The sequence below is a fragment of the Camelus dromedarius genome, chromosome 24 (assembly GCF_036321535.1).
Source record: "Camelus dromedarius isolate mCamDro1 chromosome 24, mCamDro1.pat, whole genome shotgun sequence".
NCBI classification, from domain to species: Eukaryota; Metazoa; Chordata; class Mammalia; order Artiodactyla; family Camelidae; genus Camelus; species Camelus dromedarius.
Window position 1 is genome coordinate 27834939 of NC_087459.1, and position 51364 is coordinate 27886302.

At 57.3% G+C, this 51364-nt stretch overlaps 2 protein-coding genes across 6 annotated transcripts; both read left to right on the forward strand.

Moving 5' to 3' along the window:
• Positions 1 to 7102: 7102 nt before the first annotated feature.
• Positions 7103 to 11556, forward strand: LOC105089640 (uroplakin-3b-like protein 1). The gene is made up of 6 exons (XM_010980724.3): positions 7103 to 7676; positions 8808 to 8960; positions 9140 to 9359; positions 9951 to 10027; positions 10319 to 10439; positions 11305 to 11556. Exons 1-6 carry the CDS (start codon positions 7400 to 7402, stop codon positions 11411 to 11413), a joined length of 957 nt encoding a protein of 318 aa, XP_010979026.2. The 5' UTR covers positions 7103 to 7399; the 3' UTR covers positions 11414 to 11556.
• Positions 11557 to 24469: 12913 nt separating this feature from the next.
• LOC105089641 (ras GTPase-activating protein 4) lies at positions 24470 to 47069 on the forward strand. Of its 5 annotated transcripts, none has more exons than XM_031432667.2 (21): positions 24472 to 24684; positions 29449 to 29505; positions 30922 to 31035; positions 31535 to 31596; positions 32730 to 32859; positions 34706 to 34787; positions 35347 to 35478; positions 35711 to 35802; positions 37115 to 37232; positions 37492 to 37642; positions 37961 to 38025; positions 38351 to 38463; positions 38693 to 38885; positions 39121 to 39258; positions 39676 to 39820; positions 39984 to 40153; positions 41796 to 41933; positions 43023 to 43158; positions 44278 to 44398; positions 46223 to 46287; positions 46402 to 47069. In XM_031432667.2, the coding sequence occupies exons 1-21, from the start codon at positions 24620 to 24622 to the stop codon at positions 46521 to 46523; spliced, it is 2409 nt and encodes an 802-aa protein (XP_031288527.2). In that variant the 5' UTR covers positions 24472 to 24619; the 3' UTR covers positions 46524 to 47069. The 5 variants fall into 5 exon arrangements, with proteins under 5 accessions (XP_031288529.2, XP_031288527.2, XP_064334702.1 ...); XM_064478631.1 differs by lacking the exon at positions 24472 to 24684 and adding an exon at positions 30681 to 30826 and having other exon boundaries at positions 29452 to 29505; XM_031432669.2 differs by lacking the exon at positions 41796 to 41933 and having other exon boundaries at positions 24470 to 24684.
• The last annotated feature ends 4295 nt before the right edge of the window (positions 47070 to 51364 follow it).

A 51364-nucleotide genomic window follows, 5' to 3' on the forward strand; every position in this document is an offset into this window, starting at 1 on the left:
ACTGCTTCAAGGAAGCCCTTCCTGATCCCTCAGCTCTCCTAGAGCCATGTTCTTTTCCTTCTCAGCACATTTTCTTTCTGTTTCGTAATTAGACATTTGAAACAATGAGCTTTCGCTTCACCTCCATTAAACTGTGAACTCCAGGAAGGCAGGGACTACATCTGGTTTGCCCACCAGGGTGCGCTAGAGCTAGCACAGAGCCCGGCCCCCAGTAGGTGCTTAATTAATATTCATTGACTGAATGCTTTTTAAACAGCAAATACATCTTCACACTGGCCAGAATGGGCTAGCCAGGGCGCCTGCTTCTTTGCCTGGTGTGGGTGCACGACGGGTGGGCATCTTGGCTGCACAGGAGCCTGGCAAGTCCCACCCTCTGGCTGCCACAGTGGGAGGTGCAGAGTCGGGCCCCCACCGTAGGTGGGGTTCCTGGATGGGGGGAGGGGGCCAAGTCTATGGCAGGAAGAGACACCCTTTTGTGCTTCTCACAAAGACATCACATGGCAAGTGCTGGCAGGGGGAACACAGCAGTAGGAGAGTGATGTCCCTGACATGAGACAGGTGTTGCAGGAGCTGGGCAGTCAGAATGGCAACCATCTGTCACCCCCAGGAAGGTGGCCGGTCCTCAGCTCTGAGGGAGCACCAAGAGCTCATGCTTGGTGTTAAGCTCACAGAAATGAAAGAATTTCATTACATGCTGGGAGTTCTTCAGAGCCTTGCTGGGGCTGTGACTATCTGCCTTCTAGAAAGGGCCCCAGGACCAGTGCCACAGCCTTTGGGACTGTTCACTGCTGCCACCTCAGAGCCCCCCATCCTCCCAGGATGGCGACTCAAGAACCCCCGGCAGAATTCGGCCCCTCCTACTGTCCCTAGGAGGAAGCTGGAGGGCAGAGAGGGCACATCCATCTCCTGGCCAGCCCAGCCCACTGCCTCCCAGCCTGGAGCCCCTCCTGTCCCCACCCACAGCAGTCAGGGGAACCTGTGGCGGAGGGTAGGGCCAGCACCACCTTCTCGGGAGGGGCTGGCATGAAACAGGAGCAGAGAGACAGGCCACACCTCCCTGCTCATTCTGCAGCCCGGCCACCCCACCCAGTCCCTTGGTGGTGGGTGGGGGAGGGGAGGAGCGGTTTGGGGGTGGGGGAGGGAGGGAGGGGGCAGTTGCTGGGCACCTACTCCTGGGCAGGACAGCAGACCTAAGGACCCAGCCCAGAGACCCTACACACCATGCAGAGGGCTCAGATCCAGTCCCTGTCCTTAGAGACTGTCCCACTCACTGAGGGGAGAAGGGGTGGCACACAGACTGTTACAGACTGAACTGTGTTCCTCAAAATTCTTATGTTGAAGCCCTACCTAACCCCCAGTGCCGCAGATGTGGCTGTATTGGGAGTTAGGGTCTTTAAAGAAGCAATTAAGATAAGAGGTGATTAGGCAAGTACTTCAGGGTGAGCTGTAATCCAGTCGGACTGGTGTCCTTACAGGAAAAGATTAGGATACAGAGACACCAGGGATGCGGCAGAGGAAAGACCAAGCGAAGAAGGAGCGAGAGGGCGGGTGTCTGCGCCGAGGAGAGAGGCCTCCGAAGAAGTCAGCCCTGCTGATGTGGTCTTGGTGGGAACATAAACGTCTGTTGTTTAAGTAGCCTGGTCCGTGTCATTTGGCTCAGACGGCTGCGGCTGCGGTGGACTAACCCCCCACCGTCACGGCGTGGTGTGGGTGTCCTGGTGCTGAGAAGCAGTGGGGGTGGCGCGCGCAGGGCAGGGGTCAGTGATGAGTGCGAGGGGCACAGCAGGAACAGCGTGTGCAGAGGCGTGGAGGCAGGAAGAGCCTGGCTCACACTGGCCCCTCGAGCCAGCTTTCTGGGTCGCCTTCTCCCCACCCTGCTGAGAAGCCAGAGACCACTGTAGCCGCGTCCTGGCCCTCCCCTTTTGACCACCCCTGCCACTGGTCTCAGCCTGGACAACCCCTGACTCCTAGGGGCAGGAGCCCAGGGTTTCCCCCTTATGCTTCATTTGCTGAGTGAGTCCTGCCAGGCAGCCCTGCTCACCTTCCCTGGCCTCGGTCGGTCTCCCCCTGTAAGATGAGTGACGATTTCTAAGCTCCCTGACCAGGACACACTCTAGTCCCCTCCTCCCCGAAACTCCACTCCCTGTGGGTGACGCAGGCTGGAGTTACCACAGGAAAGAATGTGTTGCCCTTGACAACCATTCTTCTCCCTGACTTCTCCCCATAAGGGACAGAGAGGAATGTCCCATTAATCATCCTGGCCTCTCCCTCCCTATCTCCAGCTCCTCTTTCTCTGCTCCCCAGTGGCGATGGCCCCCTGGGTTTTGTGGAGGATGGTGCAAAGCATCCTCCATTAGGGATTCATGAAAGCTCCTGGCTCAGATTTGCCCTCCGATCCCTGTCCTTTTGGAGCCCTGACTCCAGGGGGCCAGGGCAGTGGGCCAGCCTCCAGGGCAGGGATAGGATGGGGCTGAGACATGAGGTCCTCTACCAGGCAGAGCTGGGACACAGACAAAACCCAGCACAGAAAGTACAGCATAAGGAAGAGGACCTGTGATGGGGCAACAAGGCAGCGGTGGGATCCTAGAGGAGGCATCTGGCCCGGCCTAGGGGAAGTGGGGGCACCAGGGGGACCTCCTGGAGGAGGTGGGTTCTGTGCTGAAGTCTTCATCAAGGATGGAAGGGAGGGAGGTAGAGAATCAGGCATTATAGTGGGTTTGTTGAGGGGCCCAGCTGGCTGGGATGAGGTGGGTGTGGGGCTAGAGGGCCGAGAGGGAGTCAAAGCCAAAATCTGGACAGTGATATGCATGGCCCCACACCATATGTGCTGCCCCTTGGCCTCGAGGACCTAACCTACCCCTTTTCTCTCTCCTTAGTTAATCCCCCAGCTACATTGGTCCCAGCAAACCCACCACTGCCACGATGCTCCCTCCTCAGGGTCTACGTGGGTTGTTCCAAGGAGAGGCCCTGGTATTTCCACCCACCCCTGTATGGACACTGCCCTCCCATCAGGGGCATCCCCTCCCCTGCCCTGGAGCCTGGGCTGTCCCGGGCTTTGCTCTGGCCGCAGGGTGCAGCTGCAGTGATGCTGTCTGACTGTCAGGCCCAGCCCTTGAGAGTGCTGCCAACTTCCATTTTTGTCATCTTGGGATGCTCACTGCCAGTAGAGAAGCTTAGGCTGGACCACTGAACAGTGAGCAGCCTCATGGAGAGAGAAAAAGGGTAGAGGGAGAGGATGAGAGGAGGCAGAGGTTCAGACAGCTCTCAGCAGCTCCAGCCACCCCAGACACGTGAGTGACGCCAAGCTCCAGCTGGAGGCAGCCCTATGACTCCAGGTGACACAGAAGAACCGGCAGCAGAGCCCAGCCCAGCTACAGGATTACAAGAGATGATAAAGTGGCTATTGTTTTCAGCCTCAAAGATTTGAGGGGTTGTTCTTACAGAGAAATAGGCAGCTGTCCTGGGCCTCTGCACCTGCTGACCCCTCTGCCAATAGCACACCTTCTCCGGGGTCCCAAGGTTCTCCCTCTCCTGGGTCATCAGGCTCCGTTCATGTGTCACCTTGTCAGGGTTCTGCCATCTCCCTGCCTAAAATAGCCTCCATCTCCCACAACTCTCACCTCCCAGCTTTGGTTGCTCAAAGCCTGTCTCACCACCAGAAACTTCATGATACCTGAATATGTTTATTTGCTCTCTGTCCCTCCCAACCAGGATGTCAGCTGGATTTTTGTTCCCTGGGGTACCCCAGAGCCTGGCACAGAGCAGGGGCTCTGTGACGGCCTGTTGGAGGAATGGATAGGTAAAGTGGCCCCCATTTCCCCAGCCCCTGCTTCTCCTGAGCTTCTGCCCACAGCCTGTGCCCACAGTGGTCCCGGCACACAGCAGAGCCTCGATAAACAGTGTGTTAGTTGCATCAAATGTAACCACTCACAAGGCTTCAGTGTTCTGACCCCCAGCCACCTGGTGTCCAGAGCAGGAAGGAACTGGCCCCAGACTTGGGATCAGGGCTGAGCCAGGGTGGCTGCCTGTTGGCCCGAATTTAGTAGGCATTCTCCTACTAAAAGAGCTTTGTGGTTATGATCCTGGGTGGAGGATGCTTTAACTAGATGGGGGAGGTGGTGAGCTGCCTGTCATGAGGGATGCCCGACAGACTTGGAAGGGGCTGGACCACTGCGCAGTAGAAGGATTCAGGGCCAGGGTGCGGTAAGCGAACTGTGGGGTCTTTTACCCTTGATGTTAGCACAGATGGGTGTCTGTTAGGGTCTGTTGAGTGGCCCCAAGGCCAAGCAGGTGGTGGGGGGAAGGGACTGGGTCACCTGCACTTTCCCTGTCTGCCCAAAGCCCCAGGCTGCAGATCTGGGGCCTCTCTCTGCTGGGGACGGTGGGGAAGAGCCTGGCTACCTTTGGAGGGTCCCAGAGCTCTCCGTGTGCTCCTCCTCAGGACCGGGTATGATGGTTGCCATGGAGCTGGGACCTTGTTTGGTGACATCAGCTGGGTGGGCCTTTGGGAGCATTTGGCTGGCTGCCCCGTGTGAGGGGGCAGGTGGGAGCCCCACCCTGTCTCATGAGTCACCCCAAGGGCACACGGCAAGGTAGGTCCTGGGGAATAGTATTCCCCAGGGCTTTGCATGTCCCATCCACCCCACAGCCCTCCCGGCCCCTCTTGGCATCCTAGTCCCACGCCCTTCACACTGAGACGCGCTGGGGCTGGGGATGTCTGGATCAGGAAGAGGGGACACAGCAGAGAAGCTGGCCTCTGCCCAGAAGCCACGACATTCTAGCGGTCAGCTTGATGCTGTGGAACAAGATGGCACCCACGGGCCACCTGGCCAGATACACAGAGCAGGGAGGTGTCCAAATTAGCAGTCAGAATAATTACTGAGCACAAGGAGACAGTGGGAAATCTAAATAGACCCAATCCCTGCCCTCAGGCAGTTACAGTTTAATGGGGAAAAGTGGCATTCATCAGGTGATGGTCTAGCCAGTCGGTGACTGGTGAATGTGAGGGATCAACTACACTGCGGCAGTGTAAAACCTAGTGGAAAGTTACAGTGACTAAAATGGTCTGACGCTGATGCTTGAATAGACAGACTGATCCAAGGAATAAATCAGAAAGTCCAGAACTTGACGAACTGGACCTGAACAAACCCACGTGCACACACACGGAGCAGGCTTGAGTGTCTCCATGACCCTTGAGGGTAAGATGCGTCAGAGTTCTTGTCTAAATCAGAGCGACCCTGGTTCCTGGGGTCCACTCCCTTAGGCCGTGGGGCCATTTTGGTCTCTTTGTGTGGCTTCTCTCCCCTCCGGAGCTTGTGCCACAGCCCCAGCGCTGGCCCACGGCTTGGAAAATGGCGGGGGGAGGGAGATGGGGTCTCTGGCCTTGGGTCTGCCCCAGTCCCCCTTGTCGCTGCCGTCATTTCTGCCACACAAGGGCGCTGCTGGGAGCTGCTACTCTGGTGACTGTCCAGTTGTCCCCAAGTGGGAGCAGGCCCCTGTCCAGATCTGTGGGAGGAAGCCTCCCCCAGCCTGGCCGGGTCTTGGCTTGTCTCCTGCCTACCTCCCCTGTTGTCACTGGCAGCAGCCCCGGGGTGAATGGGGACTCCTCAAGCCCCAAGGGTCTGGGAAGGAGCCCTCATATGTGGGCCTGGGTGGGACAAACAGAGCCAGCTGGTGCCCCGAGTGGGCTGTGGATGTGGACACCCCTGGGACATGTGGGAACTTGTCCCAGATCAAGTGGAGAGGAGACACTGAGGATTGCGTGCATCAGTGGCGTGTGATTAAAAAAAGCATCTCAGATCAATAGGGAAAGGACTGATTTTTCTGTATTTTAGGCTTTTTTCAGTATTTTGGAGGTTTTTGGAGACTTCATCACATAGGCATGATTGATTAAACCATTGGCCATTGATCATTAATTCAACCTCTGGCCCCTCTCGCCTCCCCCCTGGGGGTGGAGGGGCTGTGGCTGAAGGTGCTAACCCTCTGATCACGTGGCTGCTTCCCCTGGCAACCAGCCCCCATCCTGTGGTTATCTAGAGGCATTCCAAAAATCACCACAGTGACATAAACTCAGGTGTGGTTGAAAAGGGCTCGTTATAAAAAAACGAAAACACTCATTTCACCTGTATCACTCTGGAGCTATTTCAGGAAACAAAAGATGCTCCTTTAGGAGCTGTGTGCTGGGTACCACAGAGACCGTATACATATCCCAGCACCACAGGTAACTGATACACAACTGATACACTGAGGAGAGCAGACGCCTTGGTGGGGAGGCCAGGAGAGGGACAGAGATGGGCATGACAAATAAAAGGCTCCCGGGACCCACACCCGGACTCGCTTTGACCTCATCTGCCTTCCCTGAGTTCTTCTACTCTGGTTTTGGCCCCAGGTTCACCTGGGGCTGAGTCAGTCATTGGTGAAATGCAGTAGTGTTCAACCTGGAAAAGTCTGGAACTATCTGCTAGCACATCCGAGTAAAGCGCTGGTCTCAAAAAACCTACGAGGTAATTACACAGTGTTGAAAGGAATGTTTTCCTTTTTTGACAGTTACTGCAATAAACAATTGTCACAGTTTAAGTATATTTGGAAAGAAAGTGCAGGTGGGCTGGCAATCAAATAGATTATGTCTTTGATTATATAGAGATATAAATCAAATGCATTACAATAACTAAAGAATAATTTTAATTAATTGTTTTTTAAATATTTTTAAGTGTTCCCTGAAGGAGTCTGAATTTTAGGAGGGTGGCTCTGGTCAGGTGTGGAGCTGGGCTGAGGCGGGCTGGTGCTTGGGGCAGGGAGCCCCCGTGAGAGGCTGCTGCTCCAGCCCAGGTGAGGGCTGGTCAGTGCCTGCTCTGCCCACCTGCCCTGGGCCCCATCCGGGAACCTTCTCTTTCAAGGAGGGGTTGCCCTGCCCCGGCAGCAGCCAGAGATGGAGGAAGGAGAGAGGACAGGTCACTTGGATGAGGGTAGGAGAGAGGGCGATGTCAGGGAGCCCCTTCCCGGGGCCAGGCTGCAGGGAGACAGCAGGGAGTGCCCCTGGGCTTGCTGCTGCGGGTGCTCCTCCAATCCCAGGTCTGCCCTGGCTGGCTGGTGACCTTGGACAAACCCCCTTCCAAGCCCCCTTCTCTCTATGCCTCATCCGGGAAATGAGGGTAAGTAACTCTCCCTGCCTTCTGTGGAGGGGGTGGTTGTAGGGAGCCCTGGTTTCCAGGTTGGGGGACTGTTTGGACAAGGAGATTCCACGAGGTGTGGCAGAACTGTCACTGGGGTTGCCTGGACCCAGGGGCTGCCTCCTCCTTCCGCGGCCCCTCCCTGGCCAGGCCCTCCTCCAGTGGGGGTGGGGTGTCACTGCTTGTCTGGCAGCAGCAGCTAATTGTTCTCTTTAGACCCCTCCCTGGTGATGCCCAATCCTTGGGGCCAGCAGATTCAGCCCCTAAACCTGTCCAACCAGTTGTTTGGAAGAAGGGGGCACTGGGAGGGGTGGAGTTGCCAGAAGCAGCCTCCCCCAGCCCAGCACAGACAACCGAGCCTCTGGGGCTCTGGACGCTGCAGACAGACCCTCGGACAGACAAACGGTCGGACCCCTGGCTTGGCCATGGGGCTCAGTGGGGGACAGTCTCTGCTGCTGATGCCACTGTGGCTGCTGCTGTCCTGCCTCCAGCTGGGGACCAGCCTGGGTGAGTGAGGGGCAGGGCAGGGGTGCCCACCGTGCTTCAGGCGGAGGAGACACTCCACCTCCCCCAGCTGCCTTCCGAGTCCTGAGTCTGGGAGCTCCATCTCCAGTGGGTCAGGGAAAACAGCCCACCAGAAGAGGTCCCAAGACAGACACCTGTCCCCCAACCCCATGATGGGGGAGGAGCAAACCCTAAACCTCTTTTAGGGTTCTCATCCCCACGTGCCCTGAGCCCAGTTCTCACCAAATGGCTCCCCTCCTTCCAGTCTCCGAGAAGAGGTCTAAAGAAGCCTTCAAGGATAATGCTTACCCTAAAAAGAAGCTCTCCAAGGCAGGCTGCAGGCATGGTTCACTTTGGGGCTCTTAGACGGGAGGGACTTAGAGAGACAGTCCCCAACCCCATCCCCCTATCTCTGCTGCTCCACGCCTTTCCCCTCAGTAAGTGAACATTAAGTGCCTGCTGTATGCAGTGTGCACAGGGCCTCAGTATGGGAACTGGGAGCTCTGAGAAAGGAGGGCACTAGCCCTGAACCTTCGGAGTTGAGCTGAATTAAATGGAAATGAATCATATTGAACTTAACAGAACTGAAAGAAGAAGGTTCCGGAGACTTCCATAAAGCCCACTCCATCTTTCTCTCCAGTATCTGAGTGTCATGGGGCTCTGTCAAGTGTCCGCCTAGAGTTTGGGTTTGGGCTTAGGCTCCCCCAAATCTTAGTCTCACCCCAATGCCTTCCTCCAAGAGAACTGTGCCTGCAGCTGTGGAAGGTGCCTCCTGTGCTTCCATCTCTCCTCCTTTCCTAGGTCCTGCCCATCACTGAGGCCCTGGTGACTCAGTGGGGCAAGGCCTCCCCCTGACCTTCCACAGTGCCCACCCCTACTAGGCGCCCAAGGCAGGGGCCAGAGGCTGGACTCAGGCTCCCCACCCACGCCCCACAGGCAGGAGCCCTCCTGATTAGTGCCTGACCAGAGGCCCCAGGAAAAGCCCTGTCTCCGCCCTCAGACTGGAGCTCCCGGGACAAGTCTGTGTCTCCCTCCTCAGACTGGGGCCTCCAGGACCACAACTCTCCTTCAGAATGGCCTCTGGGGGCTTGGTTGTCCTGTTGAGCCTCTTTCCTCTGCCCCCACCCTCCCCAGAGCGCATCGGCTATGTGCCCCAGCTCTCCAGCGCCACCCTGGCAGGGAGACTCACCCAGTCCACCCTCACACTGGAGCAGCCGCGGGGCCAGTTCAGTCACCTCAACATCTCCGACTTTGATGCCATCTGGCTGGTGGTGGCCCACAGCAAAGGTGGGTGATGCTGGGGCAGGCCTTGCTTTCTCCCTCTGTGAAGTGGGCAGGCGGGCCCGAGAGGGGTGGCAGATGTGGGGGCAGAGGGGGTAGGTGTCATCGGGGATGTAGCCACAGGCTGGCCTGGTGGGATGAGGTGGAGCGCGGCCCCCACCTCTGACCCACGGTGCCACCCTCAGCCTCCCAGAACTTCACTGCCCCACAGAGGGTAGAGGACACCCCGGTCCCTGCCAGCTTCTCCCAGAGGGGCTACTACCTCACGCTGATGGCCAACCGGGCACTCTACCCGGGCGACCGGCCCGGCAAGCAGCTCCGGGTCCTCCGTGTCGGCAATGATACCCGCTGCTCCCCCAGGACAAGGGGCTGCAACCACCCCCTGCCAGGCCCCGGCCCCTACCGGTGAGCGGCTCTGCCAGGGCCCTGCTGGGGTGGGCGTGCTCCTGCCTGTGTCCAGACCTGAGCCTGGGGAAGCTCCAAGCTGGGAGCCTGGGGTCCTGGCTCCAGTTCTACCCATGGGAGGAGGGGTCAGGGGCCGGGGCCAGGGAGGCTGTGGTGAAATCTCCTGTCATCTTGAGCAGAGGGACCCCCAACTTGAGCCTTTGCCCCTATGGGCCATGTGGACCATGCAGACAGAGTCTCCCCATCCAGGCAGAGTGGGCCCCAGGGAGAGCCTGGCCCCAGCCATGTCTTCTCTCATTCAGGGCTTGATTCTCCGATGTTCTGTGCTGGGAGATCCAGTCCACTCCACACACATTTCCCAAGTGAGGACACTGAGGGTCCCAGAAAGGGCAAGGGAGGCACCCAAGGCCACACAGCTGGGAAGTGTCACAACTGGGATGGGAGCCCCTTCCTGTGGCTCTAACACTGTGCTTTTAGCTCTAGGCCGCTCCCCGAGGCCCTGGGAGTCAGGGGGACAGACTGACAGGTACCAGGGCTGGAGGGTTTCAGGTCCCAGGGACCCTCACCCCCAATACTGGGTCTCCTGGTCAGAATGAAGTTCCTGGTGATGAGTGACAGGGGACCCGTGGCTGAGACAGAGTGGTCCAGTGAGACCCGACTGCAGCAAGGTATGGAGCCAGGTGCACGGGTCAAACACTAGGGCTGGGGGCTCAGGGGCCTGGGGGCTCCTGAGGACTGGCGGTGGGCTGGGAGGAATGGGCCAGTCCCCAGCCAGGCAGAGCCACCACTGCCATCCTGCTGTCTGCAGGTGCCCCTCCCCCAGTCTGCTCCCTACCCAACCCACCGCTACTGTGAGAGAGAGTTGGTCTGGAAGCTGTTCCAGGTCCCCCTTCCTCAGGTCAGATCACTTTTCTCCCTTCCCGCCCCACATGCCTGTGCGGCCCCCTCACGCCCCTCAGCTGAGGCACTCCAGGCTGTCCCGGGGCCCCAGAGTGCAGGCACTGTGGTCATCATTGCCATCCTATCAGTCCTGCTGGCAGTCCTCCTCACCGCCCTCCTCACCCTGCTCATCTACACCTGGTAAGTGGACAGGGTCGAGACTGCCTGGGAGGGCTGGAGTCCCTGACCGAGGCATCTCTGTCCCTCCTCCCCTGCTCAGCTCAGCACTCCCCCCCCAACTCCCCCTTGCTAGCCCCGCTGGAAGAGTTTTCCCTGAAAGTCAAACAGGGCTAACAATTGTTGATCAAGTGATCCCCAAGGTTCCAGAACCTCTATGTGTATGTGTGAGTGTGTGCGTGCATGTGTGCACATGCGCGCATTAACCCCTCCTTCCTTTGTCCCTCTGACACCTGTTGGGGCGAGGGACACACTTTCTGAGTGGGCACCATCTGCTCCCTGGTGGCAAGAGCTGGTATTGCAAGTTGGGGTGCAGGGCAGACAAGCCATGTGGGAGACACCCAGGTGGAGCTGAATTGCTTTTAGTCCAAGAGCTGAGTTTTGCCTCAAGACTTCACTCAGAGCTTGGATGCTGGGGCCTGGTAGAGAAAGGGTGTCCACAAGGCTTCCTAGAGGAAAGGGAGCATCTGGTCCTTGGGGAGGATTTGGGGAGAAGGGGGAGGGAAACAGATGGGGAGAGTCTGGAGGCAGAAGGTTGCAGACAGGTTGGGGCCTTGATTCCCAGTTGAGGAAATGGGCTGGATCCAGAAGGCCAGAGGCAGCCAGTGGCTGGTTTTGATCAGGGGAAACAGGCAGCGATGTGTAGCGGCATCCCAGGGTGTGCAGAGTGGAGGAGGAGTGTGGGGGCTGGGTGGTGACAGAGGGCAGGGAGGCAGAGCTGGATTTGTGAGGTTTAGGGGGATAGCGCTCCAGGCTCTAGGTAACAGCCATGGGATTTCAATCAGGCCTGTTGGTCTTTCTGTCCCTCTCCCCTACCCCCGCCGCCAAGCTATGACACCTGCGGGAGCACGCCCATCTCGGGCCCAGGGGAGCCGGTGTGCGTGAGAAGATATGACACCCACCACGTGTGCAGCCCTCCAGCTGCGGGGGGCTCCTGAGGGGCTCCAGGGGGCCCCCATCTGCCACTCAGCTTCACCCTGCAGAGCCTGGTCTGGGGGCCTGCCCTGCTGCTTCAGAGCCCTGGGAATGTTTCCAAAAGAAGGTTGAGGGGAGGGTGTCCTCAGCCCACAGCTTGGGCCTGTCCCTGATGGAAATAAACGTCTGCAGCACCCCCCATATGGCTGGGTCAGTGCACACCTGGGCAGTCTCCCTGCGTCCCTGTCCCCAGCTCCTGTGCGGGTTCTCAGGAGGATACAGCACCAGGGAGGAGCCCAGGGCCCCAGGCCAGCAGAGCCATTGGGGGCAGGGCAGGCCTCTCTTCTGGCCTCAGTGTCCCTAGCTGTAAAGTAAGTGTGACTGCACTGACCCCCCAGGGCCCAGTGAGGCTAAACCAAGGAGATGACTGTGCTCACTGCTACCCCTCCCCCCAGCCTCCTCTTTGTGGCCTCTCTCTCCAGCTGGCCTCGCCTCCTGGCTGGAGGACTTAGAGCTAAGCTTCACTCCCACCCCCGTGCTCATTCTGGGGATGTGGTGCTTGGTGGTGGGGCTCAGCCCAGAGCTGACTCTGGCCTCAAACCTAACACAGGGCACTGAGCACTTGACATCATCCTCCCAACTCCGGGCCACCTACCCCCAACCCCGGACCAGAGATGACCCAGGCCAAGGTTTTACCTTCAAGTCATCCACCGCTGTGGGATGAGGAGAGAAACATTCCAGGATGGATAGAGTGCAGATGTTCGGGAGCCAGAGGAGGCTTCCTGGGCAGGGGTGGCCTTGGAGAAGGGGCTGCACTGTGCCGGGTAGACACCGGAAGGAGACCCAGGCGTGAGCAACAGTGTGTGCAAAGGCCTGGACGCCACCCCACCAGGGACTGCTGGGGTGCAGGTTGGCAGCAGCTGGAGGGTGGGGTGAGGGACAGTGGGGAGGCCAGGAGATGCCCCTTGCTCCATGGGGGCCTCACCCTCTGGGGCAGGGAGCAGGGATGGAGGGCACTGGCTGGGTGCCCAGGTGCCTGTGTCTGAGAGGTATGACTGGCCCTAATGAGTTTATTAAGTTGGTGCAGACACATCCAGCTCCTGCTGTGGAGGAAATGCTCACATGACCAGAGGGGAGCCAGGCTGGGAGGGGCCGGTAGGGGAGGGGGCACACAGCCTTCCAGCCTCTGCCGAGCTAAGCCTCAGCCTCTCCATCGCCTTTTCAGAGCAGCCATGAGCCCCAACCCTGGGGCTGGGTGGCTCTGGACAGATCACTTACCCTCTCTGGGCCTCGGTCGGCCCCTTATGTAAAAGCGAGGGTTGAACTGTGTAACTCTAAGGCCTTGTACTCCATCAACACCCTGTATGGGTCGAGCCCTGGCAGGAAACAGATGGCATACTGTCTATCAGGGCACTTGAGAGCATTTACAAAGGTGTGGGCAGCATATTAAGGGAACCAACCAGAGAAGGTGACCCAGGGCACTAATGGGGCCATAAACACTCCTGTACCCGAAGGGCTAGTGGTGTTTCCAGAGCCAGTGAGCAGGAGCCATGGGCAAGGGTCTGCCCGGCAGGAGGAGGGGCTGCAGGTGGAGGGATCTGGGGGTTCCTTCTCTGGCATTCTGATCATGTGCTGGGGCCTCTGCTGACAACTAACCAGGAGCGGGGGGGCAGAGCATCTGGCTGGTGTGGCCCACGTGCCAGCCTCCTGGGCCCAGAGCAGGACAGAGAAGAGCCAAGAATGAAGTTCAAGGGTCCTATGATCTGTTTTTTATTCATAGAACTTCTGACACCAAATGTGGGGCTTTTCTTCCCACCAACCAATTCTCCAACTCTCTGGACACCAGCTGGGTGTTCTACAGTTGGAGTCAGTTCTGACACTAACTCCCTGGAGGTGAAGGGCTCAATCCCACAAGATGGTCCCCACCTCAGATGCCAGCATCAAGTACAGGGTGCCCAGGGTACCCACATTTCCTTCTGTTTAACTTGGTTACAAATCAGTGATTCCCATGACCCCTTCCTCAGATTTGATAATTTGCTAGAACAGCACACAGAACTCAGAAAAACAGCTGACTTACTATTACTGGATTATTATAAAGGATACGACTCAGGGAGGACAAAACAGAAGAGACGCACAGGGCAAGGGATGGGGGCTGTCCCCCTCCCCCTAGGCTCCCACTGGAACCTCAGCCATGCCTGGGCTCACTTTCCTGGGCTCTTCTGGGGCCTGGGAGGCCAGGGCTGGCAGCAGCGGAAGGCCTGGGCCAGGGTGGCTGGTCCCATAGCGATGCTGACCATGATCCCTGTGGAGCAGAGATGGGGCCTCAGCTCCAGAGCCGTGTAGGGAGACCTGCTCTCAGGGAAAGCCACGTGGGGCAGCGTCACCAAGCTGTCCTGGCATGAACTGACATCCAGTGGGCCACGTGTCACCTGATATCAGCTTGATAAATGGACAAATGGATCAGGGAAGAGGACTTGCTGCGCCCCGCCACCTCTTCTGCCCGGTTTCCCTGGCGTGCGCTCTCTCTCTGTCCCCTCTCTTAGGTTTCTCTGCCTCTCACTCTCTTTTGTCTCTATTTTTAACTCTGACCAGCCCTGGGAACTCTCCCACTTCCTGCGGGGAAGCTGTCTGAGCTGGCCCGGAGACAGCATGACCGTTTCCCCATAAACACGAGATAGAATCAGAAAGCTGGCTTCTGTTCCAGGTTTGGGCTCAGTGGGGAGAAAGGGCAAAAATGGAGCAGAAATGAGGGGGAGAAAGACTGCATGTGTCAGGGATGGGGGATGTTCACAGCCCATCACCCCAGCTGTTGGCACAGAGGGAGTCACCCTGGGCCCTGCCCCCATGCCATTTGCAGCCTCCATGCTCCCCATCTCCATGCCCTGCCTCCTCTCCAGACACCCAGTTGTCCCCTGCAGCAGGTGGCCCCCAGGGGCTATTCCGCCCCATCTTCCCCACAAGTGTGTATTTGCACCCCCTGTTTAGCATGGGTCCAGGGCTCTCCTGGGAAGGCTGGCTCACACAAAAGGGCCTGAAGACCAGGCATTGCCAGAAGCCAGGCAGGCAGGAGGGGCTGTGAGGCCCAGGAGAGGGTGGATCAGCTGGTCTGGAGTCTGCTGGGTACGCCGCTTCCGGGTCTGAACTCCCTGGGGGATATTCCCACCTGGGGCACAAGGATGCAAGATGTTACCTGAGAGAGGGGTCTCTCCAGGGTCTCAGCCACCCCTTTGGAGGCCCCTCCCAGAAGGAGAGTCCACATGGAGGGATTGGCCTCTTCGGCCACCCAGGACCCACTGGTTAGCCCCAGGCCAAGATGTCAGCGGCTCCCCCGGTGCCCCTGGGGACTGGCAGGGATGCTGGGTGTTGCAGGGGCCATGTTGCTTGCTGGGTGGGTTTGAGCTGCCCAGAGTCAGGCCTGAGGTTCTGGGGACATCCTGATGGGCCGAGGGCTCACAAATGCTGTTCCTTTTGTCCTGCTGCTGTTCCCATCTCCTGCGTCATCACCTGGAGCTCAAATCCTCCTGTTCCTTCAAGTGCAGCTCAAATGCTGCCTTCTCCTTGTGGCTGCCTGTGACTTCCTTCCACTGTCCCCTCTGAGTCTCAAGGACTCCAAGAATATCTCTTGGCTGCCCACAAACCCTGGTGGGATGAAAGGACTGAGAGAGACAGATGGGGAGCAGCGGACACAGGGATGGGGAGGCGCAGACACCCCTCAGCAGCCCCCCTCCCAGTCACTCCAGCCCAGCCCAATGAAGGCCACAAACAGAAGGCACAGTGCTTCAGAGGAGGGGCTGCCCCTTGTCCAGGACTTACTGAGCGCCGAGAACTGGCCTGAACAATTCACATGCATGAACTCCGAAATCCTCGGGGCAATCCCATGATTAGCCTCATTTGTCAGATGAAGAAACGGGGACATGGCAAGTGCCACCAGGGTAGAAAACACAGAGGATGGGAACCCAGCTAGGGGTGGGGCAGGGAGTGTCTCAGAACCCTGCCAGAGGGGAGTCGGGGTTGGGGGGGGGCTGCCAGGCCTTCAGTGGGAGGCAGGGGTGCCCAGCGCCCTGACCCCTGCCTCTGATCTGAGTAGCAGCCGAGTGGTCCCCTGCCCTTCCCCCACTCCCACCCCCAGCTTCCTCAGTGGGAGGATGAGGCCGGGCGTTTCCACTTCTTTCTGGAAGGTTCAGGAGATTAATGAGAACAAAGCACGAAACACCACTCAGGGGGATGAACTTCTGGGAAGTGAGGAACTGGGTCTGGGCAGAAAGCCAAGGGCAGAGTGGTCACCTGACAGAACCTGATCACCTGCTGCCCCAGGGCCACGGCTTGGCCCCTCTGCCCAGCCATCAGACCCCTGCGGAATCTTCGAGAATGTCAAAGACCAGAGGCCCTCTCTGCCTTGACAAGGCAGGAGACCCCTTCTCTTCCCATCACGGACCTACTCCAGCCTGGGCTGTTTGAGAGGTGAACTCTCAGGGCCTGGGGAGGGTGGCCGACGTGGCCTTGGTTGTCCCCAGCTGGCCTGCCTAGAGTCTAAAGCTCCATTAGCTGGGGTGAAGGCCTCAAGCAGAACAGAAGTAGAGATGCTAGGAGGGACAGTGGGGGTCCAGCCGGGGCAGCTAGGGAGGGGGACCCCAGTGAACTGAGGGCCAGGGGTCCCCAGTGCCCATGTAATAGGGAAGAACTTTTGTATTCTATTAAAGTTAGTCACTAGAGGGATGTTGCCTATGAGCTTAAATTACACATAACGGCCCATCTCTGGGAACCCTGCCTCCCAGGTAACGAGTGTTAAGCTAAAATACCTTTATTTAGCTCACGGGAAACAGCCTGACCAGGCCCACCTGTGAACGGCTTAACACCTCCACTCCGAGTCTGGCTGGAAGCAGGACTTTGCCCCCTTCCCTTTTAGTATAAAAGAAGCCTGGATTCTTACTTGGGGAAGAAGGTTCTGTGGACACTAGTTCACTATCTTCTCGGTCTGCTGGCTTTTCCGAATAAGGTCGTGATTCCTTGCCCCAAATCGTCTCTCAATTTATTGGCCTGTCCTGCGGGGAGCAGTGTGATCTTGGGCATGCTAACACCCACAGTGCACCAGGAGCCGGGAAAGCGGAGAAAGCGGAGGGGAGCCCTCTGAGCAGGTGTGAAGGGTGTGCTGGAGCTCTCTGCGCAGGAGTCAGGCTGAGAAACAGGATCTGCCTCCACCTCCTGTCCCCCGCACCCCCGCACCCCCGCGACTCCAAGGCTCCCAGTTCCTGGCAGCCCAGCCAAGGTCCTCTCCGGAGCTGGAGCAGGAAGGCAGTGGCGCCAGAAGCCATGACAGGTTTATGTTCTGGCTGCGGCTGCGCTGGCCCCATGCCAAGTCCCCTGTCTTGCCCATGGTCATCCTTCTCCCTTTGTAACTGGGGGAGGTGAGGCCAGGGTGTCCTGGGAATCACACGGTCCCCCCACAGCCCTGGGCTATCTCTGCTCAGAGGGTGCCCTGAGAGCTTTGCCTGGCCCCTTTGCCCCCAGCTCCCAGCTCCATTCCTACTCTTTCAAGTCCAGCCTGGTGCCACCTCTTCCAGAAAGCCCACTCAGATGATCTCCACCATCCATGGGAAGGGGTTACCCTTGGTTGCTCCAAGAAGCTGGGACAGAGATCTGGACCCAAGACTCTAGACTCCCAGCCTTCACCTTTCAACACCCAGGACTCCTGGTTTTTCACTTGCCTTGGCTCAGTTTCCCACTTTGAGAAGGGGCAATTTTCACCCACAGGGACTGGGGCCGAAAGAATTAAGTGACTGCTGCTCTGGGGAGGCCTCAGAGAAAGGGGATCTTTGAGCTTCCTCCTGGCAGCCCTGCTTGGCCACTGTTGGGACCCCCATGTGCACAGGGCACCTCAGGGACACCAGTCAGCAGCCGTGTGCCTGCCTCTGCCCACCTCGGCTTCTGCCTGAGACCACTCTCGGCCACTTTGGGATGCCCCAAGGGACCTGTAACCTCTTCCCCCAACCCCCCCCCCCGCACAAGGGATCCCTGGGGAGAACGGGGTGGGAGGCAACATTCCCCTTTGCTTTGCCCCCACCTCAACTGGGGTCTAGAACATTCCCTCTCTGTATTTCCTCTGACTTCCTGTCTTTCTCTCTGCTTCTGTTTTTCTCCACCTATTTCTCTCTGTCTTTCTCTCTGAGCAGAGTCTTTTTCTCTCCCAAGGGGGTTGGGGGCCATGCTAGGAGTGGGCGACTTTGTCAAAGTGACCTTGCCTCCTTGGCTATAAAGCAGACACAACACCAGCCCTTCATGCCAGAGTTGTGGGGAGGATCCAGGGTGATGAAGCACGGCCCACACATAGTAGGGCAGCTTCCCTGTCCATGCAAAGGCGAAGATGGGAAGATTCCCTGACTCCTCTGAGGGCTAATGAGAGTATGTTCCCAAAGTTCCCAGCACTGAAAGATGCCTCCTGAGTTCTGCTGACATCAGTAGGCTCCATGTATAGCCACTCTTTGGGGTGCCCCACCATTGCCCTACTTTACAGATAAGCCATGTGAGGCCCAGAGAGGCTGAGTTACTTGCCCACAGTCACACAGCAGGTACTATTATAGTTGTGGAGCCAGGATTTGAAGTCAGGGGTCTGGCTCCAAGGCCCACACTCTACTGTGGGCCTCATTTTAAAATTGTATTTAATGCTGTCTATCTAGATGGAGGTGGGTGTTGAGATTGGTGGGGAAGGGGGAAGCTGGGAACAGAACCCCACTGGCCTGTGAATGCCTCTCAGCCTGCCCGCTCCAGGGCTCTCACAGCTGGCCAGTCCAGACTTCTTGGCACACTGCTGTCACTCGGCCTGGAGCCTGCCAGGGTTCCCTGTGGCCCTGGGCTCAGTCCAGAGCTCTGCGCCCAGCATCTATGGGTCCAGGGCTGGGCCCCTCTGACCTCTGTGCTGTGGCTGCCCTCGCCACCCTCAGCACCTCCGCCAACTCCCTCTCCGTGGCCCGCTCCCTCCTCAGACCTACTAACTTACAGCAATGCCTTTGATGCCCTATCCTCCCAGGGTCCTGGCCCCTCCCAGAAGTCCCCTCCTTGACACTGGCTGTCTGAGGGAGGAGGATGGAAGTGCAGCCCCAGAAGGCCTTTCCTCCAGGCAGGGACAGCTTTTCCCCGGGGGCCCTTGGGCATGGGGCCTCCAGCTCATTAAAATCCTTGAGGTCCGGGAAGGGATGGAGCACTGGCTCCAAAATCTTAAAACCACAACATTTTTAAAAATAATAAATGTTTACTTAAATTTCTTCTAAATGCAACATTATGTCAACTTCATCCATTGTTAAATTTAGGATTTTAAGACTTGTTACTGCGCATGGAAACAATTTGGAGGTCACATTTTCTCACTTTGGAAGAATCCCCAAGATTCCTGAGAATGCGTGACGTTTGTGGAGAAATCAAGAGCAGCGGTAAATCAAATGAGTTACTCGAACCTAAAGCGCTTCAAAAGCTAAGTTATAAGCTGCTTTTCAAATATTTTTACAGCCAAAGAAATGCATATAAAGTTGGGGTATATTTGCATTTTTTAAATTGTGGTAAAAAAATAAAAACATGTAACATAAAACATATCGCCTTAACCAATTTCTAGGTGTACAGGGCAGGAGCTTAAGGACGTCACGGTCACGCTGTTGTGCAACAAGTCTTCAGAAGTTTATCATCTTGCAAAACTGAAACTCTGTCCACATTAAACAACAGCTCCCCATTCTCCCTCCCTCAGGCTAGAACCCTGGCAACTGCTATTCCATTTTCTATTTCTGAGTCTGCACTAGACATCGCATGCAAGTGGAATCATACAGCATTTGTCATTTTATGACTGGCTTATTTCACTTAGTACAATGTCCTCCAGGTTAATCCACGTTATAGCAAGTGTCAGAATTTCCTTCTTTTTAAAGCCTGAATAATATTCCTATATATACACCACCTTATCTTTATCCATTTATCCATCAGTGAACACTTCGATTGCTGCCACCTCTTGGCGATTGTGGAAAAAGGCTGCAATTTACATGGGTGTGCAAATATCTCTGCAAAACCCTGTTTTAAATTCTTTGGGGTATATACCCAGAAATGGGATTGCTGGATCCTATGATAATCCTTTTTAATCGTTTGAGGAACCTGGTATGAGTGCATTTTTTTTCATTTATTTTCTGGTTTTACTGGGATATGATGAACATATAACATTGTTCTAGGTTAAGGATTTGATATCGGTATATAATGTGAATGGACCACAATAAGTTTAGTTAACATCCATCACATATAGTTACAGGGTTTTCTCCTGTGATGAGAACTTTTAAGAGCTACTCTCTTGGCAACTTTCAGATATAAAACACAATATTAACTAGAGTCCTCATGCAGTCCATGACATCCCCAGGACTTACTTATCTTATAACTGGAAGTGTGTACCTTTGGACCACCTTCACTCCTTTCCCTCACCTCCCACCCACTACTAGGTGCATTGTTAAATGTTTATTGGGGTGTGGAGCAGAGCCTTGGCTGATGTAGGTACAAAAATAGCCCTGAGTGATGGGCAAGGCATGCAGTGTGCAAGCTCAGCAGGGTCAGAAGTGAAATTGTGTTTTCCTACCATTCAGTGTCATCTTGATCGAACCCCCACTTCTCATCTCAGCCAATTTGGATCTGACTCTCTCCCTGGGGTAGCGCCCAGGGGGCTCACCTCTGTCATAGGCTGTTTTCCCATCCCTGGCAGAGGCTGGAGGGGTAGCCGGTCCTCCCAGCCCTTCCAAGTTTCCTCAGATGCTCAAGACTGCAACTCAAAACATTTTTTTAGTCAACATTACTCACTTGCCATGAATTTCACAGACATGCTTTGAAACTCAAGAGCTGCCTCCTGTCCTGTGCTAGGAGAGCTACGACTCCTGCGAATCTTAGGCACTTTTGCTGGTGTGGGTCAAGATATTAACACTGACATTTTTCTGACCCCTTGGGTATAAAGACGGATGCAATCCAAGCTGAATTCATTATTACATATCCATTCCTATTATACTCATATTTTTCATTCTAGTTCTAAAAGGAATTAAAACCTTTTTGTGGGTCCCTAAAAATATGGAGGCAGGGATTCTCTATCCAACTGACCACATGAGTTAGGGGCACAGGAAGTTCAGAACCATATGCTAACACTTCAAAGTGTCAATCCATTGAATTTCTAGCACCCAAGTCCACCCATGTCACTCTTTTGCTCCAAACCCTTCCCAGGAAAATGTCTGAGCTCCCCGTGCCCCCACCCCCTGCAATCAAGGCCCTTCATCAGCTGGTTCCTATCTACTCTTCCGGTCTCAGGCACCATAAGCCTCTTACACCTCCCTCTTGGATGTTTCCAGAACACCCCAGCCTTCATCATGCTGCACACCTTTGCTCAGGCTGCTCCCTCCACCGGGAGTATTCTCTTCCCACCTGGACCACATCGCGCACACCTGTGCATCCTTTGAGATCCAGTTCAAATGTCACTTCCTCTTTGAATATCCCAAGCTCCCTCCCTCCTCTGTATTTCTCATTCATTTCTCCACTGTAGCACTTCCCCACCCTTTTATGTCCATCTCTTCCCTGTGAACCCCTTGAGGGCAGCTGGTTTTCCCAAGGATCCTCAGGGCCCAGCGCAGGTCACTGAATGCTGAATACGTAAGCAGATGACCAAGTGAATAAATGAATGAGGGAAATAGTAAATGAGAGCAGTGGTCTGCTCAGGAAAGGCATCCCCTCTGTAGCCCCCCACCGATGGAGTGTCTGGACTGGTGGTGGAGCCAGGCTGAGCTCCTCTCCGAGCCCCACCCTCTGACTCACCCGCCTCCCTAGAGACTGGTTTCTGGGAATGTGCTGGAAGCTTGGCTCGCCTCCCTGGCTGAAACCTTTGCGTGGACCCTGTTCTGCCCCAGGAGTCCCCATGCTCACAGGCTGTGCACCGAGGTCACAGGGGCAGGGCAATGCAGAGGGAAGGGCCTCACCTGTCAGCGGGGATGTGGGTGAGGGTGGGCAGCAGCCAGAGACCACAGAGCCTCCTCCCTGCCTCCTGAGGTGGAGTGCACTGCAGCATGCCGGGAGCCTCGGGAACCTCAGGGAAAAGGGGTGACGGCACCACGAACCAAGTGAGAAACTCTGGGTGCCCGGAGTCCAGGTGGCATCTAGGGGTGCTAAAGGGACATCATCTGGGTGCAGCGTGGAGACGTTCAAGACCCTGCAGGGACTACTGTCACCCTTTGGGATGCCCAGCACCTGAACCACCTTCCTCCGTCCTTCCTCCTCCTGCACCCCATCTTTGCAGGTAGGCCCCTCCTGGCACAGATGTTGACTGTGCTGTCACCGGCTTTCCCAGCATCATGGTGATGCAGGAGATGCAGGAGTACAGCACCCGGTGTCCAGGGTCAGCATGAGAGGAGGGGCCTGGCCAGGGCCAGCCGCGAGGGTGTCTGCACCAAGCCACTTCCGGCATGCGATCTCAGTGAGTGCCGAAGCACCACTGTTCCTGGCTGGGTATGGCCTTTAGGCCTAGTTCTCTGGCTTTCCCCAAGAATCTGTTACACCCTCAATAGCCTCTTATGAACCCCTTTCTGTTTAAATTAGTCAGAGCTGGTTTCTGTTGTTTGGAACTAGAAACCAAGGAAGTGTCGCCCCCAAAAGCAGAGAGGATTGTGGATGGCATCATTAAAGACCTAGTGCCCAGAAGGGGGGTCTGATCTATTTGTGCCTGCTCTGAGTTGCACAGTAGGGAGGCCCAGCTCCACTCTGGAAGCTATACTCCAGAAGGATGTGTGACAAAGTGGAGGCTCTCTAGGGGACAATAACCAGGTCAGTGTGGGGTCTAGAATTCATAGTGCAGGAGGGGATCCTGGCTTGGAGCTGAGCAGGCTGAAGCCTCTGGGGGTGGGGGTCCAGGTCTTGCTCCCATCTAGAATAGTTTGAGGATGGACAGAGCTGCCTCTAGAGGCAGTAAGCTCCCCAGCACTGGAGGTAAGCAAGGACTGAATCCTGCAACCGGATGAAAGAAGCCCACCTTGGGCTTCCCTGGCTTGGCTTTAGGGTGTGTCTCCAGGCTAGGTAAAGAGCAACAAGCAAACACTAGACTTGGCACCACCTATCAACCTCAGTAACAGTAACAGGCCTCAGTAACAACCCACAGTGGAGGGGAGTGAGCCCCTAATCTACCAAGTAAGGCTTCTTCATACTCCCCAGGTGGCCTGGCCCAAACCCAGGGATGGGGGGTGGGAGGGGAACATGCCTGAAGGATGACGAGGCAGAGGGGGCAAATCTCAGTAACCGAGGATGACTGATATAGACTCTGATAAGCCACCTGAAAAAATAGCCCTAAGTACCCTAAGAAACCATTATTTTCCCACTGATCACTTAGCCAAAGATTACAGGTTAATAATGAGCATGTTGGCGAGGACTCCGGGGAGCTGGTACCTTCCTGTATGTTGGTGGCTGTGAACAGTGGAACCACCACTGTAGCAGGAAATTTGGCAAATCCTATGGAAAAGTCCCACATGCACACGTCTTCTGGCCCAGGGATTCCATTTCCAGGAATTTATCCTCGGCTACATTTGCTCATGTGCAAAATGACACGTGAGCCATGCTGTTGTTTGGTGAAAGCAAATGATGGCACAGACCTGCCCATCGACTAACAGGGGACATCAAAGAGATGATGGGTGGTACATCCACACAACAGAAAACTGGGTAAGTGACAAAGAGAACAAGGATGCTTTGTGTGTACAGATGCGCACGGCACTCCGAGATTAAATAAGTGAAACTCTTAAATGTAACCACTAAGCTACAATTTGTGTATAAAAGAAAAAAAATATATGTCTACTGATGCACTGTAGGCAGAGACTGTTTAGAAGGGTGCACAAGGAATCAAAAACAGTGGATGCCTCAGGGGAGGGAATCTGTGTGGCTGGGAAAAAAGAGACTGACTTTTCACTGAAAACTTCAATATTTTTTGAATTTGGTGTGCATGTAGTGTATTAATAACAACATAGGAAGTGAAAACAGAATGTGACAGAAAGCAGAACCTGTGCTAGGCACCCACACACACACAGAGTGCATCCTTTGGCAGGTGTCACTGCTCCTCTTTGCAGGTGTTGAAATGGAACCAGCTCAGAGATGTTCAGGAAACCACCTAGCATCACTCAGCAAGGGAGTGGTGGTGCTAGGGCTGGGACCCAAGTCTGCAGTCACGCTTCAGGCAATACCCTCTGGCAGAGCCTGCTGCCCAGGGCCAGTTGCCGCTGTGCCAACCCCAGGACTGTGAACTCCATGTCTGGGAAATGGGACAAGTCTCGAAACTCAGCTCTGGACACAGAGTCTGGGAGAAGGATCCTGCCCCAGTGGAGAGGCCAGCGATCAGGGAGTTCTGGGGAGGCCAAGGCTAACCCGGCCCGGGGCCAGCTGTGTGACCTCCAGCAAGTAATTCTCCCTCTGTGAACCTAAGCGCCTCATCCAGGTTCCCATTCCAAGGATGTAAAAGGCTTAGTAAATGAGGTGACAACTGAGAAAGCTCCTCCTCCCAAGAAGGTTCTCAAAAATAATCCAAGTCTTTCAGACTGGCCCCCACACCTCTGGATCCCCAAACGTCTGAGCTGCCCTGCCTCACCTTCTGGGTCTGTGTGACTCTAACACAAACACTCCTGCTGTTTGCTAAATTCATCCGATTGTCCGTCACTTCAACTTACACCTTTGTAGGCCCTCCTACGCGTCAGCCTAGGGTGGCCAGGGCTGCCTCCTCGCACGACCCCTCCCGCGCATCCCCGCACTTGCCAACACCTCTGAGGGCCTTGGTATAGGCACTCGGACCATGCCCGTCGCCCACACCCAGCCGTGGCTCAGGTTACTCGGCGCCTTGCTTCTCCACTAGCCTCGAGGGCAGCCCCCTTGCCCCTCAGCTCTAGCCTGCGCCCCCCGCCCACTCTGCGCAGGCCCCTCCCCACCCCTTCCACAGGCACCCAATGAGCGCCGCTTCCTGGACTTGCCCCGCCCACCAAGGGGAGTCCCAGCCGCCGATTGGCCCGCCCAGGAGCAGTGTCCCCCGCACGTGGGGCGGGGGCGGGGGTGAATGAAGTGGAAGCGATTCCTCCGCCCCCACGCTTACCTACCCAGCCCTGCGCTGCGCGTTCCCCGCGGAGCCCAGTCCAGCGCCGGCCCGTCCACCAGCCGCTGCACTGAACCCTGGTGTCCGGCTCCCCCTGGCCAGGACCCCGCGTCGCGGACCCGCGATGGCCAAGCGCAGCTCGCTGTCCATCCGCATCGTGGAAGGGAAGAACCTGCCAGCCAAGGACATGTGAGCGCGATGGGGGTGGGAACCTCAACTTTCTGAGGAGGGGCCCTGCCCATTATGCCTGACCTTTCTGGGGTCCGCACGACCTGCCCACAAGTAGAGTCACGGCGAGGGTGTGGCAGCAGTGGGAGCAATGGGGACAGTGAGATTTGCTGCGAGCACCAGATAGGGGTTGACAGGGAAGGGCCTGGGACTGGGGAGGAGGCGGGGACTGTAAGGGGCCTTAGTGAACCCGCAGGGAGAGAACGGCAGCTCTAGAGGGGAATGGGCTTTGATAGGACAGGAGCTGGGGGCGGGGGAGGGGAGACATCAAAGGGGAGATGTCTCCGTGCACTGTTGGGGGGGTATGGTTTCAGGGGGGTGGGGTGCCCTCCAGAAAGGAGGGCTCTTCCTCAGTAGTTCTGAAACCCTTAGTAGCTGAGAATGTGCACGTGAAATGCCCTGGGGCCCAGGGGCTGTCCCGGGGCTTCCGTGCTGTGCATTTGGGAAGGGAGGGCAGGGAGGGCAGTCATGAAGAGTGAGTGGTCAGGAAGCCAGGGCCGGTGCAGGATGGGATGTCTGGGTATAGCTGCTGTTGTGCCCTCCGCTTTACCTGAGTCATTGCCTTTAATCCTTACAACCACCCAGCAAGGTCATTCTCACCATTCCATTTTACAGATGTGGAAACCGAGGCTCAGAGATGAGAAATGCTGGCTCCAAGTGGCAGAGCAAGGTCCTGAGTCTAGGGCTCCTAACAAACACTGATATCTAGGACTTTCCCTGGTGCCTGGCCAGATTTGAGAAAGTTTCTAGAGACCACTGCCCACCCTTCTCAGTAGGTGCCAGAGCTGAGCTACTAGATCCCATCGCTGACTCCCTCGTATGCAGCTTTAGGCAGCTCCCTGTCCCCGAAGCCTCAGTTTCCCCTGCTGTAAACTGGAGGTCGAAATCCCTCTCGGATAAGAGCTGTGGAAAGTACAAAGCTTGAGGGATGCTGGCTGCCTGGAGGAGGGGGCAGGGGCAGGGAAGCCCAGAGGCAGCCTAGGGTCCAAAGTCTGCTAGACTGCAGCCTCCCCACCCCTGGGGCTCCTCAGCAGGCTTTCAGATGCAGAGAGGTGGCGGACTGGGGAGTAGGGTGCAGGAGAAGGGGGCAAGGGCATCTTCCTCACATGCACAGTGGCCCCTGTGAGTTTCCCAGCATGCTCAGTGCTGTGAGCAGTTCCAGTTCAAGGCCCCCTGGGCCTGACGAGGCCAGGCTCAGCAGTTACCATGGCAATGGGTGAGGGAGGGTGCTGAGTTGGGTGGGTTTCACTGTGTGGGAGGAGTTCTGGTGGGAGCTGGGAATGTGGTCTCCGGTGGAAAGTCAGATGAGCTCTGAAAAGGGTCTCAGCCTCCAGTCCCAGCCTCTAAGCAACCCCCATGCTGGCACGGGTATCTAGGTCAGCTTGGCCTCTTCTGGCTGGTGGCAGCTGGGAGGAGCAGCCCCTCCGTCTGTCGCCTCCCTCCCCATCCCCGCAGCGTTGGCCCTGGTGCCTGACTCTAGGCTCTCACAGTGAAACTGTGGACTCTGCCTACCTGGTAGCCATGGTGCCAGGTTCCCTGCCCAGCCCTGCCTCTGCACAGCCAGGGGCCTCAGCCCAGTGCCTCCATCCCCAGGGGGAAGGGCCACCAAGTTCTGTTGGTTCTGCCTACAGAATCTCTTTCCTTGCCCTGCCCTCCTGCCTACTCACCTCCCCGCACCTCCTTTCCTCTGTGTTCCTAATAGTGGCTGATGTATGCAACTCTGACCTGTCAACCCTCTCTTAAATCCAGCTGTGAACCCGCCCTACTCCACCCCTCAATTTGGGCCTTCACAGCCCTGCTTTTGCATGTATTTGGGTCTTGTGCCTTCAAGCACTTCCCTTTAAAAGCACTGGAAAACTCCTATTCATCCTTCAGGACCTCTTTCAAACTTCTCTCCAGGGCTTTCCCTGGTGCCCTTGGGCAGTGTTCCTTGATCCTGTTCTGTGACCTCCAGCACTTTGGGTCAGCTGGAGTTAGGAGGAAGCCCTTGGTAGCAATTGCTTCTTCCTGGGCTGCCTGTGCCTCGTGACTGCACAGGAACCGTGATTCATTCCTCCTGGCATTCTGGGTGCCCTGAGGGACACCTGGTCCATAGTAGGGGAGATTAATAGGTGCTGAGGACCTTTGCATTTAATCTTATTAGTCCTAGAAGGTTTGTAGATGCTCAGTTTGTGGATGGGGAAACAGGCTCAGCACGTGGTAGTCCTTTGGCAAGGCCGCACGCAGGCAGATAGAGAAGTCAGCCCACTCTGCTGCTGACAGACAAAGCATCCCAGCTGGACCCAGGCTGCAAGCTTGCCATGGGGCTCAGTGGGGACTGAGCCTCGAAAATGTCATGCAGAGCATCTGGCTCAGGCGTGGCAGGAGTTTGGAGAGCACAGGAGGCCCTCCCTGAGTGCCGGAGGCAGAGGTGGTGGTGAGCCTGCCCTACTGTGCCTCATCAGTCCCCAGCCTGTCTCCTGAGTGGCATCCCTTCCAGCTGGGGCTTGTTTACTTCTGAGGACGGGGAGCTCACCTTCATCCATGGTGGCCCATATTGACTGAGACAGTTCTGAGGCAGGACCGTCATGATGCAGCGACCACTTGCCTCCCTGCCACTTCTGCTCATGGCTTTTTAGTCCCCTTAAGGGCACAGCACACAGCTGGGCTCCCTCCTACCAACAGCTCCTAGAGCCCCCCTGTTTCTGTCCTGCTCCCTCCCACTCATGGTCTCCCAACCTTGGGTACCTGAGTCAGCCAGACAGGCGGGGAGTCTCATGGTGACTGATGACCCACTGGCTCCCACGCCCAGTGGCCCTGGGGACAGGCCCGGGGCTATTTCAGGATTTGTCCTGATCCTTCCCCTTCCACAGCCTGGAAACTGCCAAGGCCCTAAATATAGAGGCCCTGCAAGGAGCCAGGCTAGGCCAGCCGCGGCAGTGAGTGGCTTGGGGAAGGAGAAGTGGGAGAGGGGACCGACCCAAGGGTCTCATCAGGGCAGAGAACACTGGGCAGGGCACAAGTCCCAGCCCCTGACCAGGGACTGTGGTTGGGCCCAGGTCCTTAAATCCAGCCTCAGCCCACTCTTGACACTGTCCCCTCCCCACTCTAATGCAGCCACCGAGCTCATAACTGCCCAGGCACCACCAGGTCTGTCTCTGCCCGCAGGCCTTTGCCCACCCTAGTGACCCTGCCTGCAACAGGAGCCCCAAACCTTCATTTCTTATTAGAGATTCATTCATTGATCTGAGCTGTGGCAGTGCTGAGCTTACAAGGAAAAACAAGAGATTCCTTGCCCTGGGGAATCCCCTGGGGAGGCCTCAGGTGAGGAGGCAGGAGGAGGGCAGAGGAGGCATTGTGGGTTGGGGGGCAGCCTACACAGGTCTCAGCCTGTTCTGAACTCTCCCTCCTTCCTCCACGTTCCTTGTTCAAATACACGTGCAGCTCCTGGGCCCTGCCACCCAGCCCAGCTCCTGTGGTGCCCCAGGGCTTGATTCCTTGAGGCCCAGAGTCCCCTGGCTTTGGGGTGGTGGGATGCAAGCTGGGGTGGCCTGAGTGGCTCTCTGGAGGACAGGGCTCTGGAGGACAGTGATGGGGGAAAGGGATACAGGCAGAAGAGCAAGGAGTCCAGGGAGGTGCTAACGTTTACTCATCACCTCCCATGGGCTGGCTCTCTCATCATGTCAGGGACCCGGGGAGCTACCCCGGGAGCTGGCATTATCGGTCCCATCGTAGCAGGGTGGGGACCGCATCTTGGGGGACATTTTCCGTTGTTTGTGTCCAGTGGCTTCCTCTGCCGGAGGATCCCCTTTTGAGAAGGGAAGCTGCGCTTGGAATTCCCCAACCTCCAGCATGCAAACACACTTCCTTTTTATCGACGCCAGGCCTGAAGGGCACTTCTGGAGATGTCCTCACCCCCACTTCTTGCCCAGTAGTGGCCCTGGGCCTGGCCAGGACTGCCCTCGGCCCCAGAAATCCTCCAGCAACAGAGACAGGAGAAGCCAAGCAGTCCGGGTTGCCTTCCCCACCCCCCACTCTCCCAGGTGGCTGGGAACTTGAGGTCCACTGTTAGATTCATTCGTTCATTCATTCATTCACTCACTCATGCATCAGACACTCAGGAGATCCCTATCTTGTGCAAGCCCTGTCAACACAGAAGTGGTCCCCGCCCTCGGCGCTCATGGTCAGACGGGGAGGCAGCTGACGGTACCTCACTAGCCGTGCTGGGATGGAGGGCCAGGCAGTGGGGTGGCCGGGGAGATCCCTGCCTCTGAGCTAGGGGAGAGCACTTACGGAGGGGGCTGAGGAGGGATCTTGGAAAGAGTGGGAGGGCGGTCCAGGCAGGAGGAGCAGCAGGAACCAAGGCTCAGAGGAGAGGCTGAGGGCTGACTTGGGTGTTGAGGGTAGAGGTATCCCTAGCTGGTGTGAGGCTTTTATGACTGTAGTTTCTGGCCTCCCTGGGACGGGGCGGGGGTGGGACGGGGTGGGAGCAGGCAGAAAGGAGAAGCGTCCTTAGCTAAGCTGGAGAAGCGGTGAGCAGTGGGGCAGGGGATCCTTGGTGCCCCATCCCAGACCAAGGGTGGAGGCCCATGTTTCGACCTGAGGAGTATTTGGGCCCCAGTCTAGGACCCGGTGCCTCAGCCCTGACTGTCTTTTTCCTGGGGTCACTGGGAGCCCCTGGCAGAGGGAGGAGGGGTGCCCACAGCTGGCCGCCCCGTCAGTCCCTCCCTGCCCCTCCCTCCTCAGCACCGGCAGCAGCGACCCCTACTGCATCGTGAAGGTGGACAACGAGCCCATCATCAGGTACCGCCCCTGCCCGGCCCAGCTGCCAGCCCCTCCTCCCGGCCCATTCCAGCTCACACACCTGTGCGGGGGGGTGGGGGTGTGTGTGTGAAATCTGTGCGGAAATTGCGAGGACTTGGAGCATCTGATCCCCTGGGACCCCATCAGGCCCTGACAACCTGCTAGAAGGTATGAAAGACTAACTAGTCTTGCTAATTACTGACCTTAAGGCCCATCAAGGCATTATCTACTTGGGCTGGGCACTCAGCCAAGGGCCTCTCACCAACTCTGTTCCTCTTTACAACCTTTACAGGCCACAAAAGGGACAGATGACGATGATTAGTAACAACAGCTGTCACTTAGGGAGCACGTCTCTGCCAGGCCCTGTGCTAAACCTTTTCCAGCCCGTTTAATACTTACAGTGAGCTCCGTACACTCATCAAATCCCATTTACAGATGAGGAAACTGAGGCTCAGGGAGACTAAGTAACTTGCTCAGAAGGGCCACTCCTCCTGGGTGTCCCTTTCTCTATGGACTCCACAATCCTGGGCAGGATCTTTGCTGTCTGGGCCCTCTCTCACCCAGGCCTTTCCCTCAGAGTTCTTGGCCAGAGCCTCTCTGCTTTTCTGCCCCCCCTGAGTGCCCACTGCTGACCATGAACCGAGGCTGCCAGACTCACAGTTCTTCCCACCTGCTTTAAGGCCCCAAGCCTTTTTCCAGATTCTGTCCTAAGCACGGATACCACAGGGGGAGAGTTGCCAGATGTTTCCAATTGTCTCAATGACAGACAGGGAAACCAGGCCCCAGAGTTCAAGGACCTGTCTGAGAAGTGGTCGGGTGAAGGTGATCCCCTGAGCCTTCATCCGGGTCCTTGTGGATTTTGGCTCCTCACAATCCACATACCCTGCTGAGCCCCATGAGTTGACGGCTCTGCCCTGGGGGGTTGGCCAGAGCTAGGTGCGGCTCTGCCCAGACAAGACCTCTGCGGGTCAGGCCCTGGACCTTGGCTCCCAGGCCCCCCAGGAGGACTGTCCAGCTCCAGAGTCAACTTGGCCATCCCCCTGCCTCCACCCTCAGCGAGTCTGTTCAGCGTCAGGAGCTGAGGGGAGGCTGGGAGGCTGAGTGATCCTGGCTCTGCTGCTGTCCTGCTGTGTGACCTGAGGCCAGCCACTGCCAACTCTGGTCTGTTTCCTCAGATGGAAACTGGCCTGATTGATGCAGCCTGTGCCCCACCCGGGGCAGAGAGGACAGTCAGGAGGAATAATTGGTGGTGGACGGTGGTATCTGGGGCAAGGAGAATCATCACAGAGCAGAGCAGTTGTTCCCGGGAATGGAGGGGGAGGTGAGGAAGGGTGACCTCATAGCATGTAGCCTTCCTTGTTCCAACCTGGGGCCTGCGGGTGGCCCCGGGCAGGTGCTGAGTGTCCCCTCCTGTAGGACAGCCACAGTGTGGAAGACCCTGTGCCCCTTCTGGGGCGAGGAGTACCAGGTGCATCTCCCGCCCACCTTCCATTCTGTGGCCTTCTACGTCATGGACGAGGATGCCCTCAGGTGGGTGGGCCCCCACCCTTTAGCTGGGGCCCGGACCCTGCCATCTGTCCCTCTCTGGCCCATTTCACTGCTGGAACTGCTGGTCACTTTGCATCCTTTTTACAGCCTGGAAGGAGGGGAGCCTGGGAGGGTCTGGAAGGTGCAGAGTTTGGATGTGTGGTGTGTGTGTGTGTGTGTGTGTTTATTCACTGTGCCCCCACCATGTCATGCATGTGCATGTGCACTGGGCTGCATGTGCCCGGGGATATGAGCTAGGAAATGGACTCCTGGAGGGAAGAGCTTGGCATGTGTGTGGGCACATGGGTCAGTCTGTGTGCAGGAACGTGTCCAAGGCCCAGATTCCAGAATCCAGGTCTACAGAAGGGACAAGGGTCCTATCCCATATGACTGGAGTGTTAGCTTCTCTGCTCTCCACAGGGGCCCCCCTGAACAGGGCGGGTGGGGGTCCTGGGCTCCACACAGAGCCCTGCCCAGCTCCAGCTCCTTCTCTACCCTCCAGCCGGGACGACGTGATCGGGAAGGTCTGCCTCACCAGGGACACCCTGGCCACTCACCCTAAGGGTAAGATCCCCAGGAGGGAGTCCGCTCCTGCTTCTCCCACCCCGGCCCCCACACTGTCTGCCCACCCCCACTCAGAGACCTTTCCTCTGGGCTCCTTCAGGCCCCCATGCTCAGGAAAAGCCATTTCTGCCCACCCCGGAAGGACCTGGGCCCTCTCCATCTCCGGCACCCCGGCCTCTGTGCCCTATTCTACCCCCGGGTGGGGACTGCATACCCCAGGGGTAAAGGGGGCTTCTAGGGATGGGGTCTGAGGCCTCTGCAGCAGAAGAAGGGGCCTCTTTATGCTCTGTTGCTGAGGTATAGGGACCCTTTCTCCCAAGCTGGCTGGCTCTGTAGCCCCTGGGGTCCCCTCAGCGTGAGTCCCAGTGTCCTAAGCCTGAGAGGTCAGCCTTGAGCCAGGCAAGGCTGGCAAGCCCCTTGGATGACTCTGGGGACACTGACACAGTTTGGAAGGGTCAGCCCCACTCCAGCCTCGCTCTGTGACCTGGGGCAGGTGCTGCCTCCTCTAGGCTGAGTCCTCATCTGCCAGAGCAGACCAGGAGCTCTTAGGTGCTGCAGGCTCTGCAGGCCTGGGCCCCTTTGAGTCTCAAGGGGCGTCCCCAGCACACACCTGCTCCTGTCTGTGAGTCTGGGGCAAGCCTGGGGGAGGGCTGGGGACTTCGCTGACTTCCGGAGCCTCTTGGCCTCTGCCAAGCCAGTGGCCTCTCCTGCCCGTGGCCCAACCAGCCCCTCAGGATCCAGTGGCCCCAGTGATGCCATTTCCTTGTCACTTCCCTGTTTGGGCTGAGGCCCTCCCCTCAGCAGCCCTGGATGAGAGCCACTCTCCCCTTGTTTTAAGATGGGAGAACTGATGCAGAGAGGGCGGTCCCAGGATGGGTCAGGGTCAAGGCCACCAAATGCAGCGTGGCACAGTAGTGAGGATACAGGGGTCCCTGGACTTGGACTTGAATCCAGACTCTTTTAACTGCTGTTGTTCAGCTTCTGAACCTCAGTTTCCCCATCCGTCCCTGGAGACAGCAGCCGCTGCCTCAGAGGAGCTTGAGCAGATTCCAAGGGGACTGCGGAGGGGCCCGTGGTGCCTGGCAGGGCTGAGGGTGAAGAGCCAGGCCTCTGGCTGAGCCACAGTCCCTCAGGTTTCAGTGGATGGGCCCGCCTGATGGAGGTCGACCCTGACGAGGAGGTGCAGGGCGAGATCCACCTGCGGCTGGAGGTGGTGCCGGGGACCCGGGCCTGCCGCCTGCGCTGCTCTGTGCTGGAGGCCAGGTGAGCTGTGGGGGCTGCGGAGCTGGGCAGTGGGCCCCACTGTGGATGCGGGGCCTCCGCTCCCTGACTCCCCCTCCTGGCCCTGTGCTTTCTCCCAGGAAAGGGGGCTCTCAGGGGGGATTGGGGAAGCTTCTCTGCCCTGAAGATTGTTTCCCAAACAACCCCACTTGGGAAGGGATGACGTTCTAATGGTGGAACTTCAGGCGTCACAGAGCAGTGGGGGTAATGGGTGAGGGGGACCCTGAACTCTGCCCATACAGCCCCGGTGCCAAGGCTGGGCGTCCCCCTGGTTTAACTTTAATATGAACTTGGCCTGACATGTGAGGGGGAAGTCCTCAGTGGGATGGGGGGAGGTGAAAGGAGTTGCTGAAAATCTCCAGGTGGGAGTGTGGGGTTCTCCCCAGGAGGGACAGTGACTTGGATGGGAAGATGGGCCTGTCACCTGGGACAGGGACCCCCCTCCATCCCGACCAGGGTATTTTTAGCTGCAGGCTCCACTCCCGCCTGGGCCTGAGTGTGAGTCACACACACTCCAGAAGAAGCTTCCTTTCTGGCTCCAGCCCACCTCCACCGGGGCCTTGGCTGCCTCTGGGGCGGGAGTCCGGGGCGGCCCCCAGCCTCCACCTGCCACCCGTGGAGGGACACGCTGCCAGCCAGCCACCTGTGCAGGAGTGTCCCCCTGGCAAGCTGGCTGGCCTCTCTGGGAGGAAGCTCTCCCTCCTGAGAACGAGGCCCGTGGCTTTATTTTCTGTCCCAGGGCTGGATATAGAAGAGGCCCAGCCAGACAGAAAAGAGCTGGACTTGGGCAGAGTCAAGGTCATGCTCCCTAGGCTCTGTCATCCTCACACGCCATCCAGTCCCTTCTCACCCATTTCCTCCTTCCTCAGCGTCACCTGGCACCAGGCTCTCTGTGACCCAAGCATACACAGGCTCACACACGCACTCACACTGCCCAGGCTGTCGGGGACACAACGGCTGGGCCAGCCTGGGCGGGTGAGGGCAGCGGTCGGTCAGATGTCTCTTTGGGTGTGAGAGGACTCGTGCCCCACTCTCCTCAGCTCAGACCCCCATAAGGAGCTGCCTTTGTGGCAGAGGCCGAGAGAACATTTTCTCCTCGTCTCTCTGGGCAGAGTGTCAGCGCCAAGCTCAGGAATTCTATTAGGCAGTTCTGAGGAGGAAAGAAAAGCAGGCGTGAGAGGCTTAAGATGTAAAAGATGGCAAAGAGCAGAAAATCACATTTACAGGGAATGAAGAGGGGTGGGCTTCGTGGTTCTTCCACAAAGGGTTCTAAGCCTGGGACGCACGAGCAGGCTTGGGCTTTGTAAAGGCCCATCTGTGGAGAGAGGGTAGCGTGACGGGCCGGGCTGCTCTCCAAGCCACCCCCCCCAAGTAGGGGGAGGTTGTGGGGACAGGCCTGCTAGAAGCCCATTATTTCACTTAAAGGGATTATCTTCTCCATTTTACTGATGAGGACACTGAGGCTCAGAGGGGTGGCCCTTGCCCTCGGCACAGAGGGCGGTGGCGGGCGGGGCACCCCTGGCCCGGGCTGTCTCACAACTGCATTTGCCTCGCCTCACCCATCCGCCAGAGGAGGCACTGCAGCTGGTCTGCAGCTGCGGAGTCAGGAGCTTTTGAGGATCCTTAGCCTGGTGTGGGGGCCACATGGGGGCCCGCCGGATACATGCAGTGGGAATCAGGGTCCAGAAAAGGGTGAGGCACTCTTGTCACCCAGCTTGGCAGCACCAGGAGGTGCTCAGGCCTTTCCAGCCTGGTGTGGTTACCCCACAGCGGTGGGGTGATAGCTGGGGGAGGCTTGGTGACAAGTGGATGCTCTGCTCCCGCCCAGGGACCTAGCCCCCAAGGACCGGAATGGTGCCTCTGACCCCTTTGTCCGCGTGCGCTACAACGGCCGGATGCAGGAGACCTCGGTGAGGAGGCCGGTGGGCTGGGAGGGGGCAGGGGTTTCTTTCACCATCACCTGGGTGGTCAGGTGGGGACTGCATTCTTACAGAGGAGGCTCAGAAAAGTGGGGTGACCTCTCCGAGGGTGCACAGTGGGTCCCAGCCCTTTTGGTGCCAATTCCTGTGGCCTCAGCCACCTGTCACTCCTGGCTGGGCTGGGCCAAGACAGCTCTCCTGGGGTTAATCTGCAAAGTCCACACTGCTTTTCTCACCTCTGGGAAACAGCCAGGGTGGTGGGCTCAGCCCTGGCGGGGAGAGCATTGAGACCTGGGTCCTCAGTGCAACCTGCTACCTTTCTGCTGTGTGGCCTTGAACAAGTGCCTTACTAGCTCTGGGCCTCAGATGCCTCACTTGAGAAGTGAGTAGGGATTTGGACAGGAAGTTCTTATGTCTGCTATTTTGGGGCCTTTGCCTGGACCAAGGAGAGGAAGCTGCATCAGGGCCCCTGGGGGGCACCCAAGGGAGGTGTTTTGGTGGCTCTACCCCATGGAGTCAGCCCTACCCCCACTCACCCCTTTCTGGGCAGATCGTGAAAAAGTCATGCTACCCACGCTGGAACGAGACGTTTGAGTTTGAGCTGGAGGAGGGGGCAGCGGAGGCGCTGTGCGTGGAGGCCTGGGACTGGGATCTTGTCAGCCGCAACGACTTCCTGGGCAAAGTGAGCACCTGCCCCTTCAGGCTACACCTGCTGGCCTCCATTCCAGCCGTCCTGTCCCGCTAGCTGCCCTGCAGAGGGGCACCCAGGAGACCTGGGACTTCCCAGAGTCAGCTACTGGTGCCCAGGGACCCTCAGAAGGCACCTCCCTTCTCAAAAGAAGAGTCACTGGCAAGGAAGAGATGTAAGGATCCCAGCCCCAGGGTGCCCCCCCACCCCTCTGCCCTGCCCCCAGGTGGTGTTCAACGTCCAGAGACTGTGGGCGGCCCAGCAGGAGGAGGGCTGGTTCCGGTTGCAGCCCGACCAGTCCAAGAGGCGGCGGGAAGAGTGAGTACCTGGGGCTGGGCTGGCAGGCCAGCGGGGGTCTCTGCGCCCCCGGGAGGCTGAAAGTTGACTCCCCAGGCAGGCAGGGGTGCTGATTAGGGGTGGGTGATGCAGCCCTAGGCTTCTTTTAACCCTTGCCCACCAGGCCAGCATCCTTCTCCATCTGGTAGAATCCCGCCTCTTCCGCCTTCTCATGGTCCTGGACTCAGCCCTGTCCTTGGAGCTCCAGGGCAGAACAGGTCTCTGTTTTCTACCTTCTGGTAGATTCTAGAACCAGCCTTCAGACCCTTTCCCTTTGATGGTTTCTCTGCAGACCTCAGACCAGAGTTTAAGCCCCCAGAGCTCCGAGTCAGTGTCCCTGAGCCATAGCTCTGACTCATCCCCAGATTTTCCAGGAACAGGGTTACCAGATAAAATGCAGGATGCTTGGTAACACTTGAGTTTCAGGTCAACCCTGGGTAATTTTTTAATATATGTCCATGCAACATTTGAGACAAACATGTTAAAAATACTCAGCTTAACTGGGTGTCTTGTATTTTTAGTTTGGTAAATCTGGCAGCCCTGTCAAGGGAGCCCTCCGGCCACCTTGTCCACTACTTAACCTGAAAGTGGAGGGTCGGCCAGGACCCCACCTCAGATGGGGGCTCTGGCTCTCTGTAGAAGGCCCCAGACGCCCCCCCATCCCCACCCTCAACAGGGCAGGGTCAGGGCGCACGGCTGTGTCCAGCTCCAGGCATCTCCATGAACCAGCCATGGGTGGCCTTGATAGCCGCTACTGCAGGTGAGGCCGTGGGTCACTCAGTGAGCTGAGCTGTGCTGCGGGGCGGGAGCCTTGGAGACTGGTACGCGTTGGTCAGCGCCCTCCCCAGGAGGGGTCAGCACGGAGGAGCTTGGAAGTTAGGTCCAATGTAGGAAGTGGCTTCTGGTGTTAGAACCTCCGATTCCCCTGGCAGGATGTTAGGAGGCTTGGGAATTTGCTTCCAGTGTAAAAATACACACGCAGGAGCTGCTCTCTGGGAGTTGACAGAATCAAGGCTCAGGAGCCCACCATGTCCACATGGGTGAATGCTGGAGCCCCGGGGTCTAGAAGTGGCGTGGAGCCAGGCCTTGAAGACAGATGGAGTTCCCTGCCTGTGGAGGCGGGAAGGGCCTTTCGAACAGAACAGCTTGGGCAGTGCAGGGAACCAAGGTGGAGGGCACGAGCAGAGAGACTGAGAGGCGGACCCCAAGCTGGGGAGACGGAGGCAGTGTGGGAGGGGGCGTGGCCCCAGTGGCCTCAGTCCCTGGTGGAGAGGTCACAGGCCACCCATTCTAGGGGCAACCTGGGCTCCTTGCAACTGGAGGTGCGGCTGCGGGATGAGACGGTGCTGCCCTCCGGCTGCTACCAGCCCCTTGTGCAGCTACTGTGCCGAGAGGTGAAGCTGGGCACCCAGGTGAGGGTCCCCCCCACCCCCTGGGGAAGGTGGGAGGGCCCAGGGACAGTAGACAGGGTCACCCTGTCCTCAGCCCGCTCTGAAGAGCAAAGCTCTTGAGTTGTCAGGTCGGTAAGGAACCAGCCAGTGTCTAGGGCCCCTCCATCCCTTGGGAAAGTCCCCCCCTCCCCCATGGTGGACCTTCTGCAGTCCTCAGAGTGAAGGGTTTGGGTTCCCCTGTGCATCCTGCAGCCCTGCCTCTCCTTGCTGCCTCCTGCAGGGCCCAGGGCAGCTGATCCCACTCATCGAGGAGACCACAAGCACCGAGTGCCGCCAGGACGTGGCCACCACCCTGCTCAAGCTCTTCCTAGGGCAGGGACTGGCCAAAGACTTTCTGGACCTGCTCTTTCAGCTGGAGCTGGGTCGCACCAGTGAGGCCTGGGAGGGAGTGGCCTGTCTGAGGGTGTGTTGGGTAGGGGAGCCAGGAGCCAAGGACTCCAGGGATGCTGGGAGGGGAAAAATCCGGAAGTCCTCCTGTAGGAGGTTGATGGGTCCGATTAGGAGGGAGAAGGGTCAGATTAGGAGGCAAAGAGAAGAAAAGGCAGAGGTGGAGCTCTGGGTTGGGAGGTGGTGAGGAGGCTCTTTCCTGGGAGGCCAGTGTAGAGCCCCCAGCCCCAAGGTCCTCTGTTCTCCTCCCCCAAGCCTTGTCCCTCTCCCAACCCCCTACCCACTGGAACCTCTGCTTGTAGATGAGGCCAACACCCTGTTCCGGAGCAATTCTCTGGCCTCCAAGTCCATGGAGTCTTTTCTGAAGGTGATGTTGCATGACATATTGTCTTTGTTTTATAGATGAGGAGACTGAGGTTCAGAGAGGCCAAGAGACAGAGTGGCAACTTAAACCTGAATCTTCTGTCTCCTGTCCAGGGCCCTTTTAAACCTAAGAATTTCATTCAGTCAATTATTTATTCTTTTATTCACGTAGCGGCAGTTTATTGAGCCGCCCTCTCCTTGTCCCTGGCTCTATTCCGAGTGGATACAGCAGTCAGGTGGTGCAAGGGGTGGCTGGGAGGCCAGCTGCTGTGAGGTGGCCAGCAGCTGGAGGTGCGAGAGGGACCAATGCTGCTCGCGGTGGCCCCCAGGTGGCTGGGATGCGGTATCTGCATGGCGTCCTGGGCCCCATCATTGACAAGGTGTTTGAGGAGAAGAAGTACGTGGAGCTGGACCCCAGCAAAGTGGAGGTCAAGGATGTAGGGTGAGGCCACTGGTGATCCCTGAAGGCGTGGTGGGTGGGGGAGGTTAGGCTCTTTCTGCAAGTCTGTGATTATGGCTCTTTTTACCTGGGGATACCTTTCGTCTGCTCTGCCCACTTGTGCTTTGTCTCTGTGTCCTTGCCTCGGCTGACGCCTGTGTCTCCGGGAGCCGTGTCGTGGATGCAAGCGCTGACCTCGACCTTTCTGCGGGTTCTTTCCCGCCCCACTCAGGTGCTCCGGGCTGCACCGCCCTCAGACCGAGGCTGAGGTGCTGGAGCAGAGCGCACAGACGCTGCGTTCCCACCTGGGGGCGCTGCTGAGCGCGCTCACTCGGTCGGTTCGCGCATGCCCCGCCGTGGTCCGCGCCACCTTCCGCCAGCTCTTCCGGCGCGTGCGTGAGCGCTTCCCCAGCGCCCAGGACGAGGTGCGCCCTCTGCTGGTGGGGCTGGGCGGAGGGGAGAAAGTGATGGGGAAAGAGGGAGCTGTGGGGCCCCAGGGCATGGTGGGAGGGGGCGATGGACGGTTAGAAGCTGAGGGCCAGAAGAGAGGCAAGGTCATGGGGGGAGGGAAACAGGGTTCAACGCCCAAGGTGGGGGCGGGGGGCTGTGAGAGCCCAGGCCCCAGGGAGTCTGGCCCCCAACTCTCCCACACCCTTCCAGAACTTGCCCTTCATCGCCGTCACCAGCTTCCTGTGCCTGCGCTTCATCTCTCCTGCCATCATGGCGCCCAAGCTCTTCCACCTACGGGAGCGGCACGCGGACGCCCGCACCAGCCGCACCCTGCTCCTGCTGGCCAAGGTCCGGGACTGTGGACGCCGGCGGGAGATGCCCCGCTGGGTGCTGAACAAGGGTCCCTACCTGGACTGCGTTGTGTTCCCCACCGGCTCCAGGAAAGCCTCGTGGCTGGCCACGGGTACTCTCACGTGGCGCTGCACTTCGATTTACAAAGCTTTCTTGGGCCAGGGTACCCAGTGGAGCAGAATCTGATATTGAATCTGTAGTGGAAGGTCAATAGGTGGGCCAAAGTAGTCTCAATTATAAGTCCCCAAAAGGCCTCAAAGTGATCCATTCACTCCTGATCCCCAGTGTGCTGCCCCTGCCTCCATTTCTACAGGGGTAGTAGCACAGACTAGGAGGGGGTTTGGGGTGGGTGGGCTGCATTGGTCAGGCCTCTGACCCAGCAGAACCTGGCTCTTCCTGCTGTCACACCCCCAGGCGGTCCAGAACGTGGGCAACATGGACACGCCGGCTTCCAGGGCCAAGGAGGCGTGGATGGAACCACTGCAACCCACAGTGCGCCAGGGCGTGGCCCAGCTAAAGGACTTCATCACTAAACTGGTGGACATCCAGGAGAAAGAGGGTGAGTGCTTTCCGGTGCGGCCCTGCCCCCAGCTACCCCATCCCATGGCCCCGCCCACCTGAGTGCCTCTGCTGCTTCGCCATAGCCTGCTGTTGACTTTGCTCCGCCCCTGGCCCCGCCCTCGCCCCAGGCTCACTTGTCCCCCTCCCTCCCTGGCCGGCAGAGCTGGACCTGCAGCGGACCCTGAGCTTGCAGGCACCACTGGTGAAGGAGGGGCCGCTTTTCATCCACAGGACCAAGGGCAAAGGCCCCCTCATGTCCTCCTCCTTCAAGAAGCTCTACTTCTCCCTCACCACGGAGGCCCTCAGCTTTGCCAAGACACCTAGCTCCAAGGTGGGTAAGGAAGGAGGAGGGCAGGTCTGGTTCCGAGGGGTTTTAACACCCTAGAGGCACCTGTCCATTTCTTGGAGCCCATCCCAGAGTCCACCAGGGTCAGAGAGGAAAGCCAGGCAGGTGCACGCTTCTGGTGTCAGCCACAAGGTCACTTAAGACCAATGAGAAAGAAGCCCCACTGCCTGGCGTACCCTGGGGTGGGCAGTGGCCGCAGTGTCCAGCCCTGGCGTCTTGGTCAGGTGATGGGTGAGGTGGGGTTCTGAGGGGTGCTTCTAGGAGATCAAGGAAGCAGAGAGGGGCTGAGAGGAGTCCTGGGTTACAGCCCTGTATACCTAGGGGAAGTGGGTCAACCTCTCTGAGCCTTGGTGGCTTGGCCTGTAAATTGGGGATAATGGTCCCTACTTACCGGGTTGTTGAGAATTAGATGAGATGATCTGTCTAAAGAGTCCAGAGCTAGGGCCTGGCGCAGAGCACATCTCAACCAATGTATTGTGAAGACACTATGTCCCCTGGGCTGGCCTCTTATAAGCACTTTCCTCCCCAAAAGGGCTGAGCACATACTTCCTGGATAGACCTGTTGGCCCCTAGCTGGGCCAACCTGACCTCCAGTCCCCAGGGATGCCCAACCAGCCCTGTGCAGCTTGAGGTGGGGGCAGAGCGGGTGAAGGGGCTCCCAGAGGTAACCCTTCAGCCCAGGCCTCCCACTGTGCATTTTCTTTCACTTCAAGCAACTGCCCAGCCCTTAGGTCACCTCGGCAAAGCCTGGCTACCTGGGCCCTCCCTCACGCTGCTCTGGGCCCCTTTCCATTCCTTGGCATTGAGCTCTGCCCTCCTGTGGGCACATCCGTGTATCCCCCTGTGCACCGCTCATCTCCTTTCTGCCTCCTCTCCAGCCGACACACCCCTGCACGGGCAGCACTTCCTCTGCGATGTCCTGTCTGTCCTTTGGGAAGCCCACCGGGAGGAGGCTCAGTCATGTGTCCCCAGGGTCCCTCTCCAGGTTTCCCCAGTCCTCCTAAAAGGTGGTACTGTCTCCTCTGCTTACCTATAAGGCCAGCAGGGGTGGTGGGTGTTATCCTGAGGGCCAGAGGGCCCAGTCATTCCGATGGTGAGAGGCCCTGGTGAGTTCTGACGGGAGAGGGTTCAAGAGACAAGGGGAACAGGGGCCGGGCGCTGGCGACATAGATTCAGCTGTAACACATTTTGGAGCCAGAGTTTCTCTCTGTTGCATTGTATCTTGTCAAATTCGATGATAGCAGGGGTGGGGCAGGGGCGGGGAGTTGGGGTATGACCTTGAGAGTCTGGAACATCACACTGAGTTGGGAAATTAGCTGCAGAGGCACAGGGCCTGGTCCACGCCAGGTGGTGCTTTCCAGCCCCGGGGAATACTGTATTTCCAGACACTATACCAGAGCTCAGACCTCCCAGGACTGCTCAGAGCCCCCGAGGGGTCAGGCACTTGGCCACCCTCTGTCTGCGCTCTGTCCTGCCTGAGGTCACTCTCAGCAGGCTCCTGGGAGCGTAGGCACTCTGGATCTCCCCCACAACCCCTGATGCTGCCAAAGGAGAGACTGAGGCCCAGAGACAGGAAGTGGAGCAATCCTGGCTGTGCCCTGAACCTCCCTTCCCCTCTCCGCCCCAGAAAAGCACCCTCATCAAGCTGGCCAACATCCGGGCAGCAGAAAAGGTGGAGGAGAAGAGCTTCAGCAGCTCGCATGTCATGCAGGTCATCTACACAGACGATGTGGGCCGGCCCCAGACCGCCTACCTGCAGTGCAAGGTGTGGGCCGTGTGGAGGTGGCCCCTGGGAACGGGGGAGCTGTGGGAAGGCGCCAGGGCAGGCTGGGTTGAGGATTCAGCGAGTCTCCCACCCCCTTGTTGGCCACATCCAGGACAGCAGGGGTGTGGGATCTGATGTGAGCACAGCATATGTGTCTCCTGGGGTCTGGGTGCCTGGGAGGCCATGCCCAGGTCTGTGGGTGGCCCTGCCTAGGCACGCACGCATAGGCCTGGGTGGAGCCAGTGTCTGGACAGGTGTGTCCCCGTGGTTTGTACATGGTTGTTGGAAACTGTATTTCCAAGTGTCTGAGTTGGTGTCTGTGTGTTTCTGTGTGTATCCATATATAACAAGCATGCATTTATGCAAGTGTGTGGCTCTGGCACATGCTCTCATGTCCCTTCCCATCTGTTCATGTATTAACCCAGTCACTCATTCATTCGTTCATCTAAAAAGTATTTATTGAGCACCTGGTGGGTTCCAGGCAGCAGCAGACAAAGAGTCCTTGTCCTCATGGAGCCTCCATCCCAGGGAATAAGATGGACCCATAAATAAATATGTAAAATATCAAATGGGAGCCAGCGAAGACTGAGAGAGAAGGGACAGAGTGGGGTGCAGCAGGGAGGGGTGCTCTGGGAGGGTCTCTGGTAGGTGACATTTGAGCAGGGACACAGGGAGGGAGCATCTGGGGGATGATATATGGAGCAGGTAGAAAGGCTGAAGTTGGAGGGGGCTTGCTGTGTTCCCACGGGTGACTGTCCTGGGTAGAGGGGTAGGAGGTCACAGACCCATCCCATGGGCCCCACCTCTAGGGACTCCTTGTTGGGTCAGAGTCTAGAGCCACAGGAAAGAAATGGTGACAGCAGAGTCACCACATATAGTTGGCAGGTTGTGGCAGGTGTGGGGGCCAGTGGCTGCTAAAATCCAGCCCATGCTCTGCTCAGCAAGTCATGTGCCCAGGTGTGGGCTGCATTCATCTGGAGGAAGTGCAGCCTTTCCTACTGCGCCTGAAGCTACCAAGCGGGCTAGCAGGGAGGGCTTCCCGGTGGGGGTGACCTCCAATCAGCGCCCTGCCCGCCATGTACCCTGCAGTGTGTGAACGAGCTGAACCAGTGGCTGTCTGCATTGCGGAAGGTGAGCATCAACAACACCGGCCTGCTGTGCTCCTACCACCCTGGTGTCTTCCGAGGGGACAAGTGGAGCTGCTGCCACCAGAGGGACAAGACAGGTGGGATGGAGGCCTGGGCCCCATAGCACTGCCTCTGCCCCAACAGGCCGCAGGCCCCTGGCTCAGACATGGGGCCCTGGAGCCCCACCTTGCTGGCCAGGCCTGGGAACCACCTGTGCACCTGTGGGAATGAACCTGAGCCTGGCCGGGCCCCGCAGGTGCTCTGGGCAGAAAGGGTTCCATGGCCCTGTTGTGTGTGGGCATGTGGGAGCCTCAGAGGCCCTCAAGGAGGCCTGAAAACAAGTTAGAATATCCTATGTGATTTAGTTCAGTACTTCTCAAAGTCCTTTGACGGGGAACCCCTTTCCGGCCCAGTGGATGAGCTTCTTGTACAACCAGTGTTCTGAGGGACACGCTTTAGGCGCTCCTTCCCAGGAGCGCGGAAGAGGCCCCGAGTTGGCACACGCTCACGCTGGCAGACCGGTACTGGAGCTGTGAGCTGGGGGGACCCTGGGCCTTGGGCACTAGAGGGATGGCAGAAGGGACCTTCTACTAGAACGTCTAGCGATAATTGAGATGGCATGTGTCTATCCAGGACTGCGCATGTGCTGTCCATGAACACGTGGCTGTTGAGCACTTGTGATGTGGCTGGTGCAGCCGAGAAACTGAGCTTTACATTTATTTTAATTTCAATATAAATGGCCTCGTGTGGCTAGTGGCTACTCTCTCAGACAGCACAGTTCTAGAATGTTCAAGGTCCTCCGTTATCCCCACCTGCTTTACAAAGCTCTTGCTCCCTCATCAAGGAGACTAACCCTTGGCACCCCCAGGCCTCCAGGCCAGGCCTCGACCCCCGGGGCCTGCACAGTAGAGGCCCTCGGAGGCTGTCCCGCCTACTCTAGCCCAGCCCTGGACTTGAGTTTGAGCAGTGGCACCTAGTGAGAAGGGTGTCCCTGTCTGGTTGGCTTGACCAGCAGCCTCTGGCTGTAACCTTGTGGTAATAACCCTCACCACTAGTGAAGTGGGGCTAATCTGGAGAGATGAGGGGCTGCCCCTCCCGGAAGTGGGGGTACCACGGGCAGGCCGTGGGCCAGACTCTCTCTCTAGGCTGTGTTCCAGGAAGTTGGATGTGAGCTCTCACAGTGCCTGCCCACAGCTCTGCCCTCTCTCTGCCCCCAGATCTGGGCTGCGACAAGACCCGGTCCCGGGTGACCCTGCAGGAGTGGAATGACCCTCTTGACCACGATCTGGAGGCCCAGCTGATCTACCGGCACCTGCTGGGCGTGGAGGCCACACTGCGGTGAGGAGGCCCGTGCATGGGCAACGCGTCTCACACAGGAGCGCCTGGGTGACCCTGGCAGAGCCAGAGCTGGGATTCGGGCTCAGGGCTCCTCTGCGGTGGCTAGTCTCTTCCCTCCTACTCAGGGCCTGCGCCTTTCTGCCTCTGGCAGCCGCACCTGGGGACACCTGGATCTCTGCAGCACGAGGCTGGTTCACATCAGGATGAAAGTCCTGAGGGCTGAGGAAGCCCAGGGTCTGGCCGTGGCTGCTTCCTGCCGCAGGCTGACCCAGGCCCCTCAGCTGCTCAGCCTTCCCGTGGTGCCCTGGGAGCACCAGGATTGCCCTCAGCCAGCTCCCTCAAGTCAGTGGTTCTCAGCCCTGGCTCCAGCTTAGAAAACACAGGATGCTTTTAAAAAAACACTTTAAAAAACAGGATGCCTGGGCCCTACCCCACTGACTCAGAATCTCTGGGGTGGGGTTCAGCGTGGGGATATTTTAAAGCAGCTTATCAGATGAAGACCACCCACTCCCCTGTGAGTGGCAGTCACCAGAGGCCCCAGGGTCACTCTGTAGGCACCTCCTTTCTGATGGTGTGGCCCTGTCACTGTCTCCCTCTCCATCCCTACTCTGGCCCCCTGTTTAGAGACTGTCCTCCAGAGGACAAAGTCACCACCCTGTCTGCTCCGTTCCTGAGGCCCACGCTTCCAGAGACTTCACCCATCAGGACCCTTACTTGCTTGGCCACACCCTAGAACTTGCCCTTCCTTGTCTCCTCCTTCTCATTTTCCAGGCTCCATTTTAATTTCACTTTCCGTATAAACTCATGTAATTTCCACAACCACTGAAACACGTGAGTGGTCTCATCATCTCCCATTTAAGCCAGGAAGCGGCAGAGCCAAGATTCAAGCGACGCCACCTCAGGTTCAGGTGGGACCATTGCCCGTGGTCCTAACCAGCACGGCCTGCCCTGAGAGCCTGCCCACCTCCAGAGCCGCTGGGCCAGGCCCCCTGGCATTCCAGCCCCACAGCCCAGCGCCACCAGACCGTCTGCTCCACTGAGACCTCCAGCCACCGACCCAACCTCCTGTCCCCAGCCGCTTGCTGTATTTCCTGTGGCTGCTGTGACAAGTTCCATACATTTGGTGGCTTAGACAACACAGATTTATTCTTTTACAGTAAATGCTGAATAAGCAGATGAGCAGAGGGGTCAGGGACCAGATCAAACCCATGGGGCCTTGACAGCATCTGAGGAGGAGGAGCCTGTTAGACCTTAGCAGAGGGACACATCTCTCCCCAAATAGATCAGGGAGACAAAGGGCTGAGCCAGTAGAATTCCTAAATAAGGAACTACAAGTGCGGGTTCCGCATGGCTGCCCACCCTCCCTCCGTGGACAGAGGACTGTACCTGAGGGGCCCAGGGACCTTTGGTGAACCCCGGTTAGAAACCGTGCTTGAAATGTCTCTCTCCTATTCCCACAAGAGCGACGCTCATTCCTTGGCCAGTTAACACTAAGGGATTTTCAGGCCCCAGGTGACTCTCTTTCCAAGGGCCCTTTGAAGCTGGAGTGACACGGTTCAAGCTTGGTTTCCAGAGTGCCTTCTGTTGACCTAGCTTTGTGTGTGTGTATGGGGATGCAGGTTGGGGGGCAGGGACCAGAGGAGGAGGCTGGAAGAGGAGAAGCAGGTGACCAGGGGCTGAGACCTGGGCCCATGTTTCTTCCCATAGATTGAGAGAGTCAGCCCCCTGCCCCCAGGAGCCCCCCAGCTCAGGAGGCCCACCCTGGGTCACCCAGCCTTCTGGGCAAGGACACCAGGAGCCCTCACACCCCATCCTCCCCAACAGGGAGAAGCACCAACAGCTGCGTGCAGGCCCAAAGACAGGCGCTGTGCCAACAGGCCCTGGAGAAGGTAGGTCCCCCCCTCTCCCCAGCCCCTTCAGGGATGCCGTGGGTGAGGCTCCCCTTCCAGGGGCCCTCGGGACAGGCTCTGTCTGCTCTGCCTTCATCCTACGTCTGCCTCCAGCCCTTGGGGACCCACTGGCCCAGCTGCTCCAGGTGCTACAGGACCTCCGGGAGGCCCACAGAGCCAGCCTGGCCGGCTTCCCGCGCTCGGAGCCCAGCCGCCTCCTGGAGCTGCAGACGTGAGGCTGCCCCACATTCCCTCACCAAGCCCTTGCCAGGTGCTGGGAGACCCCTGAGCACTCCCAGCTTTTCACCTCAGTCCCTCTCGTTGGGGTGCAGGGCCTGGGTCTCTCCTGGGCTGGGGGAGCTGGGAGAGCCAGGGGCCTAGGGGCCCAGAAGTCTGGAGCTGATGTGGCCTCGGCCCGCTGCTGCCCATCTACCATCTCTAGGGGACTTAGGGAGCTCCAGCTCCTCCGTGAGGCCCGGCTGTTCCCCGCCATCCCCGCAGCCATTGCCGTCAGTAACCCAGACTCCCCAGGGTTCCCTCCTCTCCTGCCCAGGGCAGACCTAGCCAGAAACCCCCCTTAGTGTGGTTCACACCCAGACAGACTGATGCTCCTTGGACCCAGAGAGGCAGAAGGGAACAGAGGGCCCAGGAGAGCAGGCCTTGACCTCGGCACCCCTGTTGCTCCTGGCCACCATCCCGCCTGCTGCCCTCGCGGCCTTGGCTGCGCCCCCGGGAGAGTGTCACGGTGCTCTGTTGCCAACAATAAACCTGCTATGACCGCGGAGGCTCTGGGGTCTCGTGATGGGGGTCTGTCGGCTGCCTAAGAGTAGGGGGTAGCCAAGGACTGGGGCCGCTGGCATAGCCTCTGTGCAACCCTATTGCCCATTCTCTGCCTACCCCCACCCCGGGGGCCCCATTCCTCCCCTACATGCTGTCCCCACCACACCCCTGGGTCCCACTGGTCCATCCCCCACAGGCTTCAGAGACTGACGTGTCTCACTAGCTGGCTCCTCCTTGCAGCCCCCAAACAGACCCTTCCTCCAAGAGTCCTGAAGACTGCACAGTGGGGGCAGTTGAGAACCACAAACCATGTGGCCTAGCCCTGGCAGTGTCCCTTACACCAACCCCCTTGTCCCCCTTGTCCCCCTTGTCCGAAGTAAGGCTTCCTCTGGTCATCACCTCCCTGCCCCCATCCCAGTCCATCCCTAGGTATGCAGCAACCTTCACCATAATTAACAAGACAGGAGAAACAGGGTATTCTAGCACATTCTTAAAACTCAGCCAAGCTCAGAGCCTCGCCTGTGAATCCCATACCTGTGACAGTCACCAAGGGCTCAGGTCATGGGCAGGACCCCTGACCCAGCTGACTAGCCAGGCTCTGGGGCAGTGCCCTCTGGGCAGGCCACATGCTGGGTTTTTTGAGGGATGGCATAGAAAGGCAAAGGGGGATGAAGGTACAAGGGGCTGCCCCCTCCCCTTTACTCAATGACTTTTGGGGCCATATCGACCTTTCCTCCTGGCAACAGCTGTGGGAGGGGTGGTAACCCCTCCACAAACAGCCCACCCACCTGGCCCCTTGGATGTTCGTCACCTCTTGGTCATGATGCTACCTTCCTATGGGCCTCGTGAGCCTCTTCGCAGAGCTAGGCATCTCCCCTTTCTTCCTGGCCCAGAGCTCAGGTCCAGGGGTGTCTGAGCCTGCCCCCCACCATCACCAACACTGCTTCTCTGGGTACTTTCTTAGGGCCTCACACAGATCCTCATGCCTGTTAGATCTTCTTGGGTTTCCAGGACCTCATGGTCAGAATTATGGACTCCAGGATGTACTGAGCCCTAAGGCAGGGAGTGAAGGGGAAAGAGAGGTGTGCACTTATCAGGGCTGCAGCAAGTAGATCCTTGGACTTTAACCACCCTCTCCTCCAGGGGATCCTGGTGTGGGCATGGCCATCGCAGCCAGAAGGGGAGTGAAAATGGCTCTTTATTTTTTTTTTAATTTTGAGGGGGAGGTAATTAGGGTTATGTATTTGTTTTAATGGAGGTACGGGGGATTGAACACAAAACCTCATGCATACTGAGCACGCGCTCTACCACTGAGCTACCCTCCCCACCCCTCTGAAGGGGAGTGAAAATGAATAAATGCCTGGCGCTGCCCCCGCCTCTCCCATCAATATCACATCCCTAGGTTCTCTCAGGTTCTGAGCAGAGCTACCTACAGCTTAGGATGCCACTCTTCGGAAGTCATCTGCAAAAAGAAGATGGACAGAGGAGACTCCTGCCTGCCCTCATCACAGGCAGGTACTGGAGGTCACCCCTCCACCTGCCCAGAGATTCTACACCACCACTGCCCCAGGATCACCAGGCCTGTTACTCACCTGGGGCCTGGGGTAGGTCCCCCAGATGTCTTAAGGGTCTGATTAGACCTTCAGGCCTGCAGCCCAGGGGGCTTGCATTCAGCACAGGACAGGCACCCTGGGGAGCCCTGAGTGGACCCAGCTCACAAAGCATGTGCATCTTTCATCCTCCGGGCTGATCCCATGGGAAGTCTGTGCAAATTCCCACCAACCTCCTCGAGAAATTCCTGTCAAAGTATAATTTTCAAATGCGTTTTAAAAATTACTCATATAAACAGAACAAACATGTATCCAAGATTTATTACACTTCAAGGAGGAAACAGTTTGGCAGAGCCGGTTCGTAGACTATTTTGAGAAGCTGAGTAATGTTAGAATAAGATTGTGATTCTAGATGCAAAACTGGTTGATGCAGTTTTCTTCTCTGTGGGGTAGAAATCAACAAGTTAATAAGTGTCTGGGCTCTAACTGAATAATAAATACCAAAGTCAAACACAGGTCCTTTCCCCAAAATTAGCTATTGGCAGACTTTTTCTGCAAAGGCCTGGGTTTGCAGGTTTGGGTCTCAGTTACCCTTGTAGCACAAAAATAGCCACAGACAAGTGAGGAAACAAATGGGCATGGCGTACTCCTGTGAAATTTTGTGCACAAAAACAGGTGGCAGGCTTGATTTGGTCCCAAAGCCCTCACATTTTGACCATCTCTCCCTAGATATTTAAATAACCCTTGGTCCGTCCTGTTCAGCTATGCTCTGGTCTGGCATTGATATACCACGCAGTCCCACTGCCCCTTGTTTCCAAGGTTGGATAATGGTTGTTAGCATCCCTTGTTTCCAGCAGCCCCTTACATGTACAGTGGTGCCAGGCTGGCCTAGCTCCCTTAGATTTATGAAAAGATGGGAATGGTCTCTTGGCCTCCCCTTGGGAGACACCAAAACTGAGCCACTGAAAACTTTGCGGGGGTGGGGAAAGCGGTGTTGACAATTTCTGGAGCCCAGGATCTTCTGTTGGTCTGGGAATCAAAGGGCAATTATGACCAGAACTCCCTAGAGAGGACAGACTTATACAGGGGCAGGGGGTGAAGCCCCTGCTGGTAAAAATCCTCTCCCCATGCAGTCCTTAGCCCAGTTAAAACCAGCCAGCCTCATCACCTCCAGGTCCCTGCAATCCTGGCAAGGGTAGCATCAGTCAACTGGAAAAAAAAAAAAAAAAAAGCACAATGTGAAAGTTGAGAATGATGTTTTGTTCAGAGGACATCCTGAGGACTTATGCCCATGCCCGGGTAACAGACTTAGACAATGCTGAGTGACAGTTCTGAAGAGGTAAGGGAGGGGCCAGGATATGTAGGAGTTTTACAAAACAAAGCAAGATTTTTTTCTCCATCCTGAATCCCCTCAGGGTGCACTGTTGGGGGTGGCTGTGGAGGCTGATGGCTTGATGGCCACAACACCCTTTGTTTACTTGATATGGCAGGTGACATTCTTTGTCTACACTGCCTAGGCCCAAACTTTCAGATGACCCAGAAGGTGCGGATTACAGCTTCAGGGCATCATAACTGTTACTGCCTTCTATTCCTCCCCAGTTAAAGAGGCCCCCACCCGCTTGGCCTGGGGGAGTTGAGGTTGGTGTGGGCCTCCGACAAAAGACAACTTTTCCTCCCAGGGCTCAAGTAGAAAATAGCCCTTCCCAGGAAGTGATGGTGGAAGCTCCAGATTTCTTTGGAGGCTCCTTGGCTGCCACCCATCCCTTAAGAAAAAAAGAAACGGCTGGGAAGCCATTAGGGCTCCAGTACCTAATGTGAGATCCCTGCCCCTGTGATTTTAAAGTGCTCTGGTAGGACCTTTATACTAAACTGTGCTCTGCAAAATATCAACTAATCAAAACAGAGACTCATATGTTTATCCCTCTGAGCGCCTCTCTCATGCCTGTGTTCCACACCTATGTCAACTGGGGGAAAAAAAACCCCACACAACCTAAATGTTGGGAGTTATGTTTTATTTGGGGAACCTTATTGAGACTATAGTCCAGGAGACAGCCTCTCAGATCTCTCTGAGGAATTGTTCCAGAGAGGTAAGGGAGGAACCAGGATATATGAGCTTTTGCTGAAAACAAAACAAAAACATAGTCAAACATCAAAAGGTTACTGCTAATCACAAAGACAGACATCTCACTTTAACAATTTTAATGCTTTTCTGTGTTTGGGAAGATGCAAGAATTTGGACTCATTGAAATTATTTCTAATATGCATCTTAACTATCTGGGCCAGTATCCTGTTTTACTCCATCCTGAGTTCCCTCAGGACTCACCGTCAGCGGGCAGCTGCAGAGGCTGATGGCTTGATGGCTGACAATATTGTTTGTTTACTGAAGTGGCAGGCAACCTTTTTTTGTCCTTACCTGTATACACCTCCCTCCTCCCCAGCCTTCACCCAATTGCTCCCCTGACAAGAAGCTCACTAGGCCACAATCCATGGCAAGCCAGTGACAACCCAGCCAGGGGTCTTGTAGCAGTCCACCTTGGCAAGGGACTTATCCATTCACAATAGTCTAGCTCAGAGGAGGCTTCTTTCGCGCCGTAGCCCCTCCCCCGCGCTGTCTCAGCCACACCTGCCCACTACCCTATGGCTCCATTCTCCATTCAGGAGCCTCTTGCTGTGTACTCTTAGGGCACGTTTCCAAAGAGAGATCAAGGGGCATGGGGAATAGAAAGCAGAACATCTCAAGGTTTCCC

What these genes read in the sequence shown, in the direction of transcription:
- LOC105089640 (XM_010980724.3), top strand. Translation starts at nt 7,400, where the DNA reads ATGCCCAATCCTTGGGGCCAGCAGATTCAGCCCCTAAACCTGTCCAAC. An exon ending in GGTGGTGGCCCACAGCAAAG is followed by an intron (nt 8,961 to 9,139) that starts GTGGGTGATGCT and finishes TGCCACCCTCAG; the next exon opens with CCTCCCAGAACTTCACTGCC. An exon ending in ACCCTGCTCATCTACACCTG is followed by an intron (nt 10,440 to 11,304) that starts GTAAGTGGACAG and finishes CCCGCCGCCAAG; the next exon opens with CTATGACACCTGCGGGAGCA.
- LOC105089641 (XM_064478631.1), top strand. Translation starts at nt 30,681, where the DNA reads ATGGAAACTGGCCTGATTGATGCAGCCTGTGCCCCACCCGGGGCAGAG. An exon ending in CCCTGCTCCTGCTGGCCAAG is followed by an intron (nt 39,259 to 39,675) that starts GTCCGGGACTGT and finishes TCACACCCCCAG; the next exon opens with GCGGTCCAGAACGTGGGCAA. An exon ending in CCGCCTACCTGCAGTGCAAG is followed by an intron (nt 41,934 to 43,022) that starts GTGTGGGCCGTG and finishes TGTACCCTGCAG; the next exon opens with TGTGTGAACGAGCTGAACCA.